The following is a 60,948-nucleotide window of genomic DNA, read 5'->3' on the forward strand; positions in this document are numbered from 1 at the left end:
TTCCCATCCTATGGCTCCTACATTTCTGCTGCTCATTTTACACGTTGTTTCCAATATTAAATTAGTCTTTCAGATTCAAATGCTAAAGCAAAGTCTGTTGTTTCTAGTACAGTGGGAAACTTGTTCTCTCCCCAGGTCAGAGACATTAGCTTAGGACTGTCTGGGAACACAAAAGGTATTTGTTGGGCAGTCTGTCACTTGTGGGTTTTTTTACTCTTGATAGATGCCATAGAAGACTAGATAGTAGAAGACAGGATTTCTTCCAGGCTGCGAGAGGGGGCGAAGAGGAGAGGGGAAGAAGAAATTTAGGTCCCCTTTAGAGAGGGGACCTTGAGGGTTCAACTCCAGCTTTCTAACCTAAGCTTAACACTGAATTGTCATGTATTCACTTCCATTTCAACCTAAAATACCTAAACCAATTAAATGATTAATGTTAGTAAGATATACTGGAAAATTAAACTAGTTGTTTGGAATCATATTTTGAACTGTGATTGTAGATGCCACTCCTTAGTCAGATAAGATTCAGTCATAAGTCATCTTCACAAACATTTAAGGTTAAATTCTTCCCTTAGTATGTGAAGGCATGTCTACACTGCAGGACAAAGTCGAATTAAGATACGCAACTTCAGCTATGTTAATTGCATAGCTGAAGTTGAAGTAACTTAGCTCTGCTTTTGGCACTGTCCACACTGAAGGAAGAACACTCTTCCTTTGACTTCCCTTACTCCTCATTAAAGTAGGGTTATTGGCATCAATAGGAGAGCGCCTCTGACTTCTAATTAGCTGTCTTTACAAGACCTGCTAAGTTGAGCCCTGGAAAAGTAACAGCAGCAGCTTCGATTTTTCCTCTGTAGTGTAGATGTACTGCTAGTGTAGAAGTCCCATATGCTTAACGTATGCTGAATACCATCCCACTAGACATGACATTATCAGTATGGGGTTTCTATTCAAAAAGGGAAAGGAAAAGAAAGATATGTAAAAGGAATCCCAGTCACAATTCATTGTCTCTGACATTTGCATGCTCTACAAATTATTAAGCCCTTGTTTTATATTTTTCCTTCTAAGAATAGACTCAGGGTTTATCTACACTTGAAGCTGGAGATGTTTTTATTTCCAAACTGGGTAGAGGTAGGCATCCTAGGTTTCATAGAGCTAGCCTGCTACAAATAGCAGTGTAGCTGCTACAGCATGTTACACTTCTATTTTTAGCGCATAAACGTAAGCCATTTTAGCTCTCACATCTACTTGAGTTGGAAATTTCATTGCCAGCTTGAAGTGTACCCATACCCTGAATCTATCCTGGTTTTAGTGGACTGCATAGTAAAAATCACTTTACATACACACACATAGAAAACAATTTTCATCTGACAATCTCCAAATGCTTTATAAATATAAATTACACCCAGATTAATGGCACATCAAGGGGAAGTTGCTTGCCCAGCATTGTGCAACGAGCGAGTCACAAAACAATCAAAAAGGTAAAGGAATGATAAAACTACGGGTGAGCTTCCAGACTGCCACTTTTTTCTCAAGCTCACTAGCCTGATTGCCTGTACCATTATTTTGGTATCCCCCCAAAATAACTTCCTGTCCTAGTATCATGTTTTTTTTCCATTTTCTAAATGCTGGCTTGCTGCCTTGTTCCCCTCCTTTTTGGTGATCCATAGCTCTTATGGCAAGATGTTTCATGCCTTGGCAACTGTCTGGATTTTAAAAGCATGGTGCTGGATGCTGGAGAGTATAGTGTTCCCAAAGAGGTTAGATTTCTGAGTGGTGGGAGATGGACACTAGAGTTATCTGCCACTAGCTAGCATCTTTTAAACATGACTGCCCATGAAGGGCAAAACTATGTTCACTAATGTGTTTTTCTAACACAATGCATTTTCCCAGTGGGTCTTATGTGAATCATGGTGAGAAGGCAGGTAGAGGGGGCTAGCAACAGAGTGGCTCCCTTGGCAGAGTAAGATGGATGGACAGCATGTTCCAATAAGGGCAGAAAGTATTGCTTTTAAAGGGGGAGAAAACAACAGTGAAAATCAAGGGAGGGCTTCTGCTGTGGGAAGAGGAAAGGCCAGATGATTTGTCTCCAGTATCTCCGGAAAAAGCCTGGAGGCCAAGTGTACTTCTCTTCAGGAGCTTAAGGTTTGTAGTCAGATTTGGCAGACTATGCTGTTGTTTTCTATACTGTAATATATGTTCTATAGTGTTATGTGAGGTTGTGGCATTTTACAGAAATCAAAGAAGGTCCAAGCTGTTTTTGCAACATTTTCAGCCTGCTACTGTTAAGGTGCTGAGGCCCTCATGTACCACTAAAGAAAGTGGGAGTTGAAAGTGTTGATTGATCATGTAAGATCTGTGACCACAGAAAATCTGCGATAAAAAGAGGCGGGATGGGGGGAAGGATTATGCAATGTATATTAAGCACTTGTCCACATTGGGGATTTCAGAAGTTAGTGGTGAGAGATAGTGCAGCTGCACCAGACCCACTGACATCAGTGGAGCCATTTGTGCATGTAGGGCCTGTAGGCCTCATCTGTCCCTGGAACACAAGCAATGGGCATGAGGACCCATCCGCATATCGGAAGGATATTTTTTGGGAAAAGCTGGATAGACAATGGTTGGTGCCCAGGAGAGGGATTCACTTGCAGGTGCAAATAATTGCATGGAAGAGAGCATGAGGGCAGTTCTGGATTTGATAATCCTGAGTTGCAGATATGCCCCCATTGGAGCCCCTTTCATGGCCCTGCCCCACCCCTGCACTGGGGGGCTCTCTTGGCCTGGAGCCCTGCCCCACCTTAGCTGGCCTTCCTTGAGAAGGGTGATCATCTGCAATCCCCAGGCCATTACTCCTTGTCTTCAGGTGGGATCTGTCACAAAAGAGGGATGTGTATGGGGGTTCCTACTAGCACTGCTCCGGCGGATTCATAATCGTTTAGTGACAGCAAATCCTCTGCAGAGATGGAGTTGGCATCCTTTCACAACAAAGTAATGAGTTTCAGACTTAATGACCCATGCAGATGAATGGTGTAGCGTAGCCCCCACCTCTCACAGCTATTGTTTCTGGCTGCCTGCAAACTCAGGCACTGCATCAGTAGCACACAGCACAGGTCATGTTTTCCTGCTTCAGGGGCCTAGGGTTTGTAATCAAATTTGACAGACTATGCTGTTGTTTTCTTTAGTATTCTATAGCATTACGTGAGGCCCTGCTACTGTTAAGGTGCTGAAGACCCTTTCTTTCTTTCTTTCTTTCTTTCTTTCTTTCTTTCTTTCTTTCTTTCTTTCTTTCTTTCTTTCTTTCTTTCTTTCACAGGATTCGTAAGAAAACTGCTTTGAACATCAGCACATGACTACATCTGAAATTTTAGGGCTGCACATATCTGATCCTGCGTTTATTGACATGCATGGTCTATTAAACTAAGACATTCCCCTGCTCACACTTCTCTCCCTGACACACAACAAACTAACATGTGTGAAGCAAAATGCAGGACAATGTAGCACTTTAAAGACTAACAAGATGGTTTATTAGATGATGAGCTTTCGTGGGCCAGACCCACTTCCTCTGTCCTGCATTTTGCTTCAGCTACCCCAGACTAACACGGCTACATCTCTATCACTAACATGTGTGAGTAACCTTACTCAATGTACCTCTGGAAAGTACTGAAATACAATGGTAATGAGTGTGACATAAGAACTTATATAGATTAGAACGGGCACATTACAAATGCATTTTATTACACTACATTATTATAATGCACTTGAATGTGAAATCTTTTTGGAACTCTTCAGACATCCTCTGACCTTTTTTTTTTTAGGGGCATAGCTCTCTTCTGTTGCTCTCTGCATTGGTGTCAGGCCCAGAATCAAAGTGTTGTTGATTAGTAAATAATGGGCTGCAAATTTTTACACCAAGATAACGAGGTGTTTCAGATAAGCAGACATGAATTGAGCCCCTCTTTTATGATGTGTAAATATCTGAGGGCAAAGTTGTACCACTGATATTTTTTTTTAAACACAACTCCCTATTGGAAAGTTCTGCTTAAAAAACTGGTAAGGGGATATGAATCTAAGAAGTGTTTACTGTATGGAATTAGAGATGGTTGGTTCTTAATTTACCAGCAGATCAGTGAATATTTTACCTGTGGAAGTTTGGTAGCAGTAGTGCATTAAGCAATTTGATTAATATGTGAAACAAGTTGCTTGTTCACTTGTCCTCCCATCAGGGAGAGGAGTGTGACCAGTGGAATGTGTTGTTTTAGTAGGATTTTTCATATTGTTGCGTACGGTGCTTTTTTGTGATGGTACTGCCTGGTACGCAGTACCAGCACTTCCAGTCAGAGCTCAACAATTTTTCCCCTGGAGTACCAGCACCTTTAAAAAAAAATTTTTTTTAAAGCACTGGTTGTGTATATATGAACAGAAAGTAATGCTCAGTGACACTGTGTGCTGTGCAACTCAAGGCCTGCCTTTGCACCTTCCGGAATTTGAGCTGCTCTGGTGGCTGATGCAGACCATGGCATAAATTAGAGCAGATGTAGAACCTTTTCCCTTTAGTTTCCCCATAGCTGCTAGTGGCCTGCTTTTGCACAGTATTTCCTGATCCTTGTTACCCATGGCTGCTCCACAGCCTGTCTCTGATCCTATGCAGTCTCTGTACTGTAAGTATTTTTCTGGGTATTTCCTGACTGTTTCTGCTCTCTTGGGCCCTGTTACATCTGCAGACTGGCCTCCCTGAAATCCATAGCAAAACTACTGTAGTTTTCAGTGATTTAGTCCCCGATTCCTGCAATTGGAGTTCATTATCAGCCAGGCCACATTGGATCAATGGTAACCTGTTTTGATGAGAGGTAATGGTTTTGCACAAGGGGCAGGAGTGGGGAAAGAGAGGGGCCTTTGAAACTGCCATCTTGCTTTCTGGAATCTCACTTTTGGGGGGTTTTCTTCTTCTTCTTCTTCTTCTTCTTCTGCAATAAAACTTAAATCTCCAGCCATTAGCATTCTCAAGAAAATCTTGGAAACATTGAAGTGCAAAGAGTCTGCTTGGCAATGTATCTGAAACAATAGCTCGGGGAAGTGTGAACTGCTCTATTCATCTGGATGGTGTGCTAACCAAGGCCTTCTGAGTCATCATCCTGCTGGTCACTGCACTAGTTTTGTTGCTAAGCCCAACTGTAGACTCCCCTGACTATTCTTTTTTTCCCTTGTCTCCCCTCTTTCAGAATAGCAGATATGTAGTCTATACCAGTAAATTAGACTGGTGTGACTAAAACACTAAGGGGTGTGAAAAATCCACACCCCTGAGCAGGATAGTCAGCACTTCTGCCTAGGGGAGGTTGATTTCTTATGCAGAGTGGGGAATCTCTCCTGTTGGTATAGGTAGTATCTATGCACTGATGTAGAATTTTAAGTGTAGATAAGCCCTCAGTCTGCTCCCATATTAATGGTAGGGCCATGTCATCCCCCCTTCAGCTCCAGCAGCTAGCTCTCTTCCGGACTATACTAGAGGCTGTCTGCAGACTCAGACAAATATCACAGCAGCAGCTATGCTGAGATTACATTGTCAAGATTTTTTTGGCAGGTAGGGGCTAGAAACATGAATTAAAAATGAAAGTTTCTATTCAGACATCTTCACCTGACTGGAAACTAGCTCTAGGCATACCCTGATAGTGTGCTCATGCCTTAATCCAGACCTGCCCCATGGTTTATCTAAATCCCATAAAGGGAAACCAAAGCTAGAACACAAATGATCATATTTTAAACATGTGCATGAAATTCCATATGTACAGTCACACATAGGGGAGAGTGTGGCTTGTGGGCAAAATTTGGGAGATTTTACGTAGGACTCAGATTAATGTGCCCCAATATGATCCCCACCTAAAATGTATTTATTTATCATTTGAATGGAACGGAAACTCTTCCGGACAGCCCAGAGAACTGGTGATTGAAGATGGCTACTCTGAAGAAGAGTGCACAAATTGATGTGTGACAAACTGATGGCTACATTTCAAATGTGTACTCAACTTCAGTGTAAGCAGCAGCACACCCCAGATTTGCAAAATGTTTGGTGGTACCTTGGCATGAAAGGCATGTACAGTAATTATGTTGTTACTCTTGAAACCTCCTCTGTAATCACGTTTAGTGGTCTTTTTTGGCAAATTATTACACAAACTAATTGACCCACTGCTATAGTAATCCTTATTTCCCAATATATAACACAATATTGAATTTCATACCATCCCTGTTAGTGCATACATATATTGCCATTAGCTGCTTTATATAATTCTGATCTCTCTTTTAAGTTAATACTTCCGTCATGATTGGCATATCCTACCTTAGGCCCAGTTCCATAACCCTTACTAATAGGGACAATTCCTTGACTTCCTTTGAATTACTCATGTGAGGTTCAGATTTGGGCCCCACATTCCACAGGCAACTTAATTGAATGAGTAGGGTTTGGCCATAAATGCATAAAACCATATCCTAGTTTGGGGTTCAGTAGGAAGTGCTTAATCAAAAGGCAACACTGAGTTTTGCTCTAGACTAGAGTTAAGGACTACAGGGTGTGACCCTTAAAGTGACTGAAGAGTTCATGTTCCACAGTATGTTTTTAATTTTAATCCATGTTTGATAAAACCACTGACATTTTACCTACCTAATTTCCTTCATGCCGGGGTAAAACTCCCCCCATGCAAACAGAACTGAACTAACATTTTTAAATGGTTCCATTTTATTTTAAAGAAGCTGGAAAAACAAGTGATTATATCATAAACCAATACAATCTGAGTTTGTTTTTGTTCTAAAGGAATATATCCAGAACCAGTAAGACCATATCCATAATTAGAGCTCCATTTATGCTTAAGGGAGGCCTGGGTTTGCACAAACAATGCCTGTTCTGTTGGAGCAGGAGACCTGCTTTGCTCACCTGGAATCTGTTAGCAAGAGGAATTTGGTTCCGAGAAGGTACAAGACCTTCTTTCCTCTACCCTTTCTCCTCTCAGACTGTTATATAAAAGAGGGAGAAATTGTACCTTTGGCAAAACTTTTTCCCAGTTGCCAGTACTGGCTTCATATATGAGGGTTTAAAAGGCTCAGTCAGAGACACTGTGGCTACTTCTTAGGGGACAAGATCTAACTTGTGTGTATTTTGGTGATTTGATTACAATAGAGGTGTGGGACACCTTTCTGAGTCAGACTTTAACTTAAAAAAGGGGGAGGCAGCCCAGCACAGCACAAGCCTACCAGTCAGTTTTCTTTTTTAAATCGGTAACAAAATACAGTAGGACATGATAAAAGCACTTTGACCCCATTGGATGAAGGAGCTTGGGGGAGGGTTGCTAACTGCTGGGGTGAAGGGGATTATAAAATTGAATGACCCAATGCTCCAAAAAGGAGAAAGCTACAAACTAGTTAAAGCGGGTGGGGTCTTTTCTGCCTCCTGGAGTGAAGAGTTAAGACCAAAGCTGACTATTTTTGCACATCAGCCAGCTGCTAGCTCACAGATGGAAGCTGCCAAAGTGAAGCAGAGTGGTTCAGGTAATCACCATCTTCAGCTATTTCCCCCAAGTTTGGTTAACATGAAAGGGTGGCTTAAGTCTCGATGCTTTGGGTTTGCAACTGCATGGACCCTGTCTAACAGTAATGTCACAGGGTTTATGTCTGTAACAAAACCAGCGCTTTTAAAAACTGCTCTAAGTGAAGTGCAGCAGTTGAAACTTATGAGTGGCCCTATCCACATCTTAAACCTCGCTAGGAATTAGTTTGTGGTGGAGTCAAGATTGTAAAATCCGCTGTTTGGGGCTGAATGAAATCTAGACATGCATGGCACATAGGGGCCTAGGCCATTAGATTTTTCCCCCACCCTTCTCATTCTGCTAGCGGGGAAAGCGACCTGGCTCTTCACAGCCGTGACGGGAAGGGGTTACTCCTGGGCTTGTAAAAACTCTCCTGTTCTTGTCTTGCCTCCCTACAAGGAACAGCAGACAGGGTCACGCAACGCCCCGCTAGCTCCAACCCGCGGAAAGAGGGGGGCAGGCGGAAGCGGACCACGTTCAGCAAAGCCCAGCTGGACCTCTTGGTGAAGACGTTTGAAAGCGACCCCTACCCTGGCATCGTCGTGCGGGAGAGGCTGTCCAGCCTGACGGACATCCCTGAGTCTCGGATTCAGGTACAGCTTGCGGGGTCCCCGGGGGCCATGGCCCTGGCACGCTTCCCAGGGATGGTCACAACAACCAAGGTGGAACTCGGCCAGTGAGAGGGTATAGCCTTGGTGTTGTGAACGCCACTGCAACAGTGACGTGGCTCTTTCTTGTAACTTCAGGAGCCGATCTCGCTACACCGGCTCCAAGGACACTGGTACTGGAGGGTGGGGGTGGGGGGCGGTTCCCCTTTTGCTGGCTGTGTCTTTAGAGAGGCGCTGGTGAAATGGTGCTTTGCCCTCCCCTTCTTTGGTTAGAGGGCCGGGACTAGAGCTACGCCTTCAGTTGTGCTGTGTAAAAGGGATACTGGGGGATCCGGATTGAGGGGTGTCTCCAGCAGGAGCAATGCTGCTGCTCTCCTAGATGAGTTAGGGCTTGAGGTCTGCAGAGGCCTGCCCCCCTTTCGTTTTGGTGGCCCTACGTGTGGTGCAGCTTTAGGGACCGATTCTGCGGAGTCTGGAGATCTGTTCCCCTCCCTGAGCCTCTATGAGAGGTCCCAGGTGAGCCTGAGTCCCCATGGATCTCCTTCTTGGGAGCTGAAATATGAGACAGGGGTCCCTGAAACTGCGGAGAAAGAACTGATCTCCTGATTCCAGAGTTTATTTGGGGGAGTGGGAAACATTTGCTTGTATGTTTCAAGAACTAATGTAGGGCTTCTGAAACCCAGTGTTGTATGCAACCCGAAATCCTACTCCCATAGCTGTGGGGCCATCACAGATGCAGCAGAGACAGTGAGCAATATTTCAGTAATAGCATGTTGTGATGCTTTTTTTGGCCTGATTTTGTAAATAAGTAGTTTTAGGTGAGGTGAAACTGGGGTGAAAAGAAAAATGAGACTCCTGAAATGGGTACTGTAGTGTAGAAAGGTTGAGAACTACTGAGTTAGACTACTGGGGAGACCTGTCCTTTGCTAACCTAGGGAGCACAATTGGCCTTTTTGAGAAACTGTAAGTTGAATCTGAGGGAGGAGATTGTAAGCAAACTCAAACTAAAATCCCTCAGGGTTTAGCTCCTCACAAACTATTAAACCATCTTGTTAGTCTTTAAAGTGCTGCATAGTTTTTTTTTTTGTTTTGTTTTAGGGATAATAGAAACCTTGGGACCTGATTGAGCTCTGCTACTGCCTTTGGGGAAAGAAGGGTTCACTTGGGCAAACAATGGTTCCCACCTATGAGTCAACTCCCTATTTTTCAACTAGGTGGAAAAGGGACACTAAAGTTTGAATGTTGTTGTTGACTCAGGCTAAGTCTACACTGGCCCTTTACAGTGTTGTAACTTTCTGGCTCAGGAGTGTGAAAATACCCTCCTGCCCCAGACTTACAATCTAGAGCATTGTGAAGTGCCAGTGTGAAGGTGGCTATAGCACTGGGAGCAAGATTGCCAACACTACTAGCTATTCCCTTAGTGGAGGTAGCTTACATAGTGCTGGGTGAGAGCTCTTTCTGTGCTCTCATGGTGTGGCCACACTTCTAGTTTAAAGGGCTGCTGCAGCTGCACTCTAAACTTTTAAGTGTAGACAAAGCCTCTAGCCGGTAGTCAGCAAGAGTTACTTTTACCTCTTGAAACTTTGACAAGTTACAATTAAATCCAGCTCCAGCATTTGTTCATTTCAACCAGTGCCAGTAGTGTTGCAAATTCCTCAAAGAGCTAGTGTCAAGGACCTGCTCAAACTCCCACCAAAATGAATGGGAGCCGTTCTGTTGAGTTGAATGGGGCTTGTGCTCTCTAAAGAGTGCTGTAGTTTTCCTTGGCAAAATATTTCAGAGTGAGAGGGACATGAATACCTGGCAATTCAAATAGTTAAGGGAACTCGTTCCAAACTGGAAAATGGGGAGGAGGAATACTTTTTAAAAACTGGTGCTAAAGTGCCGTCTTGACTCAGGCATATAGTGACATAACTGGGTAGAATTTGATCTTGTGGATTTGTATGTGCATGGCAGGCGGCTTACATCAATGATCATGATGGCTTACTTTCTGTTAATTCCCTCCCAGGTGTGGTTTCAAAACAGAAGAGCCAGGCAGCTGAACCATAAAAAAGCTGATACCCCCATCTTTCCCAAAGCTGATCATGGCAACAAGAAGCTGACCTACTTCAGGCCAAGAATGGCAGAGACTTTTGTGTCTGGTCAGAGTCTACTCAATCTACAGCCATGTGTGTCAGAAGGGAATCTAAATGTTGCTAGTCAGCCCATACAGTATTCAGGGCAACAGCTTTCTAGGTTAGATGATAATTTCAATAGCTTGGGCAACACTTTTAGATCAGGGACCCAAATCCAGATCCCACCAACTCATTTTGACTCTGTTTATGTGTCTAGAGAAAACCAGTTCGGTTTAGGAGCCGCGGAGAGTCAAATTCAGCACCTCGTGCAACCACTGCAGCAACATCCATACTACCAAATATCTTTACCTGAAAACTGCTACACAGACACACATCTGTTCCAGGCTGCTTCCCCGCTTGCAGTAGGAAGCCTGCAGTGTGGTCAAGGTCCTCAGTATCCAGCAGCTGAAGAGAACTCTAGCCAAGCAGTGATCCATGAGGAGGCTTCCTATGTGGAAGAAAGTACTGCTCATTTTAGTAAGAGTCCAGTTGCAGGCCATGGCGGAGGAGATGCCCAAGTAAAAGTTGAACCTGAGCAGGCTCATTGTAACACTAATTCGGTGTTTTTTTCTAGTGTTACTCCTCCTCCTTCAGTGTTTGTAAACTGTCAGGTGCCACCTCAGAGGATGCTGACCCAGCTGGTTCCTTTGTTTGGGCAACGACTGAAAGAAACAATGGATGAATTTGATCCTTGTTGGTCAGATATGAGAAATGAAGTCTTAGGCCTGGGTCTAGATTTGCTACTTGAAAGTGAACAAAATGGAGAGTCAAGTGGTAGTAGTAGAAATTACCCCTTCACCTTTATTAGCCAGAATTCAAGCTGCCACGTAGGTCAGACCTGAAAATGATTTGGTGGCTCATAAATTTGCATGATTGTCAAGGTGAAAGAGGGGAAAGTATAAGGAGTATTGCTGGCCAGTGTTTTTAAGATTTGTGAGAATCAGTAAGGGGGTGGGGGAAGCAGGTGTGTAGAAGGTGGATGCTAGAAGTAGTGAATAATTTAACCTCTTTTGGGCATTGTCAACAAGCTGTTTGCAGTGATCTTGTATTAGTTTATTAGCCACCAGATAACTTTATTTGGTCTGGGTACCGGTTACAGTTCACTGAGCAATAGTCTCTGATAATCAAATTTGTTGGTTAGCTTTAACTGAGATATGGAATATGGGAGAAGTTTTAGGGGATTACAACTGTTTCCTCACTGGAAGAATGTACCACATATTGAGTGAAACTACTTATGTTGAAAATTCACTTTTTGTTCAGTATACTCTTATTTCTTCCATAATAGAAGAGGCACAAACACAAAAAAAAAGCAAGTAGCTTTTTTTAAACAAGGTCAGTGGAAATTGTGAGGATATATGGTGTAGTATTTTCTTACTTTGATGTGTGCCTTTAATTCAAGTCACCAGTATCCCCCTTTTCAGAGACCTATGTACTATAAAATGTAGATGGAGTTTTTCTTAAACGGCAATGTTCTGTGCATACTGGCATTCTAAGTGAATTGCATGAATTCTGCCCTAAGAGAGGGGTTTCAAAACCTCATTATCTTTACCATATCTCTTGAAAAAGACGAATTAACATCCCTATAAAGTGCACTGCAACAGGAATTGAAGGCAAGCATCCCTATGCTCTGAATACTGTACTGTTGGGCTTCACCTTGAAAAGACTGGGGCCCAGCTCCTTCTGCATGGTATTTTGGTGCCTAATTCCCACTGGATTTTAACATCAGTGAGTGCAAGGCACCAGCATACGTTTAAGAAACTGCCTTGAGCTCAGAGCTGGCTACAGACTGGGCATCCCCCTGTGTTTGCATGAGGTTTGACTGCAGTCAAACCATTCACTGGGGCTGCATCTGTGTGGGACTCTGCTCAAACTTATGTAGTTGCAGGAGTGTGTCCAGGATGTTTTAACATCTCTTTCACATGAAATTAAATGCTTGATTGCATAATGTTCAAAAAGTGACTACGGATACTTTTAAAAATGTTGACTTCGAACTTTAAGGGCTGTGTCTAGACTGGCAAGTTTTTCCGCAAAAACTTCCTAGCTGTCTACACTGGCCGCTTGAATTTCTGCAAGAACACTGACTTCCTACTGTCTGAAATCAGTGCTTCTTGCGGAAATACTATGCTGCTCCCATTCGGACAAAAGTCCTTTTGCGCAAAGCTTTTACACAAAAGGTCCAGTGTAGACAGATCAGATTTGTTTTGCACAAAAAAGTCCCGATAGCGAAAATGGCAATCGGGGCTTTTTTGCGGAAAAGCGCATCTAGATTGGCACGGACGCTTTTCTGCAAAAAGTGCTTTTGCGGAAAAGTGTCCATGCGAAACTAGACGCTCTTTTCCGCAAATTTGCGGAAAATCATGCCAGTCTAGACGTACCCGAGGTGTTGTAAATCAGTTATTCTTTTTATAATGCAAGACACATAAGCTATGGTTTGTTTTGGGTTTTTTTAAATGGATGTAGCTGTAGAGAGGTAGTCCAGTGGCTTCTGTATGGATTTGGAATTAACACATGAAGAGTTGTGGTCCGGGCTTTTGTGATAATTCCATCTCTGGCCTTGGACAAATCACTTAACCTCCCTGCTTCCATCATCTGTATATTTTAATGGAAATAATACTTAACTACCTCATAGGGGTCTTAGAATAATAGGCTAATGTCTAAAGCGCTTTGCACACAGAAGGCACCATGTGAGGGCTAAGTATTATATTTACTATGAAATGACTTGTACTGAGTTTTTTTTTATGACCTATGTGCTTCAGTAAACTTTGTTTCTAGAAGTGTGTTTGGTAATGCTTATTATTTGTCACTTATTTAATTTCTTGATCTTATGGGAGGGGGGCTTCTCAAGCATCTTCTAAAATGTTGCTGGATTGTGACATAAGCTATGATGCTCAAGTGTTTAAAACCACATTCAGTCCTACTGGTTTCATTAACCTGCTCACTCTCAAAGCACATGATGAAAGATTAATTGGAATCTAAGGGCTAACTTCTCTCCCCTAAGTATTTGAGTAGCTGTGTGTGGCACAAGGTAGCTTCTGGGTGGAAGTGGGAAAGAATCATCCCAAACTGGGCTGTGGAATGGATTCAGAGGCACTCTGTGAGCATTCAGTAATCCTGAGGCTGCATTACCTCATCTGCTCGTAAGGACTGCATTAAAGAATTCACATTGCTCTGGAGTGTTGCTCTCAAAAAATTCTGGCATCTTTGGTGTCCATGAACCAGGATATCCCCCTTGTGCTTTCTATGTGGACTCCCCAAATCTGCCCCTACTTCACCTCAGTTTTCCAGAGTTTCAGTGCTTTTACAACACCTAGAACCATCCCCATTCTGCCTTCTTATTCTAGAGTAGTAGGCAGTCTTTGTTCATAAAAAGCACTGCCGAGATCTTTGCCGTGACTTTCAGAAGCGATTGAGCACCCAAACTCTAGTTGGTGTCAAAAGGAGCTGTGTGGGGTATTTGGCCCTGGTTTCATTTTTAAAAGTGGTCCTTGGGGTAAGGAAGGAAAGGGGGGGGGGAGAGTTTTATGCAGCAGTGTGACAAGTCTGAAATCTTCAGATTTCCTCAATCAAATGTAAAAGGGAAATAACACTTCTGTTCTTAAATCTCTTTTTTAGACAAAGTTACAATTATGTTCCAAATGAACCTTTTTAAAGAGAAAATACAAATAGACAAGGTAGATGACGTACATCTTTTATTATAACAGGTTTTTTTTGTGAGACACCACACAACTACAACACTGCAGGTAAGAGTGAATGAGTCAGGGGCTGTCCACCGTCCATTTGTATTTGTTGTGGGGCTAGTGTTACTGAACCTGATCCTAAGTCCATAGTAACTTGGTACCACCTGACTGGCTACTAATATGGGACTATGAAGGTTAGACAGACTAAGGCTGCATCCCTTTATAGGGAAATTAGTAGACTTGAAGGAAAACACAATGGTGCTTTTTTTTTTTTAATTTTGGGAGAGGATGCACACTTCATTGCATGTGGCCTTCCCAAAGACATCAGCTTTGTTACACTTACTGGAAAGCGTTCCTGGGGCTGAGCTCCCTGTGGCTTCAGGGAGTTTTTGACTGAACACGGACATCAGGGATATGTCTACTCTGGCGGGTTCTTGTGCAAGAACATCTTGCGCAAGGGTTCTTGTGCAAGTACTCTTGTGCAAGAACAGGTCCACACTGCCATGTGCTTTTGTGAAAGAGCATCCATGGCAGAGTGGACGCTCTCTTGTGCAAGAAAGCTCTGATGGCCATTTTAGCGCAAGAAACCCCTGCTGCTTGTCCACACTTCCTCTTGCCCAAGGGGCTTACACTTGTTAGAAAAAAGTGTAGCTCTTGCGCAAGACGCCCTGTATTCCGACACCATACTGTAAATCATCTTGCACAAGAGCAGGCGGGCAATGTGGATACTCTGCTGGTTCTTGTGCAAGAATGGCTGTTCTTCCGCAAGAAGCCCCCAGTGTAGACATAGTCCTGGAGTGGAGCCTTAGAACCCTTATGCCTCTTTGCTATGCCCAAGGAGGGATCACTGTGGAAAAGGGGGGCAGGATTGCATTCCTGCACACGAACTGAATGTTGTGCTACGGGGGAGCTTGGGGAATGGATGGCAGTAGCGAAGACTTAAGTTAAGAATTTCCTAGGGTAAACCCAGCCTAACTGCATTGTTCAGGGGTGTGCAAAGTCCACATGGCTGAACAGCATAGTTAAGCGAGCCTAATCTCTGCTGAAGACAAGGAAATTCTTCCACTGACCCTACCTACTGCCCCCTTGGAAGTTGGATTACCTATACCAACAGATGCCCTTCATGCTAACATGGACAGTGTCTTCTGCTGTGGTGATGGGCAATAAAACAGCAGCAGTTTGCCAAGATTAGCCCTTATTGGGGCACAGCTGCTATATTTACCCACACCTGCACGCGTTGGTAATTACAACTCACTTTGGCCCTGGATTGCCATTCCCTTCCAATGGGAGTGGTGTGAACCAGGACCCTGCTTCCCACTGGCCAGGTATGGTGATTTGCAGCCAATGGGAGCTACAGTCGCTGAAATCTGCAGAGAGACAGTAAATATAGTGGCAGTGGTCCACTGTAGGGAACTGCATCAGGCCTATGGGCTGCTATTTGTCCACATCTGGTCTATAGTGAAGTATGGCTAAGGGTATATTCAACTAGGCAAATCCCAAAGCCAGTGTCTGCCAATAAAGGTATTGTACCAGTGACGTGGGCTCCTACAGTCTCAAAGTGCTGCTAAATGGTCCTGTAGTTTGGAGGGATAGACCTTTTCCTTTAGGCCAGTGATCGCCAACCTTTTTAAACACAAGATCACTTTTTTAATGTAAGTGCAATCCAGGATCTACCTCAACCCAAATACCCTTGCACCACCTCCTTCCCGCCCCTTCTACTACTCCTGCGTACTCCATCCTTCCTTCCTTTCACTAGGCAGGGGCAGAGGGTTGGGCACAGGCTCTAGCCTTGGGGATTTGGAGTGTGAGAGGGGCTCTGAGCTAAGCCTGTGTCAGGGGGTCAACGTACAGGAGGGAGCTCAGAGTACAGGCTCTGTAAGGGAGTTTGGGTTCGGGGCTAGGGCAGGGCTTGGGGTGCAGTAGGGGTTCATGACTGGGGCAGGGGTTCAGAGCTGGATCTAGCTGGGAACTGCTTACCTCAGGTGCCTCCTGGGTGTTGGTGCAGTGGGGTTAAGGCAGGCTCACCCTGGCCATGGCCCACTCCCTAAAGCAGCCAGCAAACTCTCTCCATCCAAAGCCCTGTGCTCTTCCTCCACCTGTTTTGTGGAAATAGAATACAGGGTGGGGGGGGGGGCACCCTGGCATCAGCACCCCTTCCTCTCCCTTCCCTGCTCTTCACACCAACCAGAAGGCTCCTGGGATGGGGACAGTCTCTTAGGCAAAGGGCAGGAAATGTGCAGCAGAGGGGAAAGGGGCAGCTGAAGTGCCAGCACGCGATAGCCTCTTGGCCCAACCAGTCAAGATCACCTGTCAGGGGCTCCAAGATCTACCGGTAGATCCTGAGCTACTCATTGCTGACCACTGCTTTAGACATAGTCCCAGCTCCCAGCTTGTGACTCCACCACATTCGCTTTATGCTGGTTCCAGAAGTCTTTCCGTTGACTGACTTTGCTTCGGCCTTCAAAGATGAATGGCATCTCAACTTCTGAAAGACCAGCTAAAATTTACACCAACTGTCTAGACAACACACTTGAGATGACAAATAATTAGAATGAGATTCTCTCCTCTCCTTGGGTATGTCTTCACTGGCGGGTTCTTGCGCAAGAACGAAGGTTCTTGCGCAAGAACCCGCAGAGCATCCACACAGCCCACCCACTCTTGCACAAGAAGATTTACAGTAAAGCGTGGGAATAGAGGGCTTCTTGCGCAAGAGCTACACTCTTTTCTAACAAGTGTAAACTCCCTTTGTGAAGAGGGGACTGTGCAGAAATCCTGCTCTATTAGGGTACATCTGCACAGCAGGGCTAAACTCAAAATAAGTTATGTAACTTGAGCTACGTTAATTATGTAGCTTAAATCAAAATAGCTCATTTAGAATTTGGGCACATCTACACAGCACTTATTTCAAAATAGAGCACTCTTCCTCCAACTTCCCTTACTCCTCGTAAAATGAGAGTTACAGGAGTCCGAGTAAGAAGTCCTTGGGCTGGACATTGCCAAAATAACTGCTTATGTGTAGATGTTCATTCTATTTCAAAATAATGTCAGTTATTCCAAAATAATAGTGCTGTGTAGACGTATCCTTAGGGAATGTGTTGTTGAGTGGGAAAGAAGAAAAGTGTTTGAACGTGGTATTTCTGCACTGTGTGACAGTATGCAGAACCGGCTGATGTCTTGCTCATCTCCTTTCTGGTCTCTTGAAGTAGCTGGTTATTTGCCCTGTGACCTTCCATCTGCATCTACCTCTTGGACAGGTACATAGCCTGTAAAAGTGCTCCATAGGCAATGTCCATAGGCTTTCTTTCTGCACTAGCTTTCTTTCTCTTGGACAAGCAACCATGGCTCCCACTTAGTACCCCTTTGTGATTGCTGGGGTAGTATGGGGCTGCAGGGCTTGAGCTCTGGGTATGTAGTGTATAGGGGGAATAGCTTTCTTCTCATTGATCAATCCTGTACTTTAAATATGAAAGCAAAGTTTATTACCTTTACTTCTCACAAGCATGCAATGTTTACTACATACAGAGCTTTGAACAGCAAATATCCATGGCACATGGCAGTGCTCTGTTCAAATGAGCTGATAATCTGGTGTGAATTATTTGTGGTCTCCCTTTGTTGCATATAACCTTTATCTTAGTGTCCTGTCTAGCATGAATTTCACAATAACAACATTGGCTCAGACTTGTTAAATACAAACTCTATCCTTTCTATTGCTAGTTAAAGGCTTTCCACAAGCTCTTATTAGAGTTTATTAAATTATATTTACTTCTTGCATATAGTTATGTTCATAGCAAGGATTGTTTAAAAAATGGGGGGAGGACAGGAAATTAGTCAGATCTCTTGTTGAAACACAAATGTCTGCAAGACCTAGGTCTAAGCGGTGAGTTTCCAAATATTTTATTATTATTTTTGTATTTCAAAGTCCTGATCCTGCAAACAAGCATATGCTTAACTTTATTCCCATTGATTTCAATGGGACTACTTCAGAATTATAGAAATTAAACATGCATACAAATGTCTGCAGGATTGGGCCTAAACAGACAAAAACTGGGAAGCGAAGTATTGGTCAGATCAAATGTATAGAAGTGTTTGTAGGTATATGCCCCATGTAGTGGGAGAGAAATGGGGCCTTACACTTTTTCCTGTTCCACTAAAATAGAAAGCGTTGCACTTTACCATGTGATTAAAATGGTTTATAAGAGGGCTATATGGAAACAGTATTTTATACCTACTTTTTCAATGAGTCTTTCCTGCTAGTGCTGCAGGGTGGATACAGAAAAAAGCTGGGTTCAATGGCGCTTCAAGTATCATAAACAATATTGTCAGCTAAACTGATTGTGCAGCTTTCAGTGCTGATGATTATGCTGAACACAAAATCGCAGCTTTCTCACCAAATCCTAGGTGGAGTTTGCAGGACTTTTAGCTAAAAGAAAAAAAATCTTTTTTGACTTTGGGCTCTCCCTCGGGCCCCTCCCGCCCGCATGCAAATGAACATGCGCTTCGCTTACAAGTCCCCTAAATGGAGCCCCGCCCCCCCGGGAACAGCCCCGATCGCCCCAGCGGGACTAGTCGCGTTGCAGCAGGTTCAGCGGGTGCCTGATGACTTCGCCGCGCCAGGGCCCCAGCGCCGGCTGCCAGCCCGCCACGCGCCCCGGGAGCCAGGCGCCCCGCGAGTCGCGCGCCAGGCCCGCGGCCCATGGGCGGCTCCCGCCTTGCCCGGCGAGGGAGACCCGAGCCCACGAGCGTCCCGCCTGCAGGGGCGGCCGGGAGCGGAGCCCCAGGCGGGGCCCTGCCGCCGGGGAGCGAGGGGGACGCGCCGCCCTGAGCGCTGGGTCCGGGCGGGGGGGGAGGGGTGCAGCGGCTCCCAGAGCGGGCAACGCCCCCGGCGGTTAGCTCCTCCCCCCGGCTCGCGACCCAACGTCTGTCACAGCAACTAACCGCCACCCCCGGGGCTCGGCGTGTGTCACAGCAATAACCGTCCCCCCACCAACCCGGGCTCGGCGTGTGTCACAGCAATAACCGTCCCCCCACCAACCCGGGGCTCTTCGTGTGTCACAGCAATAACCGTCCCCCCACCAACCCGGGCTCGGCGTGTGTCACAGCAATAACCGTCCCCCCCACGAACCCGGGGCTCTTCGTGTGTCACAGCAATAATCGTCCCCCCCCGGCCTGTGTCACAGCAATTACCGTCCCTCACCCGGGGCTCGATGTGTGTCACAGCAACAACCGCCCGGCAGCTGAGTCGCTGCTTCCGGGCGGGCGCAATTGGCTAGGACGCACTTCCGGTCGGGCGCCCATGCGGAGCTGGGGCAGGCGGTGCGGCGGGGGTAGGTGGTGCCGCGGCCCCGCTGTGAGTCTTCTCTCCCCGGGGGCTGGGAGCGAGGCCCCGCCCCTCCGAGGCCGAGTCCCGCGCCCGGGGAGGTCAGTCCGTCAGCGCCCCCTTTGCTCCGGGCTGGGGGCGGGTGAAACCCCCTCCTTCCCCGGGCCGGTCGCTGAGCTCTTGGCCCCCCGGACGCTGAGGGCGCGGCCCGCTGCTGAGCCCGGGGTGCCCGCCCCATGGCCAGTCTGACCTCTTCATGTGCCTGCGTGGTGGGGCCGTCTGCAGCCCTGCTGGGCTTCCCTTGCAGTCACGTGGCCGGTTCTGCCTGGGGGGTGGCCCGTGTTCCCTCCCTCGGGTCTTCTCCTGCCGCCTGCAGAATAATTGTTTGTTTGCACCGAGGCGTGGGCCGTTGTGCACCACTGGTAGGAACCTGCCTTTGAAACTTTCCTGCGTGGCTGCACTCGCACACCGCTTACAGGGAGCTCTGGTGTTTGGTGCCCTGCATGGTCTCTTTCCTGCAGTGAGCCCAGGGAAACTTTGTACCCAGGTGGGGCCTTGTTGTTTGTGTTGATGCTCGCCACTGCCGCAGAGGCATATGGCTTGGATTGGGCACTATCCAAGCATATGCAGGTCCTTGAAGTCTTACCCCTTCCTGCCTGGCCTTCCACTTGTTAAATTCTGCCCTCAATTAGCGTAGGACCCTACCTCCTCTCCCTCATATCCAGGCTCGACAAATAATACAATCTACTCGCCCATGGCGAGCCGGGTTTGGGCAATCTGTGCATGCGTAGATCGCCGGACAGCGCAGCTGGCGAGCTCTGCTCATATCTATTTGAATAATGTTGGCCCAATTGAATTAATGAATCCTGACTGACTCCCAAATAAAACTACTATCACAGTCCTTCTAATGATAAATTAACCCCATTGTCTTTACTTGTATTTCTCATGCTTACTGGTAACTAGTTAACTGCCTCCTGGCTGGGCTGGAGCAGCCCCCTGCTCGTGGCATGCATGATGCGGTGTGGTGGGCCCACTGTGGTGTGCGTGTGGGGTGCTCCAGCCTGGCCAGGTCCACCATGCTGCGTCATGGTGGTGGGATGCTCCATTGGTCCCCTGTCCGATGCGTGCTGTGGCAGGCTGGTTAACTGGTTAGATGTATAGTTTAACTGGTTAACATTTTAAATGAGATTTTACATCCCTAATAGCAAGGAAGGTAATTTTCACTATCACCAACAAAATAGTCAAGTGGTGACGCCATCTTGAATTTCCTTTATCTTAGATAAGCATGACCCTCCTAGAGGAAAATTCAACCTATTATGTCTTAGGTGGAAAACAGGTATTTAAGTAATGTTGCTTCTTTTTTCTGTGTATGTTGTGTAAGAATTGGTTTTTCCATATGCCAGCTATGCTCAGTATCATTGGCAAAAGCAGTCCACTTGACATTGGTGACAGGTGATTCCTAATAAAAGAAGATGGAGGAAATTGACAAGAAGAAGCATCGTAAGAAGCACAGTGGGCCAAAAGCTGACAAAAAAAGGAAGCGTCATCTGACTGATTTAGGACTTGGAGATGAGGAGGATGCTCGGAAGAGAAACCCAAAGGCCTTTACGGTCCAGTCCGCTGTGCGGATGGCCAGAACCTTTCACAGGTATGGAAACTTTTAGAGCATGCTGGGCTTGATGAATTTTCTCTTATTGTTTTTCCAGTGAAATAATTTGTAGATACTAATAGGACTGTGTTTTGTGAACCATGCTCATACAGCTAAAGTGGTTTACCATATCCACACAGCAATATATTCTTTATTCTAATGGGTCATTATAAATGGACCTAACTGGGTCTGTCATGCTGCATTGCTGTGTTAATATTTATGACGGGAAAATCTGGCTAGCTCTTTAGTCAGTGGGAGTTGTGCATCTCTGTGTGGATAACTGAGTGCTTAATGATTTCACCCAAGTGAATGAGTCCCTGAAATACTTAGCACCTTAAAAACAAATGTTCTTGCTTTTTTGATAACTTCTTATTCAACTTTTTATTAATTTCTTCATAAATAGGACACAGGATTTGAAGACGAAAAAACATCACATTCCGGTGGTTGATCGAACTCCCTTAGAACCTCCTCCTGTGATAGTGGTGGTAGTTGGCCCCCCAAAAGTTGGAAAGAGCACTTTAATAAAATGTTTAATTAGGAATTTCACCAGGCAAAAACTGGTTGAAATACGAGGTCCTGTAACAATCGTATCAGGTGAGAACCAAAAAAATAAACTGTTATTTGATACATAGCATCTTGGATTTGGAGAGAGAGTGATAAATTGAAGGGCGACTTGACCTTAGCTCATCTACATATTCTCTCTCACACAATACGTTTTGACATATGCTGAGAACCACTAAACTGTCAAATATGTCTTGCAAGCAGGCACCATATATTTATTAATACAATAATCTAAGGAAGCTTTCCATTTGAAACTCTATTTTAAAAATGAATTAAAAGTCCTTACCCGTTTTTCTAGTTTTATAATTATACTTCCCAATTCCTTTTGAAAACATTTGTCTCGCCCTGTTGCTATGGGAAAGACACAATCAAAAGTGAGGAATTAACACTGTTCACAATGTGATATGAAATTCATGAAGTAAGCAAATACTTTTCTCTTGTTTTTCAATTACAGTAGTTTTAAATGTTTGTAATGGTAGTAGGTAAATATTCCTAACAGATGGGTGGCTTTTTTGTGCCTTAAGAAAATAAGATATTTGTCATACATTTTTAACAGCTTTGATCTATAAATTACACATTTACAATTAAACTATTATAACACTGTTATTAAGGTTGCAAAATCAAGCATTCAAAACATAAGAAATGTCAGATTTAAATGTGTCCTATCTTTATGTGTATTAATTATGATACGGTCTTTAATTACATGATCATATACTATTTTTTCCACTGGACCCCGTTTCATTCAGTACTCAGGCAGGATGGTGTGCAGTTAACAATCAGCTAATCAGTATTTTGTTTCGTTCTTGTTCAGTGAGTGGTCCCAGATCTGTCTTACTGCATGCTATTCAAACCCTGCTTAAAAGACAGAATTGTTAATTTTTTCATAGTCTTTTCTGTGGCACTTATTAGAATAGTATCTGAAGGCTTCACAAATATAAATGAACTTATTTTTACAATGCCTCTGTGAGGTGAGGGGAATAAGGAGAAATAGTCTGAGATTAGGATTAGAAATGGTTTTGTGGTTTTTTGGGTGTCCAGTTTGAAATTTTGGTGATGTATTTTTTTTAAAGCACTTTGTGTTTTGATCATATAAAATACTAAGCCTATTTAAATTGCAGCTGAGTTCTTATCAGTTTTGCAAGTGCAGGCTCCTGATCTCAAGTCTAGCACCTATAAAGTCAGGAGCATAAAATTGACTACTTGTGAATAGTTTAGTTTAAGTGGTTTGATTAGCATTGCATAGGAACTCTGGTAGGAGTGGGGATAGAACCCAGTTCTCTGGGGCAGTATTCAACTGTCTTAACCACATTATCCTGACTTTGCAATCCACCTGCTTTCTGCAAAAATGAAATAGGAGTTCCATAGACAGCTGTCTTCGCTACTCAGTCCTACTCCATCCCTAGAACAGGGCTAGCCTGTACACTAAGTGAGAGAGAGCGCCTGTGGAAAAAACAGTATATGATCCTGTTGCAGACTATTATAATAGATCCTTGCAACTTCATCTAAACCAGACAAGTGCTCAATTATGACTTTCCTGAACATTTGAACATGGGTCTCCCATTTTATGGAAAAGTGTCCTGACCACTGATTTAGGGGATATTTTAGGATAATTGTCTTTCACCTCTCCTGTTGAAACTGTTTCACTTTTTTTAAAATAAATAATTAGCGATTGGAACAGCGACTATAAATTGACTCTCCCACATCCCAGGTAAGTGCCTTAGTTACTAGGATAAAAAGTCATTCTCACTCTTTTCCTGGCCCAGTGACTACTGATTGTCATTATGAATTACTGTGGTTACCACTGTGAATGACACTGAATAAAATTACAGCTCAAGTGGTTAAAATTTGGAAAAGTTATAAGCAACCGGTTTTATAAAAGGGGAGTATCACTCAACCAACTAGAAGAATCAGGAGTACTCTCAGCCATACATATAATTAGGAGCTGAAGATGTTTAAACTGGGAAGAAAATGTTGGCTTATCCAGTCCATCCCCTCTGTCATGTGCAAGCAACGTGTAATTCAGGAGAGCAATAAATCGCACAAAGGCAACAGGAATTTAAAATTCTATCTCTGCTGCTCTTACATCTGGTATTTTTAATAGGGCAATAGGGAACTAAATTGTCTGTCAAAGGTGGCATTTCTTGATTTTATTGCTAACAATAAGTTGGGTAGCATTCTAACATGTAAGCATGGCTAATTAGGGAAGTCAGCTGTAACTATGCAGTATTATATCAGAATTGATGTAATGGCTTGAGACCATTGAGATTAAAGATGAAAATATCTTTAGTTGGTTCACCTTTGTTTTCCCTTAATTTTACGCTTTCTTCGCAGGCAAAAGGCGTAGGCTAACCATTATTGAATGTGGATGCGACATTAACACGATGATTGATCTGGCTAAAGTTGCAGATTTGGTAAGTCAGTAGTTTTGTACAAAAACGCAGATACTGATGTTGGAAGTAATACTGTTCCAAGATCACTCCTACAAATTAGTGGCCTGATCCTTATTCCCATTGCAGTCACTGGTAAAACTGATACAGAGGGAGCAAGGAGGGGGGGAAATGCGAGAAGTTGACTAGATTAACTGATAAGCCTAGGTTTATTGGTTAATCGACTGACTACTTGTTCACATCCCTAATTTGTTGCCCTTCTTTTCCCATTTTTTTGGGAGGAGGTTGCCAGATCTGTATTCAAGAAATGGGTGTACAGGGGATTTATGTAGAGGCATCATGATGTTTCTTATATATCCTTTTCCTAACATTTTCTAACATTCTGCTAGCTTTTTTTTTGTATTGCTACTGCATGTTGAATAGATGTTCTCTGAATTCTACCCACAATGACTCCAAGATCACCTTCTTGAGTGGTAACAGCTAATTTAGTCTCCATCATTTTGTATATTTAGTTGCACATTGGAAAACATTCTCATGACTTTGTGTTTATCATCATTGAATTTCACCTGCTTTTTGTTGCCCAGTCACCTAATTTTATTAGATCAATTCTTCGCAATTTGCTTTTAACTTAATGATCTTGAGCAATTTTGTATTATCGGATTTAGTTACCTCGCTGTGTTTACCCCTTTTTCCAGATCACGAATATGCCGAACAGTACTTGTCCCAGCACAGACCACTGGGTGACACCACTATTTACTTCACTTCCTTCTGAATACTGACCATTTATTCCTATCCTTGATATCCTAGTTTTTAATTAATTACTGATCCATGAGAGGATCTTTTCTTTTATCCCATGTCTACTTAGTTGGCTCAAGAGCCTTTAGTGAAGGACCTTGTCAAACACTTTCTGAAAGCCTGAGTGCCCTGTATCCACTGGATCACCCTTGTACACCTGTTTGAGCCCCCTTAGATAACTCTAATAGGAGAAAAAACTCTTCACTGATCAGATTGCTCACTAATGTGTAGAATGGAAACAGACTGCTATTTTACGTGGGTTCACCTGATGCATTCTAGCTGGACTGGAGTGCTGGATTCTGAGTGCTGCAGTCAGGGTGTTTTCAGATGAGAGCCTCAATTCTGTAATTTACCTCCATTTTTGGTTCTAGCAAATCTGAGTTGATCTTTGTGATATGGTACAAAACTAATTTTCTACTCAGATTTGATACCTAAGATGGGGGATATGGCGCATATTTTCACTGATAGTTAATTATGGGGTTATTTATTGGCTGAAATTGACCAGCTCATCTTGATAGTGTTCTGCTGCACACATGTTCTTTGACACAAGAGATGTGTTTAAATATGGTATATGCCTGAGATTATGAATGGATGTGGTGGAGTAAAGCCATATACACGCTTGATTGTCACAAGGTTAGGATGACTTAATTATAGATGTAGCCATAAGTCATTAATTCCTTTGCATCTCAGGCAGCTTGTTTCTGAGGTCATAATTGGCTTTGCCTCATGTTCATGTGACCACAGGAGACAAGTATCCTATGTCAGTGTTCTTTTCTATTATCATCATCATCATCTCAGTGGCACATTACAGTAATTGCAACATACAAGGAAAGTTTATCTCACTTATACCAAAGACCTGTTTATGATCTTAGATGCTGTAGTCCCTTAAGGCATTAAAGCAGTAGTCTCTTGAGGTAACCTAATCTTTTGTTGTGTTTGTCAGTTACCCAAAACAATCAGGGCCTTTTTCTTTACTAATTTAATCAGACATTCCTGCTGATATTGATAAAAGCTCAATCTTCCATGTTTCAAGTGGGGACAAAGTTTCTTAGTTGAGGATGGCCAGATTCTGATACTCTTTATTTTGTTTAGAATTATCATGCTGCTCAAACAGCAATGAGACTCCTTGAGGAATAAGAAGCTGCTTAACTAAATAAGTGTGTCAGGATCTACCCCTCTGTGCTCAGCAGTTGCTGATACTAACCAATTTTTTTTTGCGGTGGGGGGAGTAGGAGTGGAGTTGTGCTGGGCAGGGGGGAGACTTCTATTCTGATTCTGCAGGTGTGGTGGTGGGTTTTTTTTTATCCTTCTGTAATTTTCCTAGAGAGAAGGAAGGTTTATAGGTTTAGGAAAGGGGATTTGATTTCTCAACCTTTTTAAAGAGGGACTGAAGATGTAACTTTTAATTAAAAGGCCACAATTGATTCTTTAGGTTTTTTTGAAAATCCTTGGGAAGATTTTTTTTGACTCCTAGAGATTAAAAATTTATCAAAGCCAACAACAAACTAGATGAACAAATGGATCCTGTTTAAAAGCATGACTATTAAATTAGGTGAAGATGCCAATGAGGGTATCTCAACAGCACCACAGTAAATTGTTTTCATTCACATTCAGGTTCTTATGCTCATTGATGCCAGCTTTGGATTTGAGATGGAAACCTTTGAATTCTTGAACATCTGCCAAGTACATGGCTTTCCCAAAATCATGGGTGTCCTTACTCACCTGGATACATTCAAGAACAACAAACAGTTAAAAAAGACCAAGAAGAGGTTAAAACACAGATTTTGGACAGAAGTATATCAGGTATAACAGCAAACAGTTATCTTTTATGAATATTTGAACTGTGGAGATTGGAAAAAATATGTAAAGGTATTGCATTTGCGTTGTCTTTCAGTAACATTGTGAACAACAGACTCTGCTAGTGTAGCATTTATACATTTTTTTTCTTATTTGCAAATCAATTTCTGAAATTGATCTGTACCACAAATAATAGATCTGTTACAGCATTGGAGCAAGTAATGATGTGGGTAGGAAGTTGCAGGATCAAATCCTTGGTTCATAAAAGCCAGATGGTGGTGTTTTTGCAGAGGTTACTGTGTTGTCTGGCAATGCTAACCCTGTGTAACTGCTGTATTCTTGTTGTGCATGCTGTAACAAAACCAAATAACCCTTATAGTTTCTGTGAAACACAGTCTGCCTTTTAAAAGAGGCAGGAGCAAGTCTTTTTTGCTGGTGTGAGCCTTGCATACTTGGTGCCAAAGTTTTGAGGATAATTTTTTGCTTTGGTGGAGAGGAGATGATTAACAGACATTACTGTGAATCTACTGGAGGCAATTGTAACTTGTCAAATGCAATCTTTTGCTTTAGTTTTAATGATAGGAATTTAATAGGGTAGGTTTTATTAAAGTTTTAATATACATTTGATTGATTTAGGGTGCTAAGCTGTTTTATCTTTCTGGGATGGTACATGGAGAGTACCAAAAGCAGGAAATTCATAATCTCGGGCGCTTTATCTCTGTCATGAAATTCCGTCCCCTTACATGGCAGACATCTCACCCATATGTCCTAGCAGACAGGTATGTGTGTGTCTTTTTTCCTTAATTCTCTGTGTCTACTGCACTCCCACCCCCGTGTTCTGTTTTTATAAGAATGTAACGGAGCCAGTCAGCTGAGAGTGTGCCTGAGACTTGATAATGGCTAAGTTAAAGTTAATTTATTTTTTTAATTACATAAATAAGGGGAAATCAGTGGTATAAGATATCTTTTTTTAGTCTGGTACATGTAAGTTCAGCTCCAGTCATGTCAATAAGGAGGAGTAGTTTATTTCTATTCCTGTACATTCTGGAAAAAAGACATTTTAATATCACTGTTATGCAACTGTTGGGCATGCAAATGACCACTTTATTTTCTAGCTAGAATTGTATGAAATGATTAATTACTGTGGCATTTGGTGCATGGTATTTGTTGCTATAAAAGAATGCAACCCCACTGATTTTTTTAAAAATCAGTTAAAATTTTTTGCAATCTGAATTCTTTGGAGCTGAGCCCACATAAGTGAGCAGTAAACTTGGCCTAGTGCCTTCAGTGTAAATTTGATTTGCTCACAAACCTGGAGGATGAGGCAGTAACTGTATCTTTAGAATGTTACAGGGTATTGAAACTGTCCATAAAACATTACAACAAAATTGCTGCATGTTCCCGTTGAACTACTCTGATGGCACAGCATCCCAATAGCTTAGCAGCAGTGAGAGAACGTATCATTCTGATCTCTAATCACTGGGCTGACTCCCAATTGAATACAGAGTCTACTTCAAGGTCTCTGTTCTGAATTACAAAACTGTTCATGGGATTGGCTCTAGCTACCTAAGAGATTCTTTCCTCTGTGTCCACATGATATCACACAACAGTGAAGCTGTCTACCAACAGGGGAGGAAAAGCTTGTGAGTTCTGAAGACTGAGCTTTCAGAGAAGCTGGAGCTAGCTCACTCTTAGAAGAGATTAACAGAAAAGTAAAAAAACACCTTTATTCTTTCAAAGTCCTGGTCACTCATAAATGGGGGAGGGGAATTCTCATGGGTTCACAGGTATTATTTTTCTTGCAAGTGAGGAAAGAAGTAGGAAAGAAACCTTTTGGGTTTTGCTTTTAAATATTGGGTCAATGCTCAAGTGATCAGAAAAGTACTTTGAAAGTTGATACACAAAGTTCTCTGAGGTGCACTGAGAATGTTGATGGGGGAGAAGAAATATTCTCTAATCATCTAGTTCCAGTTTTAGGTGTTTGCTTAACATGGTCGTGAATGACAGCCTGAAAGAGAAATTGGCTAGAAAGAGACTAAACAAAATGAAACTGACTCCTCTGTTTTCACTCTCTGCCCTAGGAGAAAAGATAAATACCTAAAATGAACTCATTTAATTTTTCAGAGGTGTAGTATTGAAATTTTATGTATTCAAAAATAAAATGGTTGTAGTCTAAAATTTTACAGTAAGAATCTTAAAAAAAAAAAAAAAACTTTAACATGACTATGTCCCTTATTGTGTTCCTATTGTCAAACAGTGAAAATATCAAATAATGTGGTTCTTCAGTGTTTGTTATTTTGAAATAAAGCTGCCATAATAGTCTAATGTAGCAAATACAAGAAGTTGCTTCAGTACTTCCTTTCTGGAAGATAATAGTTGAGAGACTATTTCTAATATCTATTCTCATATTCCTAGAATGGAAGACTTGACAAACCCAGAAGATATTAGAGTCAATCCAAAATGTGATAGGACGGTGTCACTTTATGGCTACTTAAGAGGGGCATACCTCAAAAACAGAAGCCAAATTCACATGCCAGGTAGTATAGTCAACCTCTTAAAATTCTTATTATTTTTCTGATTTATATCTTATAATGCTGTTATTATTAAAGGGATGGCTTAAGTCTGTAAGGGTAAGTCTGCACTTGCTCCCTAGTTTGAACTAGGGATGCAAATGTAGGCGACCGAAATTGCTAAGGAAGCGGGGATTTAAATATCCCGTGCTTCATTAGCATGATCTTGCTGGCGCGTTACTCCACTCAACAGCTGTTTCGAAAGTGAAAGTGCATGCTGGGACACGTTAGTTCGAACCAAACCCCTTGGTTCGAACTAACGTTACTCCTCATTTAGTAACGTTAGTTTGAACCAAAGGGTTTGGTTCGAACTAACTCGTCCTGGCGCTCACTTTCACTTTCAAAACAGCTGTTGAGTGGAGTAACGTGCCGTCAAGATAATGGTAATGAAGCACGGGATATTTAAATCCCCGCTTCATTAGCAATTTCGGTCGCCTACATTTGCATCCCTAGTTCGAACTAGGGAGCAAGTGTAGATGTGCCCTAAAAGATTACCATACTGTCATGCAGATTTTGTAAGTGTTTTAAAAATTATAGTTAACATTTCAGAAATAACATTTTGTAAAGCTTTTAATTGAGAAACCTTATTACAGTGTTGAATCTAAACATAGTAGCACAGTGACACTATACTAGCATCTGAAAACTAGAAATTGAAATTGTCTGTGTAGTTATCCTCTTTAGGATGATTGAAATGGAGAAAAACCCCTGTCAATTGTGAAAAGTGAGGCTTATTTAAAATGAAAAATATTAAGTAGTGTAATACATGGCTAACAATTTCACAATTTAAATTATTTTTGACAATGGTGAGATATTAGTAATGAAGATCAGTATATTTTTAAAAGTCTGAGCTGTCAGTGCTTTATAGTCCACTAGCTGACCAACTTATAGACTGTTTTTCATGCTTAGTGGTAAGTCTTCAAAGTATTGTATATAGTTTATCTATGTAGTGTCACATTGATGTTAAATCATTGCATGCTACTATAGAGCCTCTTTAGAGTGAATTACACTTTTTTTTTTTAATTAGAACTTTGTCAAAATATTTTTCTTCTGTGTCCTTTCTCTGTAGGAGTAGGGGACTTCAATGTAAGTGATGTGAGTTTTCTGCCAGACCCCTGTGCACTTCCTGAACAACAGAAGAAGCGTTCCTTAAATGAGAAGGAGAAACTGATATATGCTCCACTCTCAGGCGTTGGAGGTGTAGTGTATGACAAAGATGCTGTTTATATTGACCTTGGTGGAAGTCATGCTCACCAAGATGAAGAGGTGAGGGGAAAGTTTGTTTTTTTGAGTTCTGTTCTCTGGAGACTGCCTAAGGAAGCAATTGTTTTGTTTTGGTTTAGTTTTTTTTTAAACCTCATCAACCCAGGTGTGACATACTAACATATATTTATCCTTAAATATCTTATTTAATAACCTTCTTTACTACAATAATTGAGAAAATAGTTTTTGTTTTTTCCTAGTTTTGCTTTCTCAAAAGCAGTGGAAAATAGCTAAGGGAGTAATTAAGAATAAACACTTCTGTAGTTCACGTCTCGGATGCTTTCAAGCATTAACTAAGAGTCATGCCATCCCTGAGAGCAGGGCATATGTCCATAGTTTCAATTTCCACGTAGGGTGTTTGAGGTCAAGTGCTTCTATCTCATCTAAGGGCCTAGAGGAAGTTGCTATCTGAGCCACAGCTTGAACTTTTTCTCTGTCTTGTGTCAAACCACTTCAAATATTATGGTCCATGAGATAAAATAATATTAAATGTCCGATATGTTTGGTAAAGAGCCCATCTCTGTAATTTGCATGATTTAATATTGGCTCTGTTCCTGTTGCCCATTTTAAGGCAGATTTAACAATCTGTTGATTGTTCAGCAGACATTTGTATAATTGATCAATTAAACAGAAACAAATCATTTGGTTTGTCAGGAAGAAGTGAGACCAAATCATGAACTAGTCCAGAGCCTCATCTCTACGCATTCCACCATTGATGTTAAGATGGCTTCAAGCAAAGTGTCTCTCTTCATGGACTCCAAACCATTAGGTTCAGAAGATGTGGAAAACCAAGAGTAAGTTTTGAATTTTATCAAGCCATGGGAGACAGAACAACTTGACTGAGAACTAGAAGAAGCATAACACAGGCAACAGTTTATTTAATAGCTATTTCAGTTTGCTGACATTAAAGGCGTATGGCTTGCTTGCATAACAGATGCATGGAAAGAGGTTTAATGTAGAAGAGAATTGGGAGTATGGAGTTCTGAAACTTAAAACAGACATATTTAGACTTTGTGACTCCGTTCCCACACCACCTCTAGAACCAGAATAAGGTGAGATCATCAGATTTATATTCAGTAGTGATTTTATCAGAATTTGAACCCATCTTCTGAGTTAAAAAGGGCTCTTGCAGAGTTTCCTACTTTTTTCTGTAGCAATCCTTTCCTAAACGTGGATAATATATTGCAACCTCAACTAAATAATAGGTGGACTGGGCAGTAGGGATGCTTCCAGGATGTGGATGTGGGTATTTATAGGAGAAATAATTGTAAGATGGAAGTTTATTTGCTTTCTCCTTTAGACGTGCATGTAGCTTTTTTTTTTTTCCCTTGGAAATTTTTGTTTCTGTAAACTGTGTAAATTTTTTTTTCATCTACATCTGGGAAAGCAGACTTGTGATGCCAAAAGAAGAGAAACATTTTGATGTGAAGACTGGGAGAGTACGTCGGAAGGCAGTGTTTGATGATGGAGCAGATGGTGAAGAGGATGATGAAGATGAAGAAATGTCTGACAATGAGATGGACAGAAGTGATGATGGTGAGGAGGGAGAAAGTGACAAAGAGGTACCAGGACAAGAGCTAGATCTCAGAAGTGCCAAGCGGCTGAAAAGAGAGGAGACTAAAGAAGAAACAACAGTGGAACTTCCAGCATTTGCTGATAGTGATGATGATCTTGAATTAAGTTCCGGGGAAGAAGAAGAAATTGGCCTTGATGAAAACAAGGAAGAGGCAGAAGACTCTGGAGATGAAGAAGAGAGTGATGAAAAGGAAAGTTCAGACTCTGATTCTGAATCTTCTCACAGAATTAGTAAATTCAAACTTTGTGAAACAGGCAGAGAATACAAAGAACGAAGAGAGACTCATAAACTAGATGGCAGTTTGGGGAAAAAAGTGGTTCCCACTACAGATTCTGGAAACTGCACAGCTGAAGAGCCATCTGAATCCGAGGCTGAAGAATCCTCTTTAGAAGAGGAGGAAGAGGAAGGATCAAATGATGATTCAGAAGTTGAAGAGTCAGATAGTAAAGGGATTCAGAGTGCTCCTGAGAAGAATGTAGATGGTGTTGAACAGACTGAATCGAAGGCTGAAGAAGATGAGGATGTTCATGATGATTTTGAAAATCTGCTGAAAGAGGAAGAGGAATCTGGAGGAGAAAATGACTTTTCTGCAGACACAGCAGGTAAATTTTAAATTTGATTTTTCCTTTACTTTGTCACGGTCATTGCTGGAGGCAGAGTTTCTTTTACCTCTTGGGAAATGGTGTTGACCACTAAGAATATTTAGAAGTGTGTAATTGGCTAATTGTGTAGTCAATACAATTTGTATCAACTACACTATTAGTCGATAAGAGGAGGCATTCTGTGTTAGCTCCAGGAGCTACTCCCACTGTGGCTCTGTGGATTAAATGTTTTAGGAGCTGGCATAGGGATGTAAGCGACTAGTGACTACTTGACTACTTGCTTCCCACCTCCTTGCTGTCTCTATAGTGGGGCAGTGGGGAATAGGGAAAGAGAAGGCAGAAGATGGTGCTTTAAAAACTTAAAAGCTGGTCGTCCCCCTTCTCCCCCAGTTCCATCTCCATGGTGTACGGGAGGGAGGGCAGGCAGGGGAGGCAGAGCCACAGCAGTCCTGGAGCTGGCACGAGCTCGGACTGCTCAGTCCTGGTTCATGTGGCTCTGGGAGCTATTTCTGCCCCAGCTTTGCATTTAAAATGTAGTAAGAGCTGGGCTGTCTGCGCACCTGGCTCCTACTACATTTAAACTGCAGACCACACCAGGGATAGCTTCTGGACCCAGCATGAGCTGGGAAAGCGCCTCCCCTTCTTGACTAATCACGTAGTTGATACAAATTGTAAGGACTACACAATTAGCCAGTTACCTGCTTCTTAACATTCTTAGTGGTCTTCCTCCTCCCCTCTCCTCCCCCGGGCGCACCGCAGAGACAGTGCTGGGGGAACCTGCTTTTAAGTTTTTAAGCACCGGCTTCTGCTTCCTCCCCCTCTCCCCCACTGCTGCTCTGATATAGAGGCAGCAAGTGTGGGGGGGAAGCGAGTAGTCAAGTAATCACTTGACTAGTCGCTTATATCCCTACGCCCAACTGCCTACCAATTTTAAGGATATGGTAACTGGCTCCTCGTTTTAAGTTTTTCCCTAGAGCAGATGGTCCTTTATTTTAATACATTGCCAGTGTAGGAAGGAATTTACAGTGTTCTTCCCCTCCCCCTTTCAGGTGCACTTAAGTGGAAGGAAGACCTTACCCGAAAGGCAGCTGAAGCTTTTATGAGACAACAACAGTCTGCTCCCAACCTTCGCAAACTTGTATATGGCACAGGTAAAAATACACTTGTACACATGGAAGTTTCTCTTACAACATCCTGATGCTACTACTGTGATCCCTATAAAAGATTTTTAATCTTAAGCATTATTACTTAGCAATAGCTTTGGAGTCTATTCTTCCATGGGTGAAAGTAGAAAGAATGGATTTAACTCTCATTGTTGGAAACAGGATTTCACCTCTAATTTTCCTATATACTTCCAAGAGAAAATTTTTTATCTTCGCAATGAAACTTCTCTTAGGTTAGCTTGACCAGGGTTACTCATATTTATCCAGAGGTTTGCTAACTATATATTTGTTGGGTCCTTTTTGAGATACAGCAGTATTTTCCCCGGTTGGCAGAATGTTGACTTCACATTTTATATTTTTGGTATGTATTCTTCTAAAATGTGTTAGGGTCAGCTGTGCAGATACCACCTATTTTGGCAACTGGTTGTTTATGATGTGTCTGGTTAGAGGAGATTTTTGGCGTTCTTTAAGAATTGTATCTGAAATTAAACAAGCCTTCCTTGAAAGGTGAGGAAGTGTTCATTCAGAATATGAATCATAGAATCATAGAGCTGGAAGAGACCTCAAGTCTAGCCCCCTGCTCTAGGCAGGACCAATCCCAACTAAATCAACCCAGCCAGGGCTTTGTCAAGCCGAGACTTAAACCTCTAGGTATGGAAATTCCACTACCTCCCTAGGTAACCCATTCCAGTGCTTCACCACTCTCCTAGTGAAATAGTTTTTACTAATATCCAACCTGGACCTCTCCCACCACAACTTGAGACCATTGCTCCTTGTTCTACCATCTGTCACTACTGAGAACAGCCTTTCTCCATCCTCTTTTGGAACCTAAAATTAATTGGGTTAATTTTATGATGTCTTTTTTATAAAGTATATTTTTAATATAATGATGGTAATTTGTCAAGAATCAGGCATTGGTTTAAAGTAAAGATAAAGCTGCCACTTACATGATGTATGTATTCTGTTAAATTCATAAACTGATACATTTCCAAGCAGGAGACTGGCCCCCTCAATGTGTACAACAACTGTTGAAGTTACCAGGAGTTTGTGATACGTAAAATTTGCAATATAAAGCCCTAAAGTTACTAGTAAATTCATAATCTCTGTGTTAACAGTTTGCAAACTGGTATAAAAAAGTGGGATTTAGTTTTTGGATAAATAGCCTTTTCCAAGAAGACATTTTCGTTGTGTTTTTTAATTTTGTGTTAAACAAGTTTCTATGTAAGATATTAAACACATCACAGTTGCTTAATCAAAGAACAGATTTTTTCAGTTAAATCTAATAATCCGAAAGGCACAAGATTTTTCCTTTGAAGTATGTAAAATTGTACACGTGGAACATATTTTTCTCACAGATGTATCCCAACTAATTAGCTATCTGGTCACGACACAGAATAATTCAGTTTCTGCTCCTGCTCTAAAAGAAACAAAGCAATGCATTTTCTCTGCTTTCTTAATACAAGTTAGAATACTGGTTTCCTTACTAAGACATTTATGCATAAACCACTTTTATAATTTAATTCCACTTCTCTCAAACTACATCAGACATTTAAGGATGTAAGGGGCAGGAGAGGTTTTTGATTAATCAAATACATATGATTTGCTGCTGATAATTTTAGCTCTGGTTTTTATTTAGTGATTGAGGATGCCAATGAAGAGGAGGATGCTGATGAAGAACTTGGAGGTTTATTTCACGTCAGCCGCCCTGATGAAAAATCCAAACAAAAGGCTAATGCCCTTGACTGTTCCAAATTTCCAGTGGAAACCCTGCAGGATTGGGATTTAGATGAGGTAGTGCTTTTGGAGAAACAGCTCTTATGTTCTGAACTCTCTCTCTCTCTCTTTCTCTCTCTATATATATATGGAGATTTCCTATCTCCTAGAACTGGAAGGGACCTTGAAAGGTCATTGAGTCCAGTCCCTTGCCTTCACAGCAGGACCAAGTACCATCCCTGACAAATTTTTGCCCCAAATCCCTAGATGGCCTCTGCAAGGATTGAACTCACAACCCTGGGGTCAGTAGGCTAATGCTCAAACCACTAAGCTATCTCCCCCCTGTCTCACAGCTAGGGATGTGAAAGGTTAACCTGTAAAGCTTTGGCTGCTCCAGTGCGCCTCAGTGCCCGTTGAGCTGGGAGCTCATGGTAGAACCAGCCCCAGCATGGGGGCTGGGAGCCAGCTGCCAGATCCACAGGGAAATTCGTATTTGGCACTTAGTTGGTTAACTAGGTAAATGTTGGGTTAACCTAATGTTTAATCCGTTAACTGATTAGCAGGATTTTACATCCTTACTCTGTACTCTTAGGAGGACGTCCTGTATGTATCCATGTACACCAGTCCTGAATTTTTCTCATAAAGAACTGTTGCTGTGCCACAAAATGAAACAAACCCATGTGAATTAGACAGTTCTGCCTATGTGCCATTTCTCCAGAAATTCTCATATCCCCTTTATTATCACTAGAGACATTGCCAAACAGGATGTTAGCTTTTTTGCTTTGTTCTATTTTTAATTGGAAAGGGAATTTAAAGCAAATAAACTTATTATTACTGAAAGATGCTGGATGGACTGAGGTGATACCTTATTTATTCATCAAATGGTTTCCACAGAGGCATTGTAAACTTCTGTTCCGATTCAGATTAATGTGCTTTAGCCTTTTTCTGGCAGGATGATTTCGGGGGCTAGGGAGAGGTTAATTCATTCCCCAGCACCTCTCTGTGGAGGTTGTCAGCAAGGGAGACAGTTTTGATAGTTGTGTTATGATGTGGGTAGTTGTGTGCTCGCAAATGGGCTGAGAGCAAGTTGTCTATTTAAGTCTGTACAGTTATTACAAAAAGTGTTAACTGTTGAAGTACTTTGAAACAGTGACAAATATGAAAGGCAGCTTGTCTGTTTTACAGGTTATGAACAGTATTCGAGACTGCTTTGTAACAGGAAAGTGGGAAGCAGATAAAGATGCAGCAAAGCTGCTGGAGGAAGATGGTAAGTCTGATACTCTTGGAAAATGACTAATGGAGAAAAAACTTCTAGTAAACCCAGTGACTTCATATTTAACCTAAAATTTTGTTATCTCTTTAAAAATGTTCTACTTCAGTAACACCCTTGCCAAGTTTCTCTACCTGTTTTACATATTTGAAGCACCATGCAAGCATTAATTTTATTATTGTATCAGGTATCCTTTTCTGGAGAAACAGTGTGAGAAAGGGAACAATTTTCACTTTTTGAATGTAGTGTACTAGAGCAGGGGCTTTCAAAGTTGGGTTGCAGGCCTACCTGGATAATCTGCTGGCGGACTGTGAGGTAAATTTTCTTTTTTAATTTAAGTGTCCACAGACATGGAGCTTTGCAGCTCCCATTGGCTCCAGTTCGCTTTTTCCAGCCCAAGCCTACGCTTCCTGCTGCTTCCCTTGGATGGAAATGATGAACCGTAGCTAATGAGAGTTGCGAAGCTCTATGCCTATGGACAGTTAGATAAACAAAGCATCTTGCGGCCTTCCAGTGGTTTACCCAGTGAGCCTGTGACCCAACTTTGAAAACCCCTATACTAGAAAACTTACCGGCATTGCTTGAGTCCTTCATGGCAGGGGGCTGATGGTTTGGTGGGGTGCAGGAGTTGTCAGGAGTTTGGGGATCTGGGCAGGAGGCCAGGGGTGTGCAGTATACACGAGTCAGGGTTGTGGGTTGAGGAGGGGCCCAGGGCAGGTGCTGGGGATGTGGAGGGGAGTGCAAGAGTGAGGGTTGGAGGTGTGAGGCGAGGCTCAGTGCAGTGGAGTCAGGGCAAGGGGTTCATGCACCCTGCCCGCCATCTTCTCCCCTGGGGGTGAAGCACACCCTGCCTGCCGGCTTCTTCCTGGGGCCAGACCAAGGTGGGGGGCAGTGCGTGTGCAGGCCACCTGCTGGTGCTCTTTAAGGCTGGCTTATGGAATGCAGGGGCCATGCAGTGGCTGGCAGCTGCTCCTGGGGGCAGGACAAGCTGGGGTGGTAGGTTCTGCCGGCCACTGTAGCTTTCTGGGGTGCTTGCTGTGGTCATGGGTGAGTATAACTGACTCTGTATCAGAGGGGTAGCCGTGTTAGTCTGGATCTGCAAAAGCAACAAGGAGTCCTGTAGCATCTTATAGACTATAACAGATGTATTGGAGCATAAGCTTTCGTGGGCAAAGACCCACTTCGTCAGATGCATGTCACTTCGTCACATGCCTCTGATGAAGTGGGTCTTTGTCCATTTGTCTGTCTCTGTAGCTGCAGAGAACTCAGAGACAAAGGAAGGAAAAAACCCAAATTCCTTTGTCCCAGTTTGAAAGTCCTATCTACATGCCTATTGGCTACTCCACCTGGCTAGGTGTAGTTAACCCCTTAGTCCCCAGGCTGCTGACTAACCCTCATAATCATAACACCCATGAAAGCTTATGCTCCAATACATCTGTTAGTCTATAAGGTGCTACAGGACTCTGCTATAACTGACTCAGTTATCCCACTCTTCCCTTTCCATTTGATATGAACCAATCACATTCCATGCACATACTATTATCCTGGCACAACCAAACCCTGACCTTGGTTTAAATTATGATAAGAGGAAGTTGCATATCAAATTTGGTGGTCCTCCCTCTTACCGTTTAGGTGGAGTTCTTGAACAAATGGACTCATAGAAGGATGGACAGACAGATGCACATTTCTAAAATACACAGATAGGCGTCTACATATAGAATAGAAAATAGAATCCCCATTCAAGGCAGGTTGGTTTATGTTTACTGAAAATAAGCTTTCAGTAAACTAAGTCTTGTCTGCTCTGTTTTTCTGAAAAATTGGGATTTTCAATATGTTGGAGGACTGATGTAGATACTGTTTTTAATTTCAACTGATTACATTATCTCTAAAACAAGCTTTTTGAATGTTGATAGGTTTTATAGAGCAAACTACTATTTTTTTTAAACACTGAAATTACTGGCTCCATTTTAGATTTTTACTCTTCCTGCAGTCTCAGCCTCCACATCTTGACGGAAACCAGAGGCTCAGGTTGCTTAGTGGGCAATGTTATAGCTGAGGTACAGTGCTGTCAAAATTAAGAATGATTTCACTCTTTCCAATTGTTTGGCTCTCTCTCAGAGATGCAAGGAGGCAAGGTCTGTGGGCTTTAGCCAGAACTTGAATTTCTGAGGAGGTGGAGCTGTGTGAAGAAGATTGCTAATAGTGCTTTACTGAAAGGAAAAAGGAAGAGCTACCAAAAAAATCCAGGCTGCCACTCACTTTCTATACTGTGTGGAAAAGTAGTGAGAAGGAAATGTGATTAATCTGTACAGCAGCCAGTTGTATTGTATTAGTGTAATGTAATGTATTAGTGAGAAATAAATATGCATAAAATAGCAGACAGCGTAGAAGTGTTACAGAGCAATGCCACCACATTGCTAACTTCTGGATTTCGTGGCTGCTGTATTTACAGGAGAATTGTACGGGGATTTTGAAGACCTAGAGACAGGGGTTGTGCACAAAGGAAAACCAGCAGCGGAAGGAGATGAGGTATGATCTCTAGCTTTATTGTTCATCAGCTGCTCTCATTTAGTATGTTTCTGAATGGTGGGTTGTATAGAACGTCCCTTTAGCTCTGAAGCTCAACTGGATTGTTGGATGGTTGGTCATAATTCAGTAGAAACAAGTCTGCTATAATGCAGAGAAGATTTTGGTATCTGAGGGATTGGACTTACATAGATTCTTCTCTTTTTATTTTAATTGGGAACAGGTGTGCTTTTAATGTCAGGGGATCAAATAAACTGTTGTTTCTTACACGGAGTTCATCACTGTGGGGAGCAGAGATCAGTTTACCATAGTTAACTGTAGAGGGCAGGCTTGATCAGCTTTGCAAATCAGGTTTGTAGGTGATGGATGATGCAAGTGGAACATGATCCTGACAGCTAATACCTTATATTTTTATGTAATCTTTTCCTAAACTGGTGTCCTAAAATAGAAGAACACAAATGGAAGATTAATGGTAGCATTAGTGGTTCTCATTGAGGTTGCTTGAACAAGCAGTTTCTGAGATACAGCTCCCTTAAAAATGCACAACATGAGATGACTACAGTTACATTTTTTTTGGTACACACTTTGGCCTCAGTGTATGGCTCTGATCCGTTCCAAACTGATGATATCTGCTCAGGACTGATTTCAGATAAAAAGCTGACTGCAGAAGTGAACATTTTTTAAAGTTTACCTGCAAAGCAAAATTGCCTGGATAGTTGGTATTCTACAACAGGGGCTGAGAGAGATTTTGAGAAAGGGGAGAGGAGAACGTACTTTAAAATGACTGTCAGTCTATGATAGGAGCTCTCAGAGCTATTGTATCAGGCTCTGTTCAGCTCCTTTGTGTGTTCTTACTGATTTAAGAGCATCCCACTGAAATGTATAAACCCCTTCACATCTTTGACCCCCTCCTATGCTGCAGAAGGTTGTGCAGAGCTCCTTCCCTTCAAAGGGGAGCCTGGTGCTCTCTCCACTTCATTTTACTGTCTCCTAGCCCATCAGTCACCACTCTCTCTCTTTTCTCCCATGGCTTCTCCAAGTCATCTGGAAGGGAGAGGAAACAGGCACAGCTGGTAGCTGGGTGGCGATAAGGTTCCTAGGAAGTTTTTATTTTGTGCCCTTCCTAGCCTCACAATCATAATGTGAAAAACTTAAAAAACAACGAATAGTACTCTAGTAGCACTTTAAAGACTAACAAAACATGCAGATGGTATCATGGGCTTTTGTGGGCACAACCCACTTCTTCAGATGACTGGAGTGTTGGATGTCCAGATCCAAGAATAAATAAGGGAAGGAGGGAGGGAGCAAATCATAATTTGCTCGTTATCACTACTTACTCAGAAATCAAGGAAAATTCACTGCTTCAAAACTTGGTAGAGAATTAAGGTTCACTGGCAGTGCCTGTACTGTACTCTTCCAGAATATCAAATGCATCTACCCTTAGATTTTGGAAAACTAGGAAATGGAAAGCTAAGAGATTTAAATATAGGCACAGTCAGTGTTCTGGAAGAGTATTTGAGTTTTGTTACATTGGGATTGTGATCTGAAATGTGTTGAAAATATACAAATTGTGAATTTCAGATTATTTTTAACTTGTGAAATTATGTCCAATGGTATCATATTGAGCTAGGCATTATTTATGTCCAAACTGCTCTCCCACCCCCTCTGTTTATCATTTCTGGTGCAGTATCTCACTCCTAACATGCAACTGGAACACTCCTAAGCAATCTTTGTAATACATGTTTATTTTAACTTAAGCATGATAAATTATGCCAATTCCAAGTTCTAAGCACTCTTGGTATACATTAAAAATGCAGTTCATAGCCATCAAAATATTTTAATATTGGTTTGAAAAGCTTTATGATGACCAAAGGAATGAGATACAATGGAAACACACTTCTGCTTCTAATAGAAGATGTACTTCTCCATATGGTGAATTTATTATTGAATTGCTCATCTTTTTAGGATGAAAAGCTATGCCTATGACCATTTACATTATTAAAAAAACCCTGGTCTACACTCAAAATTTAGATTGATCTACCTGTAGCACACAGGTTAGTGACCTAACCATGTTGTAGATACGCCTAGTGTTAATGCTAGAACTCTTCTGTTGATTTAACTACCACCGCTTAGGAAATGTAGATACATTGATGGAAAACCCTCTTCTGTTAGTGTAGGAAGCAGCTACACAGATGCTACAGCAGTATAGTCACAGCTGACTGTCTATAGTAAAGAATATTCCCTATATTGTTCTGTGGTCTTGTTTTGTAGATGTATCAAATGTTGGCTGACTGGGAATTTTGTCAAACTTTTCAAAAGCTGTTTGCTAACCACCCTCTTTCTTACTAGGCTGGAAGTGAAGAAGAAGAAGAAGAAGAAGAAGAGGCTAAAGAAGGAAAAGAGCCCAAAGCCGTAGAGGAGGAGGAGAAGAAAAAGCGCATGGACAAAAAACGCAAATTGAAGGAGATGTTTGATGCTGAATACGATGAAGGGGATGCCACATACTTTGATGATCTCAAAGGGGAAATGCAAAAACAAGCTCAGGTATAAGATGACAACTTGGCAGTTTGTCTGACTTGAAAGCTTCCTAGGTACCATACATGCTTTTTCTGGGGAACTCTGAGATTCAACAGCTGCTGGTAACTCTTCAGTCTTACATGCATTACGCCTGTACGCTTAGAAGGATTTTTTTAATGGGTAACATTGTAATTCCATTACCATTTAAAAAACAAACAAACCCCAGATACTGATTCTTTTGAAGTTCTTTTTAATTGACTTATCACTTCTAAAATGTGGCACTCATCTAAAGCTACCTTGTAAATGTAAGAGGTTCAGGGGTTCCCAAACTGCGGTCCATGGACTACTTAATTGTGGTTTGCAGCCATTTAGCAGGCCACATTGTAGATGTTTTAAATGAAAAGAAATACAGGAAGGGGAGATAAAATTAAAAGGAAGCCTAGCCTGTTACTTACCTTTAAAAAGCTCAACATTTTTGTTACACTGACTACAGCTACAAATACAAACATATTTTGCTAGCATTACTTTTTCTTATAAGCAATTACTGTGATTGCCATAGGGATATTAAGGAATCACAAGTGAGTAAATAGGTGTCCACAAGGCAAAATGTACATCAGAATGTATTCCACATTTGAAAAGATTGAGAACCCCTCTTCTAGATGTCTGATGGGAATTCTCAAAGATGGTCAAGACACTTTGATCTGCTAATTCTGCTGCAAAATGTTGAGCTGTTAAATGACACCCTGAATGTAGTTTTTAACATAGCTTTTTGTATTGCACTGATATTTTTATGAAGAACCTTCCTGGTTTTTGTTGTAATGTAAGGTTATAAAAAAAGACAGAGACCATACACCATCTTTTCATCTAACAAAATCTTTCTCAGATTAGCCATTAACTCAGTTTACCAGTTTGCATTAATCTCTGACCTAAGTGATCAAACAGCCAGACGTAGTGTACTGATGTGCTTGCATCAGAACACGTAAAAGGTAAATAAGCCTCTTTCAGTAACAGAATGAGCCAATTTAGAACTCCTTTATCCTAAGACCTGTTAGGGAGACACACATTATAGTGATCCTCAAGCAGTGTATTACCATCACAGGCCAGAGAGTGAGAAACTTAACTGGAGAAAACCAAAGACTTCAGAAATGTAGTTGAACCACATAATTTATTTGTTGTATTAGTCTCCAACAGCTGAACAAACAACAGAATGGTCAGTAGTGGCATAGCAAAGTATAGACAGATATCTATAGCAGTACAAAAACAGAGGAGAAAACCCCTCCTGTTAGTTAAAAGGAACTTTTGTTAATTACATAGAATCTTAGGTACACACAGCATCTCACAGATAGAGGCCCTCTCCTGAGGGCACTTAAAGTTTAAAAAAAAAAAATTCAAAAGTGCTTACATGATTTAGGTAGAGCACATCCAATTTTCAAAAATGTTTTTGGTGTCTGCATCATTTTGACACTTTTTGAAATTTTACCCTAAAATTAGTATTCTAATGCTCTGTCCAAAAGAACAGCCTGCAGACTTTCCTATGCAACACTTGTTCTGTTTCCTAAATGGAGCTGCAAAGGAAAGGATTTGTCGTGGCAGACATCTGAAGTTAGTTACTGGAACTCTGAGGTCTGTCCAGACAGATAACGTGTAAATTAGTGTTTGGTTTTCAAGTAAAACTGAAACCTTCTGCACAACCCTTGTTCATATGTGATTTTTCATGTTCCATATTCAACCCATTTAAACTTTCCTCCATCTTTCTCACATAGCTTAATCGGGCTGAATTTGAAGACCAAGATGATGAATCCAGAGTTCAGTACGAGGGCTTCCGCCCTGGAATGTATGTTCGAATAGAGATTGAGAATATCCCATGTGAATTTGTGCTTAATTTTGACCCTCACTATCCAGTCATCCTGGGTGGTTTAGGCAACAGCGAAGGAAATGTGGGATATGTGCAGGTATGTGGTTTGCGTGCTCTGTGTAGGGTATGGCTGTGTGTCAGTATACATAGTATTGCTGATTTATTTTTATTTCCTGTTTGGCAAATGAGAGAGATCCTTTATCTGAAGGTCCTTATGCTGAAAAAAAGAGATGGCTTTCAACATGGTTAATTTAAATGTCCAGTTTTTGAGATTGTAACTTCGCTGCTATCTTGTTCAAAACCAGTTTGACGATCAGAATGAAAATTTTATCATTGTTATTTTGGTATCTTTATATGTAATAAGCATAAAGAGCTCCTTTTCCTCATTGTCCCCGTTGCTGAATAAGCTCATCTAAACACATTTGTGGTTCCTTGAGGTCTATAATCTAAAGCACGGCTGGGCAAAATACAGTCTGGGGGCTGGATCTGGCCTGCCAAGCCACCTGATCTGGTCCATGGACCACCCTGCTGGAACCCTCAGGCACGCAGCTGCCATGGTTTAAAGCGCAGTCTGTGCAGCTCTCTGCTCTGTGGGGAGCGGGGAGGCTTTGTGTGATCTCCTCACCCCCCCCCCCCAGCCTAATCTTCAGCTCCTATTGGCTGGAATCAACCACCCAATTGCTGGGTGGAGTGGAGAGATTGGCCTGGGGAATGGGGGCAATGCAAGCCTCTTCCCCCTCCTGTAGTTGAGAGCCATGTGGAGGGAACAGCCTACAGTTTCAACTGATCTGGGGCTGCAGCAAGCAGAGCCTGGCCGGCTTGGGGGTGCTGCGGGGCTGCTGGCCAGGAGACATGTAGGTAAGCGCCTCCCAGCCAGAGCCTGCCTCTGGCACCCCTGCCTCTCCTGCACTCCAACTCTGTCCCCCAGGTCACCATCCCAACCCTCTGCACCCCAACTCCCTCCCTAGGTCACTATCCGAACCTTCTGCACCCTCTTGTCCCAGATCGCAACTCCCTCCCAGGCCCTATACCCCCTCCTACACCCTTCCCCCAGGCCACAATCCTCTCCTGCACCCAAACACCCTCCCAGACCCTGCACCCCATTCCCCTGCCCCAGGTCACCACCCAAACCCTCTGCAGTTTGCACCCCCTTTTCCCTTCTCTCAGGTCACAATTCCCTCCCAGAGCCCCTCCCCCAGGCCAGAATCCTCTATTGCACCCATACTCCCTTACTCTCCACCCCAATCCCCAGACCCAGGTCACAACTCCCTCCTTCAACCAAACTCCCTCTCAGACCTCACACCATCTCCTACACCCCAGTCCCTTACCCTGTGCGCCCTTCTACACCCAAACTCCATCCTAGACCCCGCACCCTGTCCACTTGGCCCTTGATCACTTTCCAAAATCTTAGAGTGCTCCCCCCTCACACCAAAAATAATCACCCACCCCGATCTAAAGCTTTAGCTATGCTGCAGACCTAACAGTGGTATAGCTGTACTGCTGCGGCTGTATCGCTGTAAGGTCTCTAGTGTAGCTACTTTATGCAGGAGCGTTCTTTGATGGTTAAACAAGCATTTAGGAAGGATGAAAATTGTTGCAGTAATCACTGATACTAGGAACAATGCTGTGCGTTGAATATTGTTAATCTTTTAACTAGTTACGTCTGAAGAAGCATCGCTGGTATAAGAAGATACTTAAAACACGGGACCCTATAATCTTTTCCTTGGGGTGGAGGCGATTTCAGACAATCCCTTTGTACTACATTGAAGATCATAATGGGCGTCATAGGCTTCTTAAGTATTCACCGCAACATATGCATTGTGGAGCAACGTTTTGGGGTAAGGATTACTTAGATTTACAGTCTGCACATGGTAAACTGCAAAACTTTCTAGCCTTAGAGTAGTCATTAGGTCTTTCCTGTACAAATAATCAGCTGATAGCTTTGAAGAAAGGAAGACTCATTTAAAACAAAGTTTTATTCCCCACATCATATAACATAATACTAACAGCAAATGTGCAGTATGGTTGAAAGAGAGATGGGGATTGGGTATGCACTGTCTAGTTCATTTGTGAAGGGTTCCAGTCAAATTCTGATCTGCCTACTGCATCAAAGAGGAACTGGTGACCATATATAAAGAAAAGAGAGAGCATGTTAAGGACCCGGTCCTGAAAACATGGAGTTAGTTCCCCATCACAAGTAATTCCATTCACTTCAAAATGGAACTACTTATGTGAGTAACTTCCTGAATGACTAGTTTAACTTGTCTTATTTTTTTGGTGGGGATGCACAAAACATGATTCTAAACATACTCATGTTTATCAGCATTCTGAGACTAGCTTTAAACAATAACCCATTGTTGTTTAGCCAAAACACCTCATAATTTGTTTCATTTAATTTTGTTTTAGGCCCCATCACTCCCCAAGGGACAGGATTTTTGGCAATTCAGACAGTCAGTGGCGCAACGGTAAGTTTATTGTACAAAAAAATTAATTGGCTCTTTCTGTAGATCATTGTATCAAACAGTGAGTAATTTTATTTGGAGAGTTTACTTGTGTGAACAGAGATGTGACTGGATCTGAGAGGATCTTTAAAAACTGGTAAGGCACTCAGATACTGTGGTGATGAGCATGGGATAAAGACCTAGAGAAGATAATTAGATTTCATTGGGTAAAGGTTTGTATGGAGGGATATATTCCCACTCCTGGTGCGTTGATGTTCCAAGCGTATAGGATAACTTCATTATAATGAGACCAGATTAATTGAAGGGCAGTGACATACCTGATGGAAGAGTTTCTTTCCTGCACTCTAATCTGAAACCTCATTTGTCTGAAATATTACAGGTGGTCCTACTACATTTTTTATTAGAGGTGCTGTGCATACTACATTACAGTATGCTTTTTCTTGAATATACTTATAGGCTATGTCCAACTCTTAGGGCTCATCTAGACTATGCGGAACAGTCGAAAGAGGATATGCAAATTCCGTGGCAATTTGCATATCTTCTTCCAACCACACTTTTGAAAGCGGAGTCTTCGAAAGTGGAAGTAGTTTAGAGGTGGCTTTTTTTGGTGAACCCCTCGCCCCCCGCCCCCTCCCCCCGTTGAAAAGCCGCTCTTCCTCAAAAATTTAGGTTTACATGGCTTTTCAACAAAAGGGGGGGAAATTCGCCAAAAAAGCCTCATCTAAACTACTTTCACTTTCGAAACTCCGCTTTCGAAAGTGCGGTCGGAAGAAGATATGCAAATTGCTGCAGAATTTGCATATCCTCTTTCAACTGTTCACCGTAGTCTAGATGAGCACCCAAGAACACAGGTTCTCTCTAATATTTTCCATCCAAGTTTGGAAATAAAATTTGTGTGTGCTCTGAGACGTGTGAATGTGCACCAGCAGAGTCGAAACAAAAACCTAGCTGTAGGCCTGGCAGCATTTGAATCTCTCCTGAGCAGCTGCATAAGCACACAGCTTACAGGGAACTCTGGTCATGCCATCAGCAAATGGAGCTGTGGGTTCAGCAGGCCACGTTTTGCCTGTAATTCTGCGCCATCTGCCCTGAATGTGTCTGGACCTGCTCCCCAGACCTTCACCATGGGACTGCCATTTTGTAGCTCAAATGCCTTCTGGTGCAAGATTAGTGAAGTAGGTCCAGACACATTGCTGAGGTGGCTGTGCAGATGCCAGGTTAGGCATTTGCACTATTCACCTGTGAGCATCTGAGGACAGGAGATCTGTGGGTAGCAGCCTTATCAACAGAGCATCCTCTCTGCTCAATTTGGTCGGAGCCTGTGCTAGCCTTTTTTAGCTGGATTTTGGCAGTGACTTGTATGGGCCCTCAATCAGGGATCTTATTTTCTTTTATGCCACTCTGAACACCTTGTTGGCACTCGAGGATAAAGAATCGTTGTACGTCACTGTCTCGGTCTCTGTGCTGCTCTAGCTTTACCATACATGGCTTTCCTGAGTCCTGGCCTCATGCTTAACAGTGAATTCCTCTTTCTGCTTTGTAATAAGAAGCAGAATGGGCTCATTTTTAGTCAGAGTATCTACTTCAACCTCCAGTACTGAGTCTAGAGATACTGGTATGAACAAAAAGCAGGAGTCCATGCTCACAAATGATGAGGCTTTTGTAATTAGCCCTCTCAGAAAAGGCTAGCACAGGCTCCTACCAATTATGGTTTCACCTTTGTTTTGATCAAGTATGAAGAAAGGTCAAAATACCATTTGTTACATGATGCTATCTAGTGAAAGCATGAAATAAGAAACGTAAATGACACTTGGAAACCCTGCACAAGAACCACATAGAAAAACCAAGGTCATTTCCAGCTCCAGAAAACTTTCCTGTCAACACTTGGCAGTTCAAGAGAGCCATATCAGTCTCTGCCAACGCTCAAAAGGAATATGAGGTGAGTTACCAGATCACACAGACCAATAATCCTCATGCAATTGGAGAGACTTTGATTTTGTGATCTGCAATCATTATGGTGAACATAATGTGCGGAGAAAATGTAAACAATCTCAGAGTCATATCACTCTCCAATCCTTCACTTCAGTGTGCTGTTGAATTGTTAGCAAGACAAAAATATACCATGTGATTGCATGGTGGGCTTTTCCACAGATGGAGCTGCAGCTATGGCATGCCTTGGTTAAAGAAAGGTGCTCCACATGGATTCTTCGCTTAATTCACAGAGAACAACTGGCATCTAAAACTCTGAGTCCAGAACTAGGAGAAGTTTAGCAGCAGATCTCATCTACTGTGAACTACATCAAGGCAGTGTCTTTGCTTGAATCTTTTTGTAAAACTGTGGGAAGAAATAAGGTCTGATCATGATGTGCTGTTTTGCACTGACCTTTATTGGTTCTGGAGAAGATGATTTTTTAGATGAGAGAGGAGCTGCATGCCTGTGCAATAGATTGCAAAAGAGAGATGTTTCTTTGAGATCCATGTCACAGACATGCTTGGCAAATTGAATGAATTGTTAACAAGTCTGCAAAGAAAACCATCCACATCCTTCAGCTGAGTGATTGACTCACAGGATTCAGGAAGACAATTATTTTCCAGAAGAATCATCTATTGAAGACAAACTCTGACATTTCTTCCAACAGCTTTGCAAAGTTCCTGTCTGACTGAAAATGTTCTGACTCCTGATCTGGAGGAACAGTTTTCATCCTTTTTTCCCTCATGACTTGAATGTGGCAAAGTATCATTGGGTGTGAAATTCCTTACAGTATATGACTGATGCCATGGACTTGCCAGCAGCTGAAATCAATCAGGTCGTCGAAATTTCCTATGATTGATTCTTGTAAAGAACAAAGTCTGTCTTTCTCTCCTGGAGTTCTCATTCACTTTCAAGAATGAATATCCTGCGTTCTCAACATACACGAGCACATATTTGTGTGAAGCTGGGCTCAGAACACTTGTGTCCATTTACCGGTATCACTATACTGTTGATATCCCATCAGAGGTGCAATTTCCACCATGCCACCAGACTTGAGAAGCTGTGTTGCACATGAGTATTCAATAAGATGCTTAATGTGTAAATTAATTGGATTCCTTGGTTGCTATGTTGCTGTCTGGGGTCATAGCCCTGACTTAGAGCTAGGGTTGTCATTCCCAGCACATACTGATGTACGTGCGCTAACTCTTGTTGAGCAGGTGTACTAAAATGTACTAGTGTAGCTTCAGTGAGCTAGCAAGGCAAAGTATATGTCCACAGGGTTAAGGCAGGTTTGTTCTAGGCATGGCAATTTTTAGCATGCTAGCTTCTTGAGCGCTAGTGCAAGTGTGTCTGTGGGAAATGGGAATCACAACCCTAGCTCGAAGTGTAGGCAGCCCTTCATTGTTTGTACACTTGCATGCACATATTAAGGAATTCAGATTATTCCCTTGTAGTAACTCTTGAGTGGTTGTTTTGTTAATCCAACCCTGAGAGAAGTGCATGTGTGTCATCTTTGTGGCCTTCCTGTTTCCTTTTTATATATTTAAAAGATATCTCCATACCATTTCAACGAGAAGTATGATTATTATTACAAAACACAAAAGTCCCTTTGCTCTGAACCCCTCCGCGCCTATCAAATTCTTGTGTGGAGAAACAGAATGCAGAGTACAGTAGAAAATGGAAAAAACTTAAAAGATGACTTAATTTGAATGGCCATTCTGAATAGTTCATTAATGGATGCTAGGGGTGTGACATTAGCAGTAACTCAACCAGTTTTCATGAAGTTGATTTTAGTTTGCTGAGCTGCAGTGCTCCTGTTAATGTTGTAAAGTCTGTGAACTCTGGCTATGACATGTAATGAAATAGTACCTGTCAAGTGAGTTCTTCACTTGCTGGCAGTAGGATTGTTATACACATTTAATGCTCTATCAGTCATTCATATGGTTATATATTTCAGCCTGATTTCCGGATAGCTGCCACAGGAGTTGTACTTGATTTAGATAAATCTGTAACAGTTGTGAAGAAATTAAAGCTGACTGGTTTCCCATTCAAAATTTACAAAAACACATCATTTATTAAGGTACGTGTGTGTACTGTAGTATTGCTAGAATGAAGGTTGGAAGGAAATGCAACTTGGAACGCTGTTCATCAGTTTTTTTTAGGCAGAAATCTCCTTAGTGTAATGGGAATTTTACTGAGTTAGCAACGCTGAATAAGGTTCTTGGTCTTTGAATGTATTTAAAAACAAAATTACATGTGTATCATAAAAGTATCTTACAGAGAGCTAGGCCGCTGTGCCCCCTGCTCGCTCCACTCACCAACCTCCCTCTCTGGGAGTAGGCAGCCTTGGCTCTCCCCCAGGCCACCAGGAAGGGCTAGGCTGAGGCCTGGCAGCCCTGGTCTGCCCTGGCTCTCTTCCTGGCTGCCAGGCTCTCCTGAGGCCAGGTCAGCCTCGGGTCTCCACCCCATCCCGGGGAGGGGTTAGGTCAACCTGGCTCATTCCCTCCAGCTGCCAGGGGGTTGGGCCATGCTGTGGCCACCCTGGCTCTCTTCCTCCAGCCTTGAGGGTTCATGGCTTCTCCCCCCCCCACCCCCGCAAGGGGGGAGGACTCAAGGCTTTCAGTCTTCCCCCGCCTCTCCATGAGGGGAAGGGGCATGCAGCTCTGCCCCTCTCTTGCGAGAAGGGAGGCCTTGTGGCTCTGTTCCTCTCTCCCCTTCTCCCCCACCCCTCGCCCAGGAGGGCACACAGAGCCAGGCTCCCTAGAAGTGGGGAGGCCTCTTGGCTTTGGCCTGCCTGAGTGCCAGGGAGGGAGGGAGGAGGCTGATGGCTGAGGACAGAGGGAGGGGCTGTGGGATTCAGAGTGAGGTGATGACAGGAGAAGTTTTGTTAAAAAATATAGATGTACGGTATTCTGACTAACTCCGTTGGCCAAACCGTCCTCTTCTGAACTCCCTGTTGTGCCAGATCTAGCCAGCTTCCCCAGTGCCTGCCATCTCTGCAGAATGTTAACCCAGCTTCTTCCTTCTCCAGAGGATTTAATTCTATAGAATTTATAAACTGCAGACTTCCTGTACGGTTGTGGAGCTGGCTGGGGGATGAGGTGGTGTTAGACTGAGTTGCCAAGGAGCCAGCAGGCTTCCCTAAATCAGGGGACCAGATTAGGGGATTTACGACTTGAGCCTGCAAGTTGCAGAGTGCCCTGTGCCCAGTCCAACAGTGCAATCGCTCATAAACGTTAAGTCCGTGAGTGGTTCTAGTGACTGTTTGCGTCTATAAAGCAGAAACACATGTCCACAAGGGCTGCATGATATTAGGTATTCTGTCTCACCTCCTGACAAGTCTCCTGCCAAATGTTATATTTTGGCAAACAAGTCTTCGAAGCAGTAATGGGAAGATGCTCCTAACACATCCATGGTTGAGATTAGTGGGTGCAAAGGCGAAGACCTGAATTTATTGTTAAGACATTTTATATCTATATATAGGGTGTCATTAGGGACGTTAAAATGTATTTATTTTTGTAAATGTGTAGCTGCTGAAATGGGTAAGTGGTTATATGTTTACACATAGAAGGAGGCAGGCAGGAGTCGGTGCTTGCAGGGAGCTCCCCGCAAGCATCAGCTCCCACCTGCCACCTCCCCCCCCATGCTGCTGCATGTAACTGGTTAACATTTACATCCCTAGTGTAAATTAGAGGAAGACTGTCTTAGAAGAAAAAAACCTGCTATCACAGTTTCTTATGTAAGGAGAGTCTGTATACATTTAAGAACATTTTATGATCCTAGTTCCCTGTTTATTATAAACCACTTGTGATTGTGTTTTTTGTGGCTTACACAATTCTATATAGCTCGACTGGTAGGATTGTGTGTTATTTATAATAAACATGCCATCTTTGTGTTACCCAGGGAATGTTCAATTCTCCATTGGAAGTGGCGAAATTTGAAGGGGCAGCCATTCGCACTGTGAGTGGCATTCGAGGACAGATCAAAAAGGCTCTTAGAAAGCCTGAAGGAGCCTTCAGGGCCACATTTGAAGACAAGTTGCTCATGAGTGGTGAGTAGCACTTCTCAAATGAGAGATTATCATTCCATGCTTTTCCTTCTCCTCTTCCCCAGAGTATAGAAGCATCATTTGTGTGCTTGAATCTCTGATTTTACTAATTGGATTCCTTGGTTGCTATGCTGCTGTCTGGGGTCATAGGAAACAGTAAGATGCAACATGAGGTCATGCAGTCATAAAGGTTTTTGAACCCTCTGACTCAGAGCTAGGGTTGTGATTCCTAGCACACACCGACACGCATGTGCTAACTCTTGTTGAGCACTGCTTCTCTTTGGGACCTTGTATGCAGGGTTTGAGGTGCTGCTCTGCTTGATGGTGTTTTGGATGTTAAATTGTGTTTAATCAGCTAATCAGCGAAATTTCCATTGACTAGTCAATTAGTTGATGGCCGGGGTGGGAGGGGGGAGGAGAGAAGACCGCTGAGCCACAGTGGGGTTAGCTCCCAGCCCCAGGACCTAACCCTGCTGCCGCTCTGCCTTTTAAATATATGAAGAGCTGCCAGGCTCTTAATACATTTAAAAGACTAAAGTGCAGCAGGGCGGACCAGGCGTGAGCCGGGACAGCTGTTTCCCAGCTCGTGCCTGATCCACCACTGCACTTCTGCCTTCCCTGCCCCCTGTGGTGGTGGTGGAGAACCAGCTTTTTAAGCTGGCTCCCCCCAGCACTGGCACCTGTTCTCTCCCCTCTTCTACCCCCTGCTTGCTTCTCTCTGATAGAGGCAGCAAGCGGGGGGGCGGGAGAGGGGAGAGAGGCAGAGGGGAGAAGCGACTAGTCAAGTCACTAGTCGACTATCCGATAAATAGATGCTTATCAGATAGTTGACTGGTCCAGCGGTTCCCAAACGCTGGCCCGGAGCATACTGCCAGGCCATGCCCCCAGCTGGGCTCCGCTGGGGAGCGAGCACAGTAGCGTTCCCTCTAATGTGCATGCCTGCATGGCATGCACCAAGAATTTGAGGCCCTCCCGGCTGCTTTTGGGCGGGGCCACTTGGCGAGTGGTTGCCCCAGCCCAGGAGCACCAGGGCAGCCTCCACACGGCCCTGGCCCTAGCGTCAACCCTTCCACAGGGCTGGAATTGTGAGGCGGACGGTGGCTGCTCTGGTAACCCCGGCCAGGGTCGGAGCCGCGGGCCGCATGGCCAGAACCAGAGCTGCGGGGAAGTGAGGTGAGGGAGTCACGTGAAGGGTTGGGCAGGGTGGAGCACGGTACGTGGGCAGCCTGAGGCCCATGTGCAGGGAGAGCTTCCAAAGGACAAACCTCCAGCATTGAGGAGGAGGATGGAGCCGCATCGCCATATCCACATGTACAGGGTGCGGATCCCGCCCCTCCAGGCCACACAACTAAGGGATGACAGGGGCTTCCCCAGCTGCCCTGCCTGTGCCCTGCCCTGGCCAGAAGGGCAGCCCTGGGAGCCGCCAGGTCAGACCCAGGCCTGGAGTCTGGTGGCACAATTCTCCCACAGAGTGCTGCCACCAGGGTCCACAGCTGGGTAAACACTGAGCTGTGAATCCCTGTGCAACCGCTCTCCACATGCTGGGACCTGCCACTTTCTAACCAAGTCCCTGCATGGGCCACTTGAAGCAGCCTCCTTCCCCTCTCCCAGCTCTTTCTGCCTAGCCCTCGGGCTGCTGAATTGGGGGTTGTCTTAGAGGGTGGGGGGCTCTAAGAGGTGGGGGGCTGACACGGGGGGGGGTTCAGTTGCATTCGGGTGTGGAGCTGGGATTGGGAGGGATATTGGGGGATTGGGTACAGTGGGGCTCTGGAAACAGGAGGCTGGCACTTGGGGATCTGGAGGTGGGGGGCTCTAAGCCTGAAGGGGAAGAGGGCTGGTGGAGCTGAAGCCGGCTGTTTGCGGTGGCTCTGGGAGCTACGAATTTTGGTGGACCAGTAAAATTTTAGACGCATACTCATTAATTGCATAATGAATTGGCAAATATGCAAATGTTACCAGTGCACCAAAAGTTTGTGAATGGGTTTGCCGGTCTGCAGTATAAAAAAGGTTGGGAACCACTGGGCTAGTCGCTTATATCTCTGGATGGTGTAGTAGACTGAGGGTAAGAGGAGTGCTCCTCTTGTAAAATAGAAATTAATGTAGCTAATTTAGTCTGTGGCTTGCGATCCAGTTGACTTCCTTATTCAGATAATGTTTTCTGTAGCATTGATACAGTACACCACATTGTCAAAAGCAAAGTGATCTTTTTTTTTTTTCCTTTCAGATATTGTCTTTATGCGGACTTGGTTTCCTGTTTCCATCCCAACTTTCTATAACCCAGTAACATCCCTGCTGAAACCAGCAGGTGAGAAAGATACTTGGACAGGAATGAAGACAACTGGCCAACTCAGGCATGAACGGGGCATCAGACTGAAGCAAAACAAAGATTCCCTCTATAAGGTATCTCTTATATGTGATCTGTGAGTTATGCATGAGTGGTCTCCGCTGTATCCCAAATAAATGCAGTGTGCACATGTGTGTGCATGTAGGAGAACATCTCTTTACTTACAGAATAGTTGGCATAGTTCTTCTTGGATAGTATACAGAACAGGAACCAAGTTGTGGGGATTGAAGCGTTGAGTTGGATAGTGAATCAATGAGCATTTACAAAGTGACCCCGGGAAAATTGGAAAACCAAAGCGGAATCCACATGAAACAGCATTAGGATTGATATAGGCAGATTCTTAATTACCACAAAGACATTTGTCCTGGATGGCAAAGCTAATTGTCCATAATCTCATAACATCACGTCATGGGATTTTTGAAGAACCATACATAAGGGCTTTGGTTTTACGTCTCATCCAAAAGATGTAAGGAGACCCAGCATCACACAGGTGAACCCATCATCCTTAGCCCCGGGTGTGACGTAGTGGGGGTACCTGGCTGGTTTCTATGCTGCTGGCTCTGGGGGATCCCCCACTGGCTGCCGTGGGTACCACGACCCAGCAAAACAGGATGAGTCACTATGCAAACCAGTGGCCAGACACCCCCCATGGAGAGGAACAAAGGAAGGTGGAATGCTGCCTTGGCTGGGGGGCAGGGCTGGAAGTGAGGGAGTTGGTTGCTGGCTGTCGGAGGGCATGGAGGAGAGCCTAGGAGAAGGGGCTGGAGTTTAGGGGCCCAGTCTCCCCCATCTCAAGGGGGCCTGAGGCATCCTAGCCCAGTTCCTGTGACCAGATTACATCTGTGCTGCGCTGTGCTGGAGGAGCAATAAACCACCCTCAATTCCACTGGCTGGTGCAGTCTGTTTGTGCCATTTCGGGGTGCAGGAGACGGGGAACCCCCAACGCGCCGTCACACTGGTGTCAGGAGCGGGATGCACTGCACCCCGTGGATGGAGCTTCCAGCGGCAAGCGACAAGGCGCAGTAGAAGCAAGAGCCCTGGAGCCAGGCGTGCTGGAGACAGAGCGAAGCGGTTCCTGGGAATCGTGGGGCGCTGCAGCACTAGACTGGTGAGTCTGCACCGAGGGGCCCAGCGGGCAGATGGCCTACGCCCGACTCTTGAAGGCAGAGCTGGTGGGGCTGTGCAGAGAGAGGGGCTTGCCTGTGCAGAAAGCAACCAAGGCCCAGCTGATTGCCCAGCTGGAAGATAATGACCAGCCACAGGGCCAGGATCTTGTCCCCAGGGGAAGCAGCCAGACCCCCCCTGAGAGTGTGTCAGGCTCAGAGAGGGGGAGGAGCGCTGGAACCCAACGGAGAGATGAGACAGCGTCTCCCGGGAGGCCTGCAAGCCGTAGCCCATCTAGGGCAGGGGACAGCCCAGCGGAGCTGCGGCGCCTGGAGATCCAGCTGCGGATCAGGGAATTGGAAGTAGAGGACCGAGAGAAGGACCGCCAGGACCGAGAGAGGGAGCGCCAAGATCGAGAGAGGCAGCGGCAGCATGAGCTGGCCATGGCAGAGCGGAGAACCAGCGGGGCACCGGCTGCGCCAAGTGCGGATGGGCCCCAGGGTCCCAGGACTGCCAGACGCTTGGAGAGGCTCGTGGTGGCCCAACTGAAGGACATGGGCGACATAGACGGGTTCCTCAGTGCCTTTGAGAGGGCCTGTGGACTGCAACGGGTCCCCCCAGCTGACTGGCTGCAGGAGCTCATCCCCGCACTGAACCAGGAGGCGGCCGGAGTGCTCAGTCAGCTGGAGGACCTACAGCCAGGGGATTACAACCGAGTCAAGGAGGCCCTGCTGCACAAGTTCGGGCTGACCCCCGAGATGTACAGGAAGAAGTTCCGGGGGGTACAGAAAGGGCCACGGGAGACCTATGTGGACCTGGCCTCCCGCCTGGCGCAATACTGCCGCAAGTGGGTGTCTGGAGCCGGAGCCCAGACCGCAGAGGAGCTGCTCAAGCTGGTCATGATGGAGCAGTTCTATGAAGCGTGCCCACCCAAGCTGAGGCTGTGGCTCAAGGACCGGAGACCAGAGAACCCCCAGGAGGCCGGGAGACTGGCGGATGAGTTCACGGAGAGCCGGTCCGGGTGTGAACGGGAGTCCCGGAGAGAGAGGGAACCGCGCAGAGATCGGATCTCGGCTGAGCGACGGAGGGAGTCAACTACGGGGCGAGACCAAGGAACAGGTCGTCTGCGCCCCAGAGAACCAGCCAGGGCCTGGACAGAGACAGCCCAAAGCCTAACTTGCCATCGCTGTGGGCAAAAAGGCCACAAGAGGGCTCAGTGCACCAGGTCCCAGGACCGGGGACTTTCCAGGGTTAACTGGCTGGGGCGGGAGGAAGGGCAGGCTGTCCCAGAGGCAGGGGCTGGCAGGCAAACCTCAGCTCAGAGAGAGGGGAAGGATGCTCAGTGCACCTCCCCTGGGAGGTCTGATTCTCAGGAGGCGGATTTCTCCGTGTACCGGGTGGGGGCAGGACGGCCCCTGCGGAGCGAGTGCCTCATACCCCTGGAGGTGGATGGTAGGAAGGTGACGGGCTTCTGGGACACGGGGGCGGAGGTGACTCTGGCCCGATCCGACATAGTGGCCCCGGAGCGGATACTACCCCACGCGCAGCTGACCCTGAAGGGCATAGATGGGTCCCCGTTTAAGGTGCCTGTAGCCCGGGTGCATCTGAAATGGGGGGCGAAGGAAGGCCTCAAGGAAGTGGGGGTGCACCCGCACTTGCCCACCGAGGTGCTGATGGGGAATGACCTAGAGGAGTGGCCCCATGAATCCCAGCGGGCTCTAGTCACTACCTGGAGCCAGAGCCAGCGGGGGGCTGACAACGTGGGTCCAGGGAAGGACTCCTGGCAGCATCCTCAGGGTCCCATCCCAGTGGACACGGGGTCCAGCCAGGCTGGGACTCCGGACCTAGGCAGAGGTGGGGGACAGGTCCCGATCCCTGCCTCAGCAGCTGAATTCCAGGCTGAGGTGCAGGCAGACCCCTCCTTGCAGAGGCTGAGGGACCAGGCTGGCCTCCATGCAGCTCAGCCCCGGGGGAGAGGTGGCCAGGAGAGATTCCTGCGGGAGCGTGGGCTCCTGTTCCGTGAGTGGCTCCCCCCCAGGAAGGCGAGGGCATGGAGGGTAGAGCGGCAGCTGGTCGTCCCCCGAAAGTATCGCCTCAAGCTGCTGTATTTGGCCCACGATGTCCCCGTTGGGGACCACCGGGGGATCCGGAGCACCCGGCTGAAGCTGCTCCAGCACTTCTATTGGCCGGGAATCTTTACAGCCGTGCAGCGGTACTGCCGGTCCTGTGACTCCTGCCAGAGGGGCGGGAAGGCCCAAGACAGGAGGAAAGCGGCTTGGGGGTCTCTACCCCAGATAGACCCTCTGGGCTTGCTGAGAGAGTTATGGGAGGGGAAGTCCTCCCTGGATGGAGCATCGGGGGTGGAAGCCGCCCTGGCTGTCCAGAGAAGGCTCGCTGGGCTCATGGCCCCAGCCCGAGAGACCCTGGCCAGAGATCAAGGCCAGCGGAAGGGTGGGTGTGACCCCCGAGGACAGGCCTGTGCCAGTCGCCCTGGAGCGGGGCGGCGAGTGGACAGAGGGAAGCCAATTCATGTGGGGCCTCGCCACGGCTGGCCCGAGTCAAGGGGAGCACCCATGTCCCCAGGGCGGGTTCCCACGCAGAGGACCCGAACTTCCCTAGGTCACGAGCGGAGTGACCCTGCTCAGTTCGCTCTCGGAGGGGGGAGAACTGTGACGTAGTGGGGGTACCTGGCTGGTTTCTATGCTGCTGGCTCTGGGGGATCCCCCACTGGCTGCCGTGGGTACCACGACCCAGCAAAACAGGATGAGTCACTATGCAAACCAGTGGCCAGACACCCCCCATGGAGAGGAACAAAGGAAGGTGGAATGCTGCCTTGGCTGGGGGGCAGGGCTGGAAGTGAGGGAGTTGGTTGCTGGCTGTCGGAGGGCATGGAGGAGAGCCTAGGAGAAGGGGCTGGAGTTTAGGGGCCCAGTCTCCCCCATCTCAAGGGGGCCTGAGGCATCCTAGCCCAGTTCCTGTGACCAGATTACATCTGTGCTGCGCTGTGCTGGAGGAGCAATAAACCACCCTCAATTCCACTGGCTGGTGCAGTCTGTTTGTGCCATTTCGGGGTGCAGGAGACGGGGAACCCCCAACGCGCCGTCACACCGGGCAAGAATAATTGGCAGTTATTTTCATTTGAAATATACCATACATAGGAAAAGTGCTAGAGAAATATGAATGTCTTATGTATGTTTGAAATTTGTTTTTTTCAGCCAATAGTGAGGGAGAAGAGGCATTTCAATAAACTCCACATTCCGAAAGCACTCCAGAAGGCACTGCCATTTAAGAACAAGCCTAAGAATCATGAGAAGAAAGCTAAGTCTACAAAGGACCAGTGGAGACCAGCTGTTATCAGGGAGCCTCATGAGAAGAAGGTAATTGTTTTATTGTGAAACTAACATTTCCTGCTTAAGATTGTGTTGCTTGGGTCCTGCCTGACTCTTTAGTTTTAGGATCACTGAAATGTGCATCAGTTGCCAAAACTTTGTTCCTTTGATTCTGGCTTCCACCAGAAACTTCCAGTATATGGCACACACCAGAGCTTTATACTGAATTGGTCCTGAGAGATGGTTGCTAGGAATTGTTGTAGTAGATTATGGATGGCCAAGGGATGTTTCACCAGTTCTCCTAGTATGTGTTCTCAAGACGTTTAGGTCAATGATGTGCTACATGGGAGATTTGGTGTATAATTGTCCCCTTCTCTTTGCTCTTAAGGTTGCCATTCATTAATAGTGAAGAGAGGCTTTGAACACAAATAAATTGTGCTGATGCAGGTACAAGGGATTGTAAGAATGGAAGGATGTAAACCTCAATTTAGCATTCCCATAAAGTTAAATAATCTTATTATAATAATCAGGGCTTGACAAACAATGTAATGTACTTGCCTGTGGCAAGTAGATTACACCCCGAAAGAGCTGGTGCAGAGCGATCTGCGCATGTGCAGAACTGCGTGGCTGGCGAGCGGGGCTCGGCAAGCCCTGATAATAATGATGCACACCACTTTCCAATAATACCTTCAATGCAAGGATGTCAGAAGAGCTTTGTAAATGATAACAACCTCATTAACGTTCCTATGATTTAGGCATGGTAATTATCCCCATTTTACAGAGGTGAAACATTCACAACATGAGTAAGTGATTTGCCCAATGTCTCTGATCCAACATTGTTCATTAAATAATATCATTAACTCATGGTTTTCCTGGGGTCAAATTTGTTCTTTCTTTTGCGAGCAGTTCTCTAGCTCACCCAAAGTGTGTGTGTATATGTGTACATTTAACTTGTGTCTTCTGTTTCAAATAGATATCAGCTCTGCTTACTGCTTTGGGTACGGTGCATAGTTACAAATTAAAGAAGGCCAAAGTAAAACATCGTCAGCAGCTTAAGGATTACCTCAAAAGGAAGAACAAGGAGGAGGAAGAGAAATTTAAGCGGCAAAAAGAAGCCAAGAAAAAACTCTTTCGAATTATGGGACAGAAGGAGAAAAAGAGGCTGAAGTCAAGCTTGAAGGGATCTGGAGAGAAAGAAAAGTGAGTTTCAGGAGGTCTCATCAGATCGCAAATGGAACTTGAGGATAAGTTATCAATGCACTGCCTACAAATATCACGTCAAAAGGCAATATCTGAAACCATGCCTTGGAATAAACTGAACCTGCTTTGAGAAGACAAGGATGCTAATACGACCTCTCAACATTTGGAAATGCTTGTAAACAAGAGATGATAATCATGGGGCAGGGAAAAGGTTTCACATCTGGAGCACTGTCCCTAGTATTTCCATGCAGTTACATTCATAAATGCTCTGCAATCAACCATTAAACTATTTTACTGTTAATTATTTAATGTCATTCGGTTATGAATGGGCAACCTTGATTTCGATGGATTGCTTGTGAAGTAACGTGCGGCTCAGTATAAATAAGGATTTCAGAATCTGTCTCTAGGTTGATAATGCTCAGGCCTAGTCAACACTAAAAAATTAAGCTGTCATACCTAGATGACACAGAGCTGTGAAAAATCCATATCCCTGTGTGGCATTGTTAAGACAGTATAAGTCCTTGTGTAGACAACATTAGATCGACAGGAATTCTTCCAAAGATCTAGCTACTGTCTCTTGGGGAGATGGATTATGCATGCTGGCAGGAGAGACCCTCCCGTTGACATAAGTAATGTCTACTTTGAAGCAGTGTAGTAGTGCAGGCGTGCCTCTCTAGTGTTCTAAGTGTAGACAAGCCCTCTGTCTTTTCCTAATTCTGCCTTGCAGCAGAGCTACTGTGAAAGGCAGGAAGCTCGCTACTCTACACCAGCCACATCCTGGCGTGGGCAGGATTGCACTATCTGCCTTTGGTGTTCTAGTAAATGCTATGGAAGTAGTCACTTCCGTATATCTGAGTCTTGCAGTCCTCAACACAAGCACCACAGAAGTAGTTTCCACCTGCCTTCCTCTAGTTCCACGCCAAGTGTTTGAAAAACCAAATGATTCACCAGCATCCCATCCCTGG

General features: G+C 44.2%; 2 protein-coding genes across 5 annotated transcripts; both read left to right on the top strand.

Annotated features, from left to right (window-relative positions):
• The first annotated feature begins 7,375 nt into the window (after positions 1-7,375).
• LOC142830485 (uncharacterized) lies at positions 7,376-12,274 on the top strand. Its single transcript, XM_075935769.2, has 3 exons — positions 7,376-7,530; positions 7,968-8,161; positions 10,185-12,274. The coding sequence occupies exons 1-3, from the start codon at positions 7,497-7,499 to the stop codon at positions 11,130-11,132; spliced, it is 1,176 nt and encodes a 391-aa protein (XP_075791884.2). The 5' UTR covers positions 7,376-7,496; the 3' UTR covers positions 11,133-12,274.
• A 6,865-nt stretch (positions 12,275-19,139) lies between these two features.
• On the top strand, positions 19,140-60,287 carry BMS1 (BMS1 ribosome biogenesis factor). Of its 4 annotated transcripts, none has more exons than XM_075934772.2 (23): positions 19,140-19,291; positions 20,688-20,932; positions 21,336-21,526; positions 23,825-23,904; positions 26,290-26,478; positions 27,109-27,251; positions 28,888-29,009; positions 30,109-30,305; positions 30,957-31,096; positions 31,693-32,480; positions 33,530-33,631; positions 35,280-35,434; positions 36,542-36,623; positions 39,079-39,155; positions 41,502-41,696; positions 43,433-43,621; positions 45,182-45,362; positions 45,931-45,989; positions 49,916-50,038; positions 51,862-52,009; positions 54,231-54,406; positions 58,670-58,831; positions 59,757-60,287. In XM_075934772.2, exons 2-23 carry the CDS (start codon positions 20,757-20,759, stop codon positions 59,985-59,987), a joined length of 3,906 nt encoding a protein of 1,301 aa, XP_075790887.2. In that variant the 5' UTR covers positions 19,140-19,291; positions 20,688-20,756; the 3' UTR covers positions 59,988-60,287. The 4 variants fall into 4 exon arrangements, with proteins under 4 accessions (XP_075790887.2, XP_075790889.2, XP_075790888.2 ...); XM_075934774.2 differs by having other exon boundaries at positions 19,194-19,291; positions 20,666-20,932; XM_075934773.2 differs by having other exon boundaries at positions 19,209-19,314.
• Positions 60,288-60,948: the final 661 nt, after the last annotated feature.

The sequence above is a fragment of the Pelodiscus sinensis genome, chromosome 8 (assembly GCF_052426305.1).
Source record: "Pelodiscus sinensis isolate ZL-2025 chromosome 8, ASM5242630v1, whole genome shotgun sequence".
NCBI classification, from domain to species: Eukaryota; Metazoa; Chordata; order Testudines; family Trionychidae; genus Pelodiscus; species Pelodiscus sinensis.

Bases quoted from the DNA above. Each gene is read 5' to 3' on its own strand.
- LOC142830485 (XM_075935769.2), top strand. From the start codon at position 7,497: ATGGAAGCTGCCAAAGTGAAGCAGAGTGGTTCAG. The intron at 7,531-7,967 runs GTAATCACCATC...CCTCCCTACAAG, and splicing joins AGTGAAGCAGAGTGGTTCAG to GAACAGCAGACAGGGTCACG. The intron at 8,162-10,184 runs GTACAGCTTGCG...ATTCCCTCCCAG, and splicing joins TCCCTGAGTCTCGGATTCAG to GTGTGGTTTCAAAACAGAAG.
- BMS1 (XM_075934772.2), top strand. From the start codon at position 20,757: ATGGAGGAAATTGACAAGAAGAAGCATCGTAAGAAGCACAGTGGGCCA. The intron at 30,306-30,956 runs GTGAGGGGAAAG...TTGGTTTGTCAG, and splicing joins ATGCTCACCAAGATGAAGAG to GAAGAAGTGAGACCAAATCA. The intron at 52,010-54,230 runs GTGAGTAGCACT...TTTTCCTTTCAG, and splicing joins AGACAAGTTGCTCATGAGTG to ATATTGTCTTTATGCGGACT.